This window comes from Hakea prostrata, chromosome 9 (assembly GCF_041222555.1).
Source record: "Hakea prostrata isolate BN-2017 chromosome 9, UWA_Hpros_2, whole genome shotgun sequence".
Classification (NCBI taxonomy): Eukaryota; Viridiplantae; Streptophyta; class Magnoliopsida; order Proteales; family Proteaceae; genus Hakea; species Hakea prostrata.
In genome coordinates this window covers 33713992-33786080 of record NC_142608.1, presented here as the reverse complement: position 1 = coordinate 33786080, position 72089 = coordinate 33713992, and the positions used below count along the sequence as shown (strand labels likewise).

The 72089-nt window shown below is 38.3% G+C and overlaps 1 protein-coding gene across 4 annotated transcripts; it reads right to left on the bottom strand.

The window, feature by feature from the left end:
- Positions 1-17269: 17269 nt before the first annotated feature.
- LOC149005144 (protein MALE DISCOVERER 2-like) lies at positions 17270-46885 on the bottom strand. Of its 4 annotated transcripts, none has more exons than XM_089169658.1 (14): positions 46550-46885; positions 45887-46378; positions 45642-45774; positions 45391-45462; positions 43279-43422; positions 43070-43192; positions 20067-20162; positions 19888-19949; positions 19306-19725; positions 19029-19219; positions 18788-18920; positions 18484-18641; positions 18191-18376; positions 17271-18083 (listed from the first exon to the last, which is right to left on the bottom strand). In XM_089169658.1, the coding sequence occupies exons 2-14, from the start codon at positions 45963-45965 to the stop codon at positions 17823-17825; spliced, it is 2058 nt and encodes a 685-aa protein (XP_089025784.1). In that variant the 5' UTR covers positions 45966-46378; positions 46550-46885; the 3' UTR covers positions 17271-17822. The 4 variants fall into 4 exon arrangements, with proteins under 4 accessions (XP_089025786.1, XP_089025784.1, XP_089025785.1 ...); XM_089169659.1 differs by having other exon boundaries at positions 20067-20147; XM_089169660.1 differs by lacking the exon at positions 45391-45462 and having other exon boundaries at positions 17270-18083.
- Between the last annotated feature and the right edge of the window lie 25204 nt (positions 46886-72089).

Sequence of the window (72089 nt, the reverse complement as noted above, 5' to 3'; positions counted from 1 at the left end):
AGGTCGGGCAGGAGCAGATGTATGAGAGGATGGAGTCGCGACGGGATAGGATAGAGCATCGGGTGACTCAGCTAGCGGAGGAGTTCGGAGCATACGAGAGATCGGAGAAGATCACCTAGATAGACTGTACCCTAGGATTTTCATTTATGCATTTCAGATGTAATCGTTGTAAAAGCTTTTGAAATTAATGAAGTTCCTTTTGTTTCACTTAATTATTGTATATTATGCACTTTTCTTTTATTTGCATTAGTGACATTTGTTTAAGTATAATTATGGTATGTTATTCGAAAATGTTCTGTTATGCTTCATAAGTTAAGTTTCTAATCCAAGTGTTCTATTATTCACTTCTAAGAATAGAGGAGTCATTTCAGATCAATGACTCAGGAATGTTCAGTTATTGTCTTTTGTGGTTAGGATTTCCTTGAACCTTGGGCTCTGATACCAATCTGTCACATCCTCCCAGCCGGTACCCTATCTGGCATACTCGAGAGTGTGATCCACAGCCCGAAGATCAGGTATTGAGTAATCAACCTCCCACATAAACAATAACATAATCATGAACAATAATAATAAAAGTGCGGAAGATAAACCATAGATCCAAATAAGGAAAGAATGAATCATATATAAATCAGAGTACTAGATATAGTCAGAGTGTCTAAATCAGATAAGTAAAGTGAGGCAAAATCCCACTCTACAACCAGCGGAAAAGTAGTTCTAAAAGAGAATAAGCAAGACAGAATCTAATCCCAGTAGCAGGTACAATGGGTAACTAAATTGTTCTCAACTTTATAGACAACATCCCTATAAGTATAAATCTCATAAACAGCACAAGGGCGCTTCCACTCAATGGTCGGACTAAGCATCGTACGGAGCATAACCACTCGCAGGATCTTCAGTGTAATTGTTGTAACCGCAATCACCTTCCTGGAGATATGCCTCTTCTCCTTGCGCTTCTTCATAGGGGCCGTCATAATATTCAGTGCCTGTAGAATATTCTAACAAACATTGTACAATAAAGGAATGAGTTTCAAAGAAACTCAGTAAGGCAGTTAAATCCATAATAACATAAACGGCAGGATTTCAGAACAAACATAAATGCAATATGGTATGAAACAAACAATGAATGTATGAATCTAACTCTACATATGCTGGTCTCTATTGGTAGACATGCTTTAAGTCATAGCACCGTACTTCTTTAGGAAGGTCTCATCACTCATCATCAGTTGGTAATGGGTCCGGCATCCCTCGGGACATTCCATGGCTGGGGGTATAGGTCACCACTCTCTCACATCACCATTGGTCTAAGTACCGGCGCATGTCAAGGTAAAGCCTAGCCAAATGCAAGTCTTCTACTTAGTTACATCAAGTCAGATCCAGATACGTCCATTCCTCGTCCCTGACGATCCTTTCCGGTATCCTTCACACTAGAGTCCTCATAGTCCCTAACTACGGACTCATCAACCCTACTGGTCATCCACATATGGTAAACGGGAAGCTCTCACGTCCTCTCACGGGTTGGTTACCGGTCTTGAGCGCCCATGAATCCCCATTGCTACCACGGGTCGTTCGGTCTCAATACCCCTCCGATTAGGGTCTGACATAACGGGACATCCTAGCCAAACACTACTAGACAATCCTAGATATGTCATCCAACAGTTTAGGAAGGTGTTCAGAAGGGCATCTTCGAAACATCCCATAATATTCCCGTTGTAGTCCAAGGACAGAAGTGTCAAAAGGACACCTCTCCTTTCCAAACCATACTTAAGCATACACATGCATCAATTCATATCATCACATATATGGTAACTTCATATATGGAAAGAAATCAATAACTACAATCAATTTGTATATAACTGGTAAGTAAATCATACATGAGTCAATTCAATATGAATAAGTAATGCTACTGATATCAAGACAGTACCACAGTAGTATAACATTATAAGAATCTATTTAAAGAAATAAATTAACAACATTCAAATATAGAAACTAAGATATGCAATTTATGTTGTTAAAGAAGTAACCATCCTTACCTTTTATAACTCGCAAAGGAATCCTAAGAAATCAAGTAAGATCTTGACAAACTTGAGAAGAAGGTCCTAAACAAGTGTATACAACATATTAGGAAAGATCCCTAACAGAAAAGATATTAAAACATCCAAAACAGACCAAATCTGGAGTTGCTGTACTCATTGGTCGAGTGGATTGGTCCACTGGTCCAATCGACCAATCAGTCGACCAATGCAGACAGTAGCCTAAAAAAAACAGAGTTTTAAGATATAAAATCCGAATTTGGTGGTTCAAAAGGGTACTAATCAAGGGGTAAACTACATTAGTTGTATCCTAACATATAGGGGATCTCAAAACACTAATCAAATCAAGTCATCAAGATACAAATTAGGAAACAAATAGTTACCATAATTAGATCAATCATGGTTCTTGAAGAATTCAAGATAGAAATCAAATACAAGAACAATAGGAGAATGGATCATTGATTCAGGTAAAGGTATCATGAAAAGCATACTTAGATCTTCAAGAAAATAGACCTAAGAGCATAAATCTAAATAAGGAAACAAAACCTACCATATATGTAACTATCATGATTCATGAAGAAAACATGGTATGGTAGAAGAGAAACAACTAGAGATTGATAGATCATGGATCATGAAAAGAAAACACAGCAATTGACTACTAACATGATCAATATAGAAGATCCAAGGAGATCAGAATTCAAATCAAAAGTTAAACAAAGACTAGATCATGGTTTGATCATGATTCCTTCAAAAGCTTGCAATGATCATGGTTAAGATCATTGTTTTAGCCATTAATCCTTAGGAAGATCATGAGAGACAAGTCCAGAGATGTTTGCAACAGAGAATGCAGCATCTCCTCTACTGTCTCAACTTAAAAAGGAAAGAAAAACATAGATGGAGGAGAAGAAGAGAGTGTAGACATACCTTTGATGCAAAAGGAAGAGTTTTGACGAAGATCCGTCAAGAAAATCACCAAGGATGCAAGGGAGATGACTTGCAGAGGTCTTTGGTTCGTTCCAAAGAGTTTGGAGGCAGCAAATACGAAGTAGACTCGAGATTGGACATAAATAGAGCATGCAAGACCTAATTGCCAAAGACAGCACTCATTGGTCGAGTGGATTGGTCGACTGGTCCAGTCGACCAATCAGTCGACCAATGCAGACAACAATTCCAAAACAGGGAATTGAAGACCCAGATCAAATCCAATCCTAAAGGGGTTTTGCACACACATCAAGTGACTTACCTAATAGGTAGAAATGCCTTCAAACCATGATAGAGAGCACTCCAAGTCCATCAACTAATCTGATCTTCATCAAGATTCAGTTTCCATAAATAGAACTTCATCATCAACTCTCATGGATTCAAAGCTAGACAACAAGTCCTCCACTGGGATGGCCCAAAGCTGACTTCTTACTTTACTTCGGGTCACTGGACCTACAAATAACAAGGTTTCCGGGTCAAGGTTAGGGATGGGTTTTACACCCCAATCCCAAACCAAACTTAAGCAAACACATTCTCAGAACAGTCATGACATACACAACCAGATATACTAAACACTTTTCCAGGCACAGGGGCAGATACACTCTTTGCTACAGGAACATAGGGCTGATTAGGCTTCTTGGGACAAGTACGAGCAAAATGACCGGGCTGCTTACAAACAAAACAAACCGGCTGTCCAACTAAAGGTACTACTACTGGAGGCTTCGGACCCATAGGTCGAGGATTCACATTCACTGACTTAGCACTCGGAACATTCGCAATTGGTTTGTTCCCACTGAATTGATGCTGCTGTCCAACTGGTGAAAAACTAGAATTTTGGCTCACACTTCTAAGCTGAAAGCTAGGAGTAGGATACGGAGTAGGCCTAACGAATCTTCTTTCCGAACGGTCAACCAAACCATTATTCCTTGGCTGCCACGTCCTTTGCACACGTGCACTTTCTTTTTCAATTTCTTCAATCTTCTTCGAAACTTGAACTACCTGAGCGTAGCTCTCAATCGGAATCACAGTCAAATAAGCCTTGATTGCAGGACGCAATCCCTTGAAAAACTTCTTTGCCTTGGCACGATCAGGTCTTACAGATTCAGGGGCAAAGTAAAATAATTCCTCAAACTTCTGTTGATATTCCAAAATAGACAAAAGTCCTTGAGTAAGGGCCATGAACTCAGCTTCCTTTGCATCGATCCATCGCTTCGGGAAATAGTTTTTACAAAATGCATCCTTGAAAATTTCCCAGGTTATTCCACCAACATGCAAGGTTTCCAAAATAGGACGAGTGGAGGTCCACCAAGCATCTGCTTCTTGCTGAAGCTTCTATTTGACAAACAAGATCTTCTATGCTTCAGAACACTGCAAGTGACGGAATGCTTTCTCTAATTCCCTCAGCCACTTGTTAGGAAACAAAGTGTCCTTAGTAACACCAGTGAAAGAAGGCACTTGCATCTTCAGAAAACTTTCCATCAGACGAGTATGAGGAGTTCCCGCTAACCTTTCCGCATTAGGAACTGCGGTATGAGGAGTCCCATTCACACCAGTACGAGTCTCAGTATGCAGAGTCATGAAACCCATCATCATCTGGTCGAACTAATTTGACTGCTGCTGCATGATGTTGCCCATGATGTTGGCAATATCACGAAAACTGTTCACTTTCGGAGCATTAGGTATACCGGTCGTATTGTCACCATTCACATTAGTGTGCTGACCAATACTACCATTAGGAGTATCTCCATGAAGCACTTCTTCCTCATTTCCAGTACTATTAGAACCAATATTGCGATTCCTTAGTACAACCATTCTGCAAAAATCAAAATAAGTCAAAAACATCGAAAATTTCCAACATACCATCAATTACCACTTAACCTTAGTCTTAGCATATCCAAATAAGACTAAAAATCATCATTTTTAATCATTAAAAAGTCACCCAAGAATTATATATCAAAATCCCAAAATTTATCCAAATTTCCAAAATTTTGCCCCTTGGGTCGGGTGGCTGGGTCGAGTCTTCAATCCGACCCAAGCAGTCGACCCACACAAATAGTGCGCGAAAAACACCTTAAAAATCACATTTTTCATTTCATTCTCACTTCAAAACACCAAACTTCGTGGGAGAGCTCTAGGACAAGGTTCTCTAAAGTCTTCAAGAGTCATTCTAGGCCATCTAACATCAAGAACAAGTCTTCAACATTCTTGCAATATCATCTAAGGTAAAATCTCTCATTTCCTTGCTTTACAACTTCTAAACTGAGATGCATTCTTCCAAATATCATGATTTACTTGCTAGGATTGCTAAGAAACATGTCTAGGAATGTATAGGAATGTGTTCTAGGTGATCTTAATACAATGCCATGTCTTCACAACGCTTGCTATCGATCTCATGGTTTCTTGCTAACGATTTCTCAACCGAAAACCCTCTTTTGAAAATCTTCTCTCATTTTCAAACCACAAAGAGTTTTGCCTTCAAGTCAATTCCTACATTCTTGCAATGATATGAAGAACTTGCGTATCTAAATCGATTAAGCCAATTCCAACCTTCAAAAATCGCATTTTGACCTAATTTGAGAATTTTCCCCCTTTCTATGCTTGCTGAATTTTGTCCTTTAGATCATCAAATTGATAGGTTTTTCTTCAATAAAATATGCTAACCTACTATTCTAAGTATCATGCACATGCTAGTATGCTCAAACTGAAATTTCGCCAAAATCAAAATTTTCAAAAAATTACGAAAATACCCTTCATGCTGAAATTTTGAAACTCTACTAATGTCAATTCTCTTCTTGTCTTCTTTACAGCTATATTGACATCATGCCTCCTCGCGGACGACAGGGTGGGAGGAGAGGCAGAGCTAGAGGTCAGGTTCCACTTTTGGAGCCGAGAGACGAAGTTAACCGCAGAGATCTGTTCAGTACACCCCGAGCGGAGTACTTATATGAGGCCTTCTTTGAGCAGTGCCGCATTGAGTATGGCAGATTACTCAGGCTACGACAGCTTACCACATTTCGGATCCGTCAGAGATTTGATACGATGGAGTGGACGCATCTTTTTACTGAGGATCTTCCAGTTTATCCATATTTAGTGAAGTTGTTCTATAGCAACCTTACATCAGTCGAGGAGGGTCGAAGACGAGGTCCATTCGAGTTGATCTTAGAGAGTCGAGTTCGAGAGACACGGATTCGATTTTCTACTAGCACATTGGCCGAGATCTTAAGAGTACCACACTATCCTCATGAGTGTGTATGGATACCGGCGAGGCGAGATAGATGCTTTCTTACTACCACATGAGCTTCATGAGATTTGCATCACACTCTGGAGAGATGACAGATGCTATATGCCACGGACCAGTGCACAGATGACAGATTCGGCTAGAATCATTGGTCGCATTGTAGGCCGCAACATCATCCCAAAGGCAGGGCATCACGAGAGAGTATCAGTGATGGATGCTCTACTGATTTACCGCATATACTAGGGTTTCGAGATTGATCTTTCCTTCATCATCCAGAACGTCATGCTAGAGGTCGTGACGTCACCAGGCGTAAGGAACCTTTGCTTCCATCGTCTACTCACACTTGTCTTCCGGCATTTCGGTGTGAGGCTGGAGGATACACCGATGCAGAGACGATTGCTTGGCTATGCCATCGGAACCAGGACTATTCGGTAGATGCAGATTACTCAGACCGAGAGGTCAGATGATGATGATGGTCTTGAGACTGATGAGGATGATGATGAGTCAGATGATGGTGATCAGGATGCAGGTCCATATACAGATGACCAGGAGATGACATTGAGATGCGTGAGGCAGATCAGGGTCATCAGAATATTCCCACATCATCACACTTTGAGACCGGAGGCCCTTCGCTAGCAGTTCCAGAGACTGCGGAGCTGTGTGCACAGATGCGCTCTATGACTTCCATGTTAGGGAGGATAGAGGCGAGACAGGAGAGTATGGAGTCACAGTTGACTCAGATTGTAGAGGATGTTAGAGCACTTAGAGAGCAGAGACAGTAGTCTTAGATAGATTGTACTAGGATTTCCTTTTATGTTTCTCAAATGTAACTTGTTGTAGAACTTTCCTAAAATTAATGAAGTTCACTTTTGTTTCACCATCTTATTGTACATTATGCATTTCCTTTGTTGTATTAAGTGATGTTTGTTAAATCAGAATTATTGTGTATTATTCAGAGTATATTATTCTTCACTTTTAAGTTTCTAATTCAAGTGTTCTATTATTCAATTCTAAGAATACTTGAGTCACTTTTGGATTTATGACTCGGGAATGTTCTATCATTGTTTCTGTGGTTAGGATTTCACTTGGAACTGTGGGCTCTGATACCACTCTGTCACATCCACCAAGACGGTACCCTATCTGGCATACCCCAGTGTGTGATCCACAGTCCACAAGATCCAATAGTTAGAGAAATCAACCTCCCACATTCACAACAATATAAATCAAGAACAAGACTAAATCAATGTTAACAATATTATTCAATGAATCAAGGTAAAGTAACGAGATATTCATCAGAGTGCGAAAAAGATACCAATAGATATATAAATCAAAAGTAGAGTGAGGCGGAATCTCACTCCACGAGTACAACGGAATGTAGTTCAAAAATCAAATGGGATTACAACTGATTCTAAAGACAAGAAAGAAAGATATAATCTAACTAAACTAGAGTCTTTTCTACTTTATAAAGGATGTCCTCATAGACATAGACTTCATCGATGATGCTCAAACGCTCCCATTCCATAGTAGGGCTAATCCTGGTAACAAGAGAGACCACTCGAGGGATCCTCACAGTAATCTTCGTAGTCGCCAGCACTTTGCGTATGGTACGCTTCTTCATCTTGTGCTTCCTAATATTGCGCTTCATAGCCATCAAAACCTGTAGAATAGTCTAACAAAAGATATTGTACAAAAAGGAGTGAGTTTCAAAGAAACTCAGCAAGGCAAGTTATTCCATAATAGCATAAATAACATAGTATCACAACAAAGCATAAGATGATATGATATGAGGCAACAATGTATGTATGAGTCTAACTCTATGTATGCTGGTCTCTATAGGCAGACATGCTTTAAGTCATAGCACCATACTTCTTTGGGAAGGTCATTCACTCTCCCTCAGCCATCTAGGCATCTTGGGCTTTGCCGGTGGTAGTTGGTTAAGGCATCCCTCAGGACATTCCATGGCTGGGGTTTAGGTCACCACTCTCTCACATCACCATTGGTCTAAGTATTGGCGCATGTCAAGGTAAAGCCTAGCCCAATGCAAGTCTTCTACTTGGTCATATCAACTCAGATCCAGATACGTCCATTCCTCGCCCCCAGCGATCCTTTCCGGTATCCTTCACACTAGAGTCAGCATAGTCCCAGACTACGGACTCATCAACCCTATAGGTCATCCACATATAGTAAACGGGAAGCTCTCATGTCTTCTCAGGGGTTGGTTACCGGTCTTGAATGCCCATGAGCCCAAGTCTATCCATATGCAACTCTACCCATAAATGGCCCCCACAATGTGATTTATGTCCCCTCACAGGTTGGTTACCGGTCTTGAGCACCCATAAATCCCCATTGCTACCACGGGTCGTTCGGTCTCAATACCCTTCCGATTCGGGTCTGATATAACAGAGGTATAACCTAGCCAAACACTGCTAGGCATGTCCTAGGTGTGACAAACCAATAATCCGAGAAAGCGTCAAAGGGCAACATTGGAAATATCCCATACTACTCCCAATGAGGTCCAAGGACAGAAATGTCAAAAGGACATTCCCCAATCCCAAATCATACCTAAGCAATCACAATCATAATTCAGTCATATCATCCACGACAAATATCACATCATATGAAAGAGTATAATAAGACAAGATTAAATAAATAAAGAAACATACATGAGTAAGTATTCATACATAATCAAGTACATAAAGTAAATAAAGGAATAAGATCCTAATGTACTTGTAGCATTCATATCATAATAGAAACTAACATAACAGTAGCAAATCTAAGTAGTTCCCAAATTAGAAACTAAATCTATGCAAATCTATGTTAATATGGTAACAACTTTCCTTACCTTAAATAGATCCGAGAATATTCCGGACGAACAAGAGGATGAATCCAAAGTTAGCAAATAATCCCTAGAATAGCATCACACAATCATTAGGAAGTAGTCCTAAAAGAATAAGCATGATTTGAATCAAATCGAACGAAGAAAACAGATTCTGCTGTTGCGGGTTGATTTGCTGGGTAGCATTGGCCAGTCGACCCAGGCAGTCTGCCCAAGAGTAAATCTGAAAGTAAAAATAGAATCTTGATCCGAAACCTATGCTACACAAACCGGAATGCGACGAAACTTGGAGGGATTGTCTAACACAGTAGTCTAAGCGTAGAAAGCATAGTTTAGACATCAAACCACCATTAAAACATTACTTCCTAATTTAGAACCATAGTTTCTATTTTGGTAAAAATCATAGTTTTCATTGGAAACATGCTATGAATGAAAGAGATGAACTAGAGATGATTAGATCTCATTCTAGTACAAGAACACAGTAGATCAGAGGTATGAATAATCATAAAGAAGCATCTATAATGCTAGAATGAATCAAAATAGGAAATATTATCATAGTTTAAGAAGAAATCATAAGAATCATGTTAAGAATGAATGAGATGATCATAGTACAAGAGAATGAAAAGAGATTGTAAAGATATGACTATAAGGTTGCAGCATCTTCATCATAATCTCAGTTCAGAGATGAGAGTGATCATAGAAAGAATAAATCATTAACATAAAAGATAGATTACTAACCTTTAATTGAAGAACAAGAGAGAGTGTTTGCAAGATTGCAAGATTAGGTCTTCTTCTTCACTCTTGGAGGCTTGGAGATGGTTTCCCTTCGTTCTCTAGGTGTTATGGAGGCTAGGGATATTAAAATCACCAAGTCATGGGGTATATATAGCAAGATTCTCAAAACAGAAGATTCTGTTCGAGTTCAGCAACTCTGGGTCGATTGGCTGGGTAGCATTGAGCACTCGACCCAAGCACTCGACCCAGGCTGACAGCAAAGCCAAAAATAGGGATTTGAGGGTCTTCCACTACTCGGAATCAAACGAAACTTTAAACACATATTCTATAACATACCTAGCATGGAAAAATGGCTTTATATCATATCCCACCAAGCTCTAAGGTGCAGTCTCTTCTCTATATCCAACACTGACTTCAAGTATGGGGCATCATCTTCAATCTCCATAGGTTCGGAGTCGAACACTATATCATCTACCAATATGGCCCATAGTTGACTTTCACTTCTACTTCGGGTCTTCGGACCTACAATCAAAGAGTATCCGGGTTAAGGTTAGGGCCGGGTTTCACAATTATCCTCCATTACTAGCTTCAGTAAGTTACAAAAAAAACTGGAGACAGGGAGTTTTAACTTTGCAAAGGGATCAGTAAACTTACTGATTCAGTGAGGCAGAAGCTTGAGAACTAGAAGTCGCGAATCAAACGATGAAGTTTCAAAATTCCAGACAGGAAGAATGAAACGTACAAAGACGACGAACCGCTTTTAAGCACCCGCACGAGTGTTCGAAGACGTGAACGATCGAGATTGATTCAGCATCGACGATTGAGATTGATTCAGCATCGACGATCGAGATTGATTCAGCATCGACGATTGAGATTTAGAGTCGGTTTGAAAGTTTGAACTCACGAATCCAAAACAGGCGTTCGGAAACCGTCGCTTGGGTTACGTGAGCAACGATCATTCGACTGTAATGAGACACGTGGCATTGCCCTCACAACGCTCGAGGAAAAGTGACCACCGCATTGAATGTGATATGACATTTAGTGGGATACGCAGAGACTATTGCCTGACGAAGAACCCAATTAAAAACCAAGCTCTAGGGATCGACCGAACGCTTGGTCTGGGGGGCTCGTGATATGGAGGAAATATGATCGAACTAGGTTCATACTCGGTTTGACCCTCAACCCCGGTCGAGACGGAGGGAATCGACTCACTTCCGAGCGAGCCGGGTCTAGGAGATAGCTTGCTGATGAAGAAAACTAAATCAGCCACAGGCACGCCCTAATCCGACTAATGGATTAGGTTAATTACCCTAACGATGGCAGACTTAACTTGGCGGCTGTCACTTATTGCTATTGAAGGAATAATCATCGGATAACTGTGAGGTTATCTCAGGAGTCCTCTACTAGTTCAAACTAGTAGAAGTCTATCGCTCAACGGATCTAACTGTTATAATCCAACAACTATCTGAAGAAGGCTCAAATGCATCCAACGAAGAAGATTCGAAGGTACACTCTATATAAACCTTACTTACCTACGAGGTAAGGGAGGCCCAGATCCATACACACACTTGTGGACGTAAACTCTCATATTCTTACGATCTAGATCATATTCCAGCTATTCATTCCTTAGCTCTGTGCGTCTAGCAGAGCCGTTTGTGATTAAGTTCATCGACTGACTTAGCCTTCGGAGGTGGACTCCTGACCCCAGCGGTCGGGCCACATCTGACGCTTTTGTTTTGCATGTCAATTCAAGGAGATCTAAGGGCTGAGCAGATTTTGGACGCATCACATGCTTTGTTTTATTATTTGTTTATTCCATCTATCATATTAGATCTGTACTAGCATGATAGTCAATATTTATTGGTATAGAATCTATATTGTTTATAAGCATAATCATATAACATTATAATGTTGTATTACAAATAGTAACCTAAGTGGTCATATAACACTTTGGGTTGCTTTGACAATTGTGGTTTATCTTTAACCATTTCATATGATGGTTATATTTATTGTACATCGTGATTGCAAATTTTGTATCACAAATATTGTTGGATGCACCTGAAGTTCCAAGATTTAAAACTGTAAATGAGTACAGTTTTTTAGTTTTTTTTGAATTAGTTATCTATTGAAATTATGTGGAGAAAATATTATTGATGATGACTTACTAGCAAATTTTCGAGCTTCAAATGTGTTGTTACAAGCAATATTGTAAAACGATTTTTAAGAAATACTCTGAATGATATCATGCCTCTTTGTGGACGAGTAAAATAATGGATCAATAATGAAAAATCATGAAGCTCGTCTTATTTGTTATGCTTCATTCTTAAAGTGAATGCAGTAATTCATGAAAAGTCTGAAAGAAGGCAAAATTATAATTATGATCATGATTGTGGAAGTAGACGAGATAAAAGACAAAATAATTACTGTCATTATGAAGGAAACAAATAAGAGAATGATAAGAATTCTTAATTTAATTCTGTAAGTAGTAAAGACAATATTGGTCATGATGTGGTATAGAAGTCATTGAGCATGTAACTGTCGTATTCCACAACATTTTGTTAAGATTTATCAAGCTTCAATTAAAAAATGAAAATAATGTGGAGATAAATTTGACTTTCTAAAATAATGATACTGAAGCAAATTTTGCTTATAAAGAGGATGATTTTTAGATGACCTATAGATATTACAAATTCTATATGCTATAAATTCCTTTAAAGAAAATAGTTGAAGATTTGGTTCTGTTAGTATAGTTCAATAAAAATAAACTTATTATTATGTTAGTTTGTAATTATTTTCCCTTCAAATCTCATCTTATATGTTAGTTTACCTTAAATTTAATATTTTTTCTTCTTCATTTTTTAATTAATTTTCTATATACCTTTTGATGGTGGAGGTAGAGTTTTCAAATAGATGATATTTGTTTCATTTTGATGAAGAATGTGAATATTCTCTTATGTGTTACGACACATATTATACTGAGAGAATTATATATATATATATATATATATATATATATAACTTGATAATGTGGAAGCTAATGTTCGTACGATAATCGGTAGTACAAGATTGATTGAAGGCTCCGAAAGAACTAATCTATTATTATTTGTGAGATGAAATTGGCTACAAATAATGCATTAATTTGTAGTAAGTCTCAAAGAAACTTATTAAGTTTCGAAGATATATGACAAAATGATTGAGATTACAAATGATGGTAAAAGTGAAAATTTATGCATTACTACAAAAGGATTAGACATTTTCTCCCAGTTTGTACTATACGAATATTCACATGGTTGAAACACATGCTTGGGTAAATCAAAAGAACATTGATTCTAATAGTTTTATTATTTGGCATTGACCGGTTTGACCATCTCGGATCAAGTATGATGCGAAAAAAATTATTGAAAATTCATTTGTCATCTATTGGATAACTAGAAAATTCTTCAATTAAGTGAATTTTCTTGTACTGCTTGTTTTCAAGGGAAATATATTATTAGATATTCACCAGCTAAAATTGAGATTAAACATTCAGAGTTTTTGAAATGTATAAAAAGTGAAATATATGGACGCATTCACCCATCATGTGGATCATTCAGATAATATATGATTTTACTAGATGCATCTATAAAATAGTCACATGTATGTTCATTATGAAATCGTAATTTGGTATTTGTGAGATTGTTTGCTCAAATAATTAGATTAAGAGCATAATTTATTAATTATAAGATAAAGACAATTTATCTTAATAATGCTGGTGAATTTACATCTCAAGCTTTATGATTCTTGTATAATAATTGAGATTATAGTTGAATAGTTTGTTGCTCATGTTTATATTCAAAATAGTTTGGAAAAATCATTTATTAAATGTTTCAAATTAATAGTTAAAGAACTGTTTATGAGAACAAAGTCTCATGTCAGTATAGGGATATATTATATGCAGCATCATTTAAACGCATTGAGCCAACAAGTTGTCATAAATTCTCCCCATTATAATTGACTTAAAGTCAAAAGTCAAATATTTATCATCTTGGAATTTTTGGATGTACAGTTTATGTTCCAATTGCTCCACCACAACGCACAAAGATGAGCCCCAAAATAAAGTTGGGAATATATGTTAGATATGAATCTCCTTATATAATTCAATATCTTGCCAATAATAAGAGATTTATTTAAAGCAAAACTTGCTGATTATTATTGTGGTAAATTAGTTTTTCCAACATGAGGGGGAGAAAATAAACAGTTGGAAAAAGAGATTGATTGGAACGCATTATCATTATCTCATTTAGATCATCGCACTGCAATGTGAACTTGAAGTTCAGAATGTAATGCATTTAAAAAATATTAAGAATCAACTGCTAGATTTGCTGACCTGCTAAGAGTTACTAAATCTCATATATTCAGCTGCAAATGCTCCAATTAGAATTGATATTCCAACAGGACAATCTATCAATACAATGAAATAAAACCATGTTTAAAACGTGAAATATCAATAAGTTCCAATGATAAAATCCTAAAAAAAAAAATGAGCAAATGATTAAGATGGTCATTATATGGAGACAATTGATTATGAAAATCTTGAAGAGATAACTTTCTATAAAATCCCAGAAGAGGTTTAGGTACCTGAAAATTATGAAATGATCTCGACTAGTTATGTCATTGCAGGAAAAAGATGGAACCGAAAAGATAAACTTGTCGACAACATTTTTGCATATTATGTTATTATTGAAATAATGCAACAAAATGAGGATCTTGAACATAAATTTGTTGATGAATGTAAATGATGAAATGATTGGCCAAAATCGAGAGACGCAATTCAAGCAAAATTGAATTCGTTTGAAAAAATAAAGTTTTTGAATTTATAGTCCGAACATCTGAAGGTATAAAGCCAGTGAGATACAAATGAGTTTTCGTGCAAAATTAAATGAGAAAAAACATGAATTATGACACAATAATTTTCACAAAGGTCTGGCATTGATTATATGAAAACATATTCTTTTGTAGTGGATACAATCACTTTCAGATATTTTAATCTAGCAGTACATGAAAATTTTGACATGTGTCTAATGGATATTATTACAGTATATTTATATAGCTCACTCGAGTGTGAAATTTATATGAAAACCTCTAAAGAATTCAAAATGACTAAAGCATATAAAAATTCCTATAAAGTTTGTTCAATAAGGCTTCAGAGATAATCAGGCCATATATAATATAATCTCTTTAGTGGATAGTTATCAAATGAAAGTTGTAAAAATGATCAAATTTATTATTGTGCCTTTATTAAAGGATATAGATCTAATTTTAATAAGTGTATATGATAAATATCATTAGAATTCATGAAAAGCTTTAAAAAACAGTAGACTATTTGGAGAAAGAATTTGAAATGAAAGATCTTGGAGAGACAATGTATTGTCTTGGCTTACAAATTGATCATTTGATGAATAGAATATTCATTAATCAATCAACTTCTATAGAGAAGGTTTTGAAATGACGTTACATTAATAAACACATCCATTGATTACCCTAATGGTTGTGAGATCGCTTGACATAAAGAAAAATTCATTTCAACCCTAAGAAAACAATGAAGAATTTCTTGGTCCTGAAGTACCATATCTTAATGCAATAGAGGAATTAATGTATCTAGCTAATAGTACACAATCGAATATAGCAATTTCTATAAGTGTATTAGAAAATTTATCTTTTCTCAAATACGAAGACATTGGAATGTTGTTAAACATATATTTTAGTTCCTTCGAGGAATTATTGATATAATGTTATTTTATGAATATGGATATCGACTTACATGTAGATGCATGATATTATCTGATCAAATAAAACTAGATCTCAAATATGTCATTTATCACAACTGAAGGTTAGCTATTTTATGGCGTTCAACAAAATGAACTATAGTTGTCACTTCTTCAATCATGCAGAGATAATAATGATTCATGAAGTAAATTGACAATATGTTTGGTTAAAATCAATGATACAACACATTCATAAAGCATACAATCTTCTATAAAAGAAGGGGCTTCAACAATATTATATGAAGATAATGATGCATGCACAGCTCAATTGAAGGGATGATACATCAAAGAAGATAAAACGAAACATATTTCACTGAAATTCTTCTTCACTCATGATCTTCAACAAAATAGTGAAATCGGTGTTCATTGAATTCATTCAAGTGATAATTTGGCAAGTTTATTAACTGAGGTATTACTTATTTCAAATTTCGAGGAACTGGAATATGATATTGGAATGTGTGTACTCAAGGATACTCAATGATGTTATCATTAAGGGGAGTAAAATACGTACTATACTCTTTTCCCCTCAACCAAGGTTTTGTCCTACTGGGTTTTCCTGGTAAGGTTTTTAACGAGGCAGCTACCAATACGTATTATTTAAATATGTATACTCTTTTTCCTTCACTAAGATTTTTTCCCACTAAGGTTATTTTAGTAAGGTTTTAACAAGGTACATTATCTATTGATGGACATCTAAAGGAGAATGTTATAAATAAAATTTATTTATGGATATCATCACCCCCAAAGAGATTATACTTCCAATAGAAGATCTCAACTACTTCATGATGCAATCTTGGTGATTCACATTCTCATATTGATTGTAGATCACAGTCATCTCATTACACAATGTTGACAGTCAATATTTCCATTCTATGCACCTTCTATTTTGGGCGGCAATCTATCTTTTCATATCAAAATCATCTTATTGTGTGTGACAATCATATATTATATTTCTTTGTAGACTTTGATATTTCCATATCAGAAAAGATGCTAGTTCCATTATAAATATGTAATGAATAACTCAATAGAAGAGTTGAACTCATCTTGTCTTTTTTCTTTGTATTCAATATATATTCTTTATTTAATAATAAATTATTTATTATTATAATTTGACCATTATTTATCATCATATGCAAATTAAATGATTAAGGATTTTCAAAGAAATACAAATATAGTCATTTCTCCTTAATTCATACTTTATAACAATAGTATGATAACCATACATGATTTCCACACCCAAATGAGAAGTAGCAAAAATGCATAGAAATAGAGAAAATTGTTTCTTACCTAGAAACAAGGAAGTAGAATAGAAATGTAACCATAACCTCTTAGTGTTTGGAATTTTTTTTTGAAGGAAAGTGTTATGGCTGAACATTTAAAATTTGAAAATAAACAGAACTGACCCATGTGGTTTGACTAAATTCATTTTTCGAAAAAAGAATGACATATTGCATTTGTCTCCCCATGGTATACAAAGAAACCAAGGACAATAATCATCTTTACAACCAAAATACCATTATATCCTTTAATCGATATACCGTATGGATCACTGTCATGTAAGAAAACTTTGATCCACGGTTCCAATAAAAAAAGGACGGATATACTTGTAATTGTGACCTTTTTATTTTACATTCAAGTATTTTAGGATTTTAAATTTACAAAATTGAACCCTAGGTTTTGTCAACTTAAAATACCGTTACAGCTCTTTAGCAGAAAATTCAACATTAACTTGCACGAGTATAAAGACACTCTTGATTGTGGCAAGGGGGAAGTTTCAGCATTTGCAGAATTTTGGAGGGTCCGATAGAATTACAATACCCAGAAGCCTATGTAAGAAACGTACAAGTTAAAAATGACCACGGCAGATCTCAAGACATTTTTGTAGTCGTTGACATCTGGTCTCTGATCTCCAGTGTCACAAACACATCAGATATGGGTTGGAGCTGAGTTATCAGTGTGTGAAACCTTGGACTGCACTTTTATTGTGGTGGCAAGGAAAAAATAGGAATAAATAAAATGTAGAAGAATCATCATAATAGGGTAGAAAGACACAGAAAAACCATTGGGTACAAACTTGAATACATAAGTTAGGGCATGGACGAGCAAATAAAAATACGGATTATACAACTCTTACTTTTTGACATGTACGAGCTAGAGCAAAAGACTTGACTTACAATGTAAAGGAGGAATGACAAAGCTTATGTAGCTTCAACAGAAAGAATTTCAAGCTCTGCCCACCAAAGAGGAGATAGTCTTGGTGTCGCTGCTTCAGGTGAGGTACCAGTCACATCTCTCAGTTTGGCTATGACATCTCTTATTGCTGGTCTCTGCCGTGGATCCTGATGAATGCACTCCTGGATCACCTCACAAAGAACACTGAGCTCATTGTTCTTGAAAGACTTCAGTGTGGAATCAACCATGCAGCTGATGCTCCTCTTGTCATTCAAGTAGTCAGCAGCCTAACAAAAGTTACATATCAACAATGTTTCAATCAACATAAAAAGTCCCTCAAAGATGTTTTTGAATACATTGGAAGTCGCAAAATTATAAGGTTGTTTGGGTTTACCCAATTAACAAGGGAACCATCTTCAGAAGAAGCAAGCTTCCCAGAAATGATTTCCAGCAACAATACTCCAAAACTATAGATATTTGTTTCAGGATCAGGAAGGTATGGATGTTCAGAATGTTCCCATTCATCTCCATTTGAATTCTTTAATTTACACAAATCTGACCAGAAACTCAGCTCCCCAACCTAACACAGCAAAAAAGAAATAAAAGAATACGTTACATAACTTCAAAAATATGAGGAAACAATGAATTTACTGCTGGGAGTGTGATTGTGAAGTGGGGTTCATATACTTTAGCAGCATAATCCTCCATCATAAAGATAGCAGAAGACTGCAGATTTGTATGTGTTATTGGTGGGTTCAGCTCATGATGCATGTACTGAAGGCAATAAGCTATTCCCATGATTATCCTCATCCTAGAATTCCAGTCAAGATGCTCAACTTCTTTAACTGCAAGAAAAAAAAACATGTTCTGCATATTCAAATCTCAAGTTTCTAATAAGCAACACTGATACTCTTTGCAAAGAGAGAAATAAATTAAATAAGTTAATATCAGGCAAGTAAAAAGTTAAAATGATAAATAAATGAAAGACCACCATGAAGATGCTCATATAGTGTTCCATTGGGAGCATACTCAAACACCATCATCCTATGGAAAGGTAAATCTTCCTCACAATAACCAATAAGATTAACAAAGTTCTTGTGGTTTACACGTGCGAGTGTATCAATCTGCAAATTAAGAAAGGATCGTCAAAATCAAGCGCGAGTGCTGCATGGAATTGATCATGGTATCCAATAAGATCAAGCCATCATTTCAGAACAAATAAAAACATGAACCTTCTTCCTGAATGCAATCTCACAGGAATTTGTCCAATCTTCGGACAAAGAAATCACAGTTGATGCAACTGCAATCTCAACTCCACTTGACAGTGTTCCCTTGAACACAGTGCAATCTGTAAATGTATCAATGATGTTGCTGAAATCCTCACAGGCAGTTTCTAGTTCAGAGAGGTTTAATTTTGGCACCCCTGCATTTTCAAATCACATTTTACATTACAAGCCCTTCAATGCACAATACAAATACAATGGCACACACATCATAGATGGGAATCACCTGAAACAAATGCCTTCTGTAACTGACCACTAAGTCCAGACGTCCAAGGACCCGTTTTCGTTCTTCTTTGACATGCAGAAAGCAAAACTGCGAAAACAGAAACAAGGAACAATCCACCTAAAACCAAAAGAACATATGTCCATTTGGTTTTAAAAAAACTACTGGCTATTGCTAGAGGATCAGATGGATTTTGGAAAGGCTTAGGTTCGGCATGAATAGATTGTTCAGGTTGTTTATTTTTTCCATTAGGAACAGCAGGAAAAGCCCCACTACTTCGAGTAGTTGGAACTGTGACCATCTCTTCAGGGGCAACAACACCACTTACAGGAGCAGCTGGGAGATTACTAGAATCTTCAAGCAGTCTACGACGTACCACAACACTATCTTGAGCACTTTGTACAAAGACTGGTTCAGACATAGCTGTCAATGATAAGATAAAATTTCACCTTGTTAATTACAAACACAGTGTCTATCTGTCACAAAAAGGGTTGACAAGCTTCCGCACAAGCAGAGGCCAAACAATTTTTTTGCTGAGAGGCTATTTTATTCAGTAACACGTTTGAATAAATTGTTTTTGCTTACTTGGTAGATTTTCTCCATGTTTCTCTACGTATTCATAGGAAGCGCTTTCTCCAAACTTGAAACTTGACAGAAAAATAGCATTTCTCTTTAGTTGATGATATATAGAGGAGGAAAATCTCTTACAATCTTAGCCATTATAAAAGGAAATGAAAGGAAAACGAAAAATAAGACTTACACACCATGAGATTGTTAGAAGATAAAGTGAAAGCCTCATTTTGAGTGAGATGATGAAAGTATATGTTTTTTTCAATTGTTCCAAACTGCCCTGCCATATGCTTGTCAAGACATGATATATTGGTATATCTTGAATAATTAGTAGAGAACAAACTAGTAATCTACTGTTATGAAAGAAATATATAACAACACAAAATAAATAAATAAAAAAGAAGCTACAAGTTGTAAACATCTGTGATGGATATCTATATTTTTGTGGCAACGAATGCCACCAGATTGGTGCCCTATTGGGGCACTTGCTATAGGAGATTAGTTGGGATAATTGGGTTGCAATTGAGAACATTGCACGGTATAAGTTTTTAGTTTGGTTCATCAAGTTGTGAGGAGTAAGTTTTAGGAAATAATGGTTTGGAATATTACCAAGTTTATAACATGTTAGTTCATAATGCCTTCCAGTGAGTTAATTACAACAACTCCCCTATGCTTGCCAATATCTAACCCAAATCCCCTTCCCTAACTTCTGTTATTTCGCCTGGAAAAGTAACCTTCAACCTCTCTTACTTCATAAAATGCTCCCCTCCCATTTCCCCCAGACTGCTTTGGCCAATCCACCTCTCTCTACCCCTACAACTACCTCCATGACCCCTGTCTCCCCTAGCTCCACTCATCCTCCCCCTCCCCTCCTCACATGTAATGCAGCCTTAGATTGAAGAGGTTGGACCAAGGCCCTCTCACAAGACCTTTAATAAACAACCCAACTGGTTAAAGGTTAAATTTGGGTTCAACATTAAACAATGACATTAAAAGGTTAAAATTTTCTTGTGGAATAGGATGTTTAAGATGTTTGTCACTTAGAAGAAGATCTTTATTAATTTTGATGGCTTAACAAGGCTTTAAGGTGGAGTATCTCAAAAAGGGTTTAAGAAGGATTGAATTTGAATCTATTTTCACACACTACACATTATTTAAGTATAAAAGCCTCCCAGCAAAAGTTGTTGGGGGTAAGATTGTGTAGGAAAACTGCACACTCTCCTGGGACTCTGCTGTGCAGAAGCCTTTGGCACCGGATTCACCCTTTAAAATCAGTACATGATAACCAATTTCAAGTGATAATGAGTTAAAGCACTAAGCCTACATGAATAACACAACTAAAACGTAAGTAGTCTAGGAAACATCATTAGATTCATAGCATGGCTGCTTCAATATAAAAGAGAACCCCCCCCCCCCTTTAAAAAAAAAAAAAAAAAAAAAAACCTTTAGAGTCTGGACTAATAGAGACTACAAGAGCAGCCTGGATCAAACCCACTATAAGTGCACCAGAGTAGATGTGCATTACACTTTGGTTGTACAACAAATGAATCCCGTGTCATAGTCACCGAGAAGAAATGAATAGAACATAATCACTGATGCATATTAGATCATTAACATACTCAATGTAATTAATAATAGGATGTGAGCCACCAAGCTTTGATGTACTAGTAGCAGTAGCCACAAATCCACTGTCCTATGATCATATGGCACTGTCAAGAGTATATATAGGTATGATGGCTGGTCTGGAAGATAGAAGAACATCTCATCAACAAACAAGGATCCAGTACCTCCCTATGCCTATAACTATGAGTTGAAGCCATAAACAAAACTAGGATAAGATTAGGAATATCTGGAAGCACCTGGAAAGAGTAATGGTTATGTATGTATGGAAGGAAGTGAATAAAGTAGCTAATTACATGGCTAGAATGGAGTTTGGATTGATGTAATCATTTTCGAGATTTCATCTTTTAGTGATATAGATTGAATGACATAGTTAAAAAAGGACCCCTTTTGATATCCCACTGAAAAGTATTTTCTGAGTTTTCTTGCTTTGGGAAACAAAAAAATCAGCAAAAACGGTTTGATAAAATTGTTATGTTTCAGATAGGGGTGTCAACGGTGCAGTTCGGGCGGTTTTGGGCTGGGCTTAATGGTTTTGGGCTGAAAAACACCGAGCCCAAACACAGCCCATTAGCAAAATAACGGTTTCGGGCCAATTTCGGTTTGGCGCGTTTTGGGTTCGGACTAACAATTTAGACTAGGATTGACTAATGGTTTATGGTGTGCAAGAAAATGAACAAGAAGAAACAATTGAGCATCCTACAATAAAAGCCAGAATTCTATGCAAAGCAAAGTTAAGATTGGTCTTTCCCTTTAAAAAATTAAAAGTCATTCCACGTTGTAGAAAACCCACCCACCCTACAGAATCAAGAACCTAGATACTAAGTAGTAACATAGAGACTACAAGCTCATTCCTCAGGCTCCACTGAATGATCCGCCATAAACAAATCCCCAAACCAAAAACCCTTTAAATTCCATTTTGTGCTATGATTGATTGTCTTGAAATTGGGTTCTTGTTATATGAGAATGTAGATTTTTTTTCTTCTCTTCTATGAAATCCATTACATTTTTGGATTGATATGCAAAATAAATGCCTCTGGATTGGATAAGTATTTAATTGACTCAATTTAAACAAACTTAATACATTCAGTTGGACATTCATACTTAATCCTTCTGATTGTCCCTTACAAGTAGTAGAATGACTATTTAATCTTTGAATTCATGCTTAATTTTTCTAATTGTCTATACCAACTGACTACCTAGTGGTAATATACTGATTCAAATACTATTTAATATAAAACTACAAAATGGGTTGTAAAACAGGTTATAACAGGTTGTGGTTCGGTTTCGGGCTGGTGCGGGCTCCGCCACCCTCAGTCCAAACACAGCCCATTAAGGTTCGGTTCAGGCTATAACGGGCTGGTGTGGTTCAATTTTAACGGTTCAGGCTACAAATTGACACCCCCAGTTTTAGATGATATTTGAAACATAATTTGACAGTTATGAAAATTTATGCTTGAAGTAATAGTTTTGACTCAACAACAAATTGGTGTTGTATCTTTTTCTTGAAGCAAAAGCTAGCGTGGACCAGGTTTAAGTGAAAGAAATTAAAAGATGTATTCATGGAATTTGACATTCTAAACATAAGAACTTCGCTAAAACCCTTTTAATAGTGTTTTTGCTTCCAGGAACAAGTTTTATCAAAATGCCGAAAAAAGTGTTTATGCTTCTAGAAACAACCACAAATGTTTTTAGTGTTTTTTTGAAGTAGAAACACTTGGTGGGTTATCAATTAAGTCCTAGGCGTAGCTAAGAGTAATTTACTATAGGGAGCAATGTATGCTAGGTAGGTTGATGCTCCTACTAAGTCGTTTAATCTTTTCATGGTGTAATTACAAGGTATATGTCCTTCGTTGTTAGGGTCTTCGTACTTTTAACTGAGCTATTTCTATTGCAGGGTTTACCAAGAAGCCTTTTGTTTGTTTCTTTCTCCTTTTGCAAGTTCACTTAGTACAAACCTAATTAACCCTCCCCCACCTAAAAAAAATTATCCTAAGATAAAGTAGGCATATGCTCCCTCATCCCAATGAATTGACCTTATGGATGGAAATACAATGCACTATGCTTTGAGGGTACTTGAGAGGAGTTGCTATCTTTATCAAAAGATTAGACACAGCAATGCCCACTGATGTAACCCAAATTCTAGGGTTTAGGTATTTTGATATCAACCCTAAAATTGGGTCACTCCTGAATCCTCTCTCTGAGAACTAGCAATTTTATAGGATTCTATAGGAAGAAATTAGGGTTTTAGTACCCAAACAATACCAAAGATGGGATGGGGGATAAATTTTAGGCCAAATAGTATAACCCCATAGTAACATTTTTTGGCTTAGAAAAGGTATAGGATTAGGAATTTAGCGGATTTAGGGTTCCTTTGTGATAATGGTAGTGAAGGAAATATTTTCTATGGGATCGATTAAGTTAATTTTTCATGGTCAAGTGGATATGCAAATCCATCCCATGGGAGATACAGGATAAACTCCTTGAGATGGAAAACCTTGGTTATAGGTGTCAAAATGACCTGAGAGTTGGAGGGAATTTAGGCAATAATGTAGGAAGGTGATTTCCCAAGTTTTTTGTGATTTGGATGGCTAAAGAGAGATATTAAAGCTCTTGTTTTAGGGGTCCTGAAAGTACAAAAATTCAAGAAAATAATTATATCTTGAAATCAGTTAGCCAGAATGGGATCAAATTACAATATAAGGTCACTAGGTGATGTGAACTAGGTCGACCACACGCCCTCCCCCCCCCCCCCAGTCCAAATCTGATAGAATTCCCCCAAGGGCATTTTGGCCATTTTTTAGCTCTTTTAGGGCTAAGATGGGTCTAGTTGGAACCCCCTCGATCCAAGGGGTATGGATCTTTCTATTTTATTTATTTGAGTTAGAATTTTTTGAGTTACAAGTGTGGATAAGATAAGACTCTATCAAAGAGGGTTCTTATCTTTTAGGAGTTTGCTTTTGATTGAGACTTGTCTTTTATTAGTTAGAGTCCAAGTTAAAGAATCTAGGACAAGTAGTAGGATCATTGCCTAATAGGGATTCCCACATTGGGTCAAAGTCTTTTGAAGGCTATAATTAGCTTGTTAATTCATTGTAATTCTCAGTTTTGATAAAATAAAGAATTTGAGAGCCTATTGCCAAGGTGGAGGTAGGGTTCCTTCGAAGGCGACCCCGTGGTTGTCAATTTGAGAGTATTCTGATTTCCTGCATTCAAGCTTCAATTGTATTCTTCAACAATCAAGCATTCAAGCTTTCAATCACAGAAACCAAGTAAAGCAGCTTCCCCCACCCATTCCCTACCTTCCCTCTCGTCTGCAGCCCTCCCCACCCTTCCCCCTTTCTTGAGCAACACCCTCCCCCTTCCACTGTAGTTTCCCTGCCCTTTCCCCTCTAGCACAGCCCCGGAAACCCACCCCAACACCATCCCAAATACTCTCTCCCCCATCCCCCTTCAATTTCAGCAAAGCCCCACTCATGCCCCTTTCCCATTCTTACCTGTGATAGCAGCAGCCCCCACCCCCTGTTAAACCCTATTCCCCAGCCCCTTTTAGACCTCTTTCTCCTCCCTTCAGATTGCAGCTAGCCCTAGGTTGCTTGCCTTAGTTTTTCCCCAAAACAACCCAGCTTGCTGGACCTAGAGAAATCTTGCATTCATCTTCTTCCCTAGGATTTCTGCAGAATCTTAGACTTCTGAAAAAACCCTAGTTTATAAATTTCAGACCTGAATTACCTTCTACAGCAGGGTTTAGAAGCTTCAAAAATACCCTAAGAGCCCTAAATCATCCTTCCTCTTTGCTGGATTTCCTGGGCAGCCCTTAGATCTAGAAAAATTAGTAAATTACCTTTAGCCCTAGTAATGTAACCTAGGGTATAGGTTAGATTTCCAGGACCTTCTAGATAGGAACTAGCACTAGTTGGGTTTGGTTGGTAGTAAACTTAGGGTTTTAGAAATTGAAAGTCTTCTCATAAAAGGATTTTTTGGTTTCCTATCAAATAGAGAACCAAAAGAGGGTGGGAAGGCTCCTAAGGGTCTGAACTAGCAAGGGGAAGGGGTCACTAGGGTTTGTGGGGTGTGGCAGTGCTGCTAGAATGATGCGGCAGCAGGGATAGGGGCTGGGGAAGGTTTTGCAGGAGAGGGAAGGGCTGGGGGTAAGATGTGATGTCCTAGGGAGGTGGAAGAGGGGAGTGGGAACCTTTGAACTTACTTGAGAATTGAAAGGTGTTGCTGGAACTGTTGCTGGATTGCCTAGAAGAAGGAGAGTGAAAACAGAAGGAATAATTCCACAACCCCCACAACTTTTACAACCATCAACTAGGCTATTGATAGACTTCAAAACCCAATTGACTTAAATAAGGACTCCCAAACTAATAGGGATCCAAATACCACCAAACTTGACCCTTAAGTTAACAAGTACTTGCTAAAATTGGACTCAACTACTAATTTCAGAATAAAACTAACTTCAAAAGATAAGTGACTAACTTCCAAATAGAAACAAACTCTAAGAGATAAAATCCTCTTTGGATAAGAAATCTGATCTTATCCACAACTAACTCAATATAGCTTAAAAAAAAAACTATGACTCTCAAACTGCTGACTGAAACAAAAAGCCAAAAGTGGATCTATGACCCTTGCATTGAGGGGATTCTGTCAAGACCCATATTAAGCCCTAAAAGAGGACTTGTAAGATGACCAAAGTACCGCTGGGGTAATTCGGCCAGTTTTAGGAAGCATCTTTGGGTCTTCTTTGGGTTTACATTTTTGGGCCCAATTTTGGGGGGTCCAACCTAGGCTACATCAAATCTTCCCTTCTTGAGAACAATCATCTTGTAATGAATGTGCTTGTCATGTGCTTCAGGGTCAAATCTCTGGAGGGTTTGCATGTGGAATCGTCCTCTCATCGTGTAGTGGGGAGGAAGCAGTAGGTGTGTTGCTGCTTGCGCCTTTCCTTGACAGAATCTGGTGAAATTAGACTGGGGACAATGCAATCTTCAATCCTAGTGGCCTAAGTATTAGGAGCCCTAGGAGGAAGGATGGAATTGATAGCCATGCCTTTGGAGCCTTTCTCTTTCGACAACTTATCATTATTGTTTCTATCACCCTTAGAATGTCTATGGTACCTACTCTATAAAGAAATTAAGACCAAAGGAGGGCCAGCTTTGCATGGAATTGATGTTGGTACACCTCTGATGTCTGTGGTAGTAGAGCGGGATCTCCGGTGTAGTGGGTACCTCATCAATGGGATCTTCTTCTTTTAGGGTTGTCTTGTCAATCTCCTCTAGCAGTTCCTCGGTAGGATATTGTTGGAATGGAGAAGAGGATTCACTGTCTAGTTGTGAAGCTTTGGCCTTGGAGTTAGTGGCAGTGTCTTGGTTGCTCTTTTGACTGGGTCCTTTAGATTTGGGGTCCACCAAGTGCTGTGTTTTGGTATTGGAGTCCTTCTAAGTTGCTTTGAAGGCATACTACTTCCTGATCTCTACCCAGTGGTAAGAGTACACTTCTCAAGCCTTTGTGCATAAACTTACAATTGTTTTCTCTCCCCATTATAGTTACATCGTTATCATACAACCAGTGTCTTCCTAGAAAAATGTCAGACAAATTCATGGGTACTGCATCACACCATATCTCCTATGAGTAAGAATGGAGACTGATGGGAACTAGGCACCTATGAGTGACTTCTAATTCTTCACATTTTTATAAGGGAGGCTCTATGCGGTTGGGGATGCCTCTCAACTTTAAAATCAGCCCTCTTTACAAATTCTTCAGACACCACATTAAAGCTACTACCACTATTAACCATCACCTAAGTTTTGTGCTCACGTGATTGGACTCTAGTGTAGGAGCAACTGCTCCTCCAATCTTCTTCTCGCTCTGTTTAAAAGACTTTTAACATGGCATTGATGTAGTGGCTACCACAGGAATCTTCGAATTCAGTTTCCTCCACCAATGGTGCAGACAGCTGCTGGTTCATGTAGCTATGATACCACTAATGTTACACAAGGTCGGGGTTAGATTTCCCAGACCTTCTAGATCAGGAACAGCTCTAGGTTGATAGTAAAATTAGGGTTTCAGAAACTGAATGTCTTCTAATAAGTGCTGGAAATTCTGAGAATTTTCTGGTTTCCTATGAAGCAGAGAATCAAAAAGGGTGGGAAGGCTCCTAAGGGTCAAAAACAGCAAGAGGAAGGGGGTAAGATGCAATGTGAAAGGTCTTGCTAGAACTGTCACTGGATTGCCTTGAAGAAGGAGATTGAAAACTGCAGGAATAATGCCACAAACCCAGCCGCAGATCACATCTTGAGATCCCACAACTTCTCTTAAGTCCATTCTTCAAACCATAATTTTTTTCATCAAAATCAATCTGAAATTTACAGCGCCATCGATTAGGCTATTTATGGCCTTCAAAACCCAAATTGACTTCAGTAAAGGACTCCCTAACTAATAAGGATCCAACTACCGACCTGACCCTTAAGTTAACAAGTGCTTACTAAAATAGGACTCAACTACTAATTTCAGAATAAAACTAACTCAAAGAGATAAGAGACTAACTTCCAAATAAGGGCAAACTCTAAAAGATAAGATCCCTATTGGATAAGGAATCTAATCTTATCCAGAACTAACTCAACATAACTCAAAAATGACTATAACCCTCAAAACTACAGACTCAAATAAAAAACCAAAAGTAGAGCCATGACCATTAAATCGAAGGTATTTTTCCGAGACCCATATTAAGCCCTAAAAGGGAGTATATAAAATGACCAAAATACCCTTGGGGTAATTTGGCTAGCTTTAGGAAGCTTCTTTGGGTATGGAGTTTTGGGCCCAATTTTGGGGGGTCCAACCCAGGTTAGTCACTTAGATATGGGTTTACGTCACTTGGTATCAGACCTTTGCTTTCAAGCAACCCTAGAACCATCGTTGATGAAAACACAATTGCCAAAGCCATGGAAGGGTTAGTAGACATTTTCCCCATTAGAGGATACTTTTGAGTATGGTCCATCGATGAGCTTGCTTTCCAACATTGTTGTGTCTGAAGATGAAGATGGAGATTGAAGAAGGAACAGCCTTTTCCATACATGACTGCTGGCTGGTAGATCCATGGTTAGGGTCATTACTGACAATGGCTGCAGCACTAATGCTATCTCTTTGAAGCAACTGCACAGAAGGCCAAGTTACCAGTGGAAGAACACCCAAACCTATACAGTTAGTCTTCTCAATCATGAAATTATGGAGAGAAAATTCAGATGTCTAGTTCCCATTCATTTACATTCTTATGTTGATGAGGAATGGTGTGATGTAATTTGTAATTCCCATAGGAGTGATTGATGTAATTTTGGGTAGACTGTGGCTTTTTGACATGATGTAACTATCCATGGCAGGAAAGCACTTGTAACTTTAGGCATAGGGGCAAAAATATCATATTCCTTCCCTTGAATCTACAAGAGGAAGGTAGAAAAAGAGGTGTACAAAGTTTGGTTCCAAAAGAATCTAGTCACAGTCTTGCACCTCAACTAAAGTTCAGCCTGATGTCAAACCCCTATTAGTCCAAGAAGAATTGCAGCCAGAAGACCCTACCCAGGAGGCTTTACACATGAGGGCAGCACCTTGAGTGATTTCCCCAAGCCATGCCGAATCAGATACGGGATCAGTCCAACCCAATCAGAAACTCCCATCAGAGGATGTGCCAGCAACGATTGACAAAATTACCTTCAGAGTAGAAGAGCACCTAGCTAGGGAGTCTCATCAAAGAAGAGGAGTCACTGTCCCCAACTTTCATCCACCAATTTCTAACCAAGAGACCCCATAGCCACCACTAGAGACAACCCTAGGAGATGTTAATGATAATGTAGGATATTTTTACCAATATCAAGGTCCAAGAGAAATTACAAGAGAGATAAAACTGCTGTCCATGACTCCTACAGCCCCACCAGACGAGCTCAATGATGACCCCACGGCTAGAACAAAGAAAGACCAAAAGGAGATGCTAGTCATTAAAGTCCAAGGCATAACAGTTGGCAAAGGTGCCCTCACAGAATGTAAAAACATGATCAAATCAGTAGCACCAGTCAGAATTGAAAGTAACAAGGCACCTATCCCACTGAAGATTCCTTGCGTCTTTAGTGCTATAGAGACAGCAATGCTGCCCCCATACATCAGGGCTATACCAGCCCCTATTCCTAGCGAGACAGGCTCTCCCTTTGGTCTCAAGTTTCTTCTTGGGAAAGATACTACAAGAGTTCTGAAAGCCCTAACTATGATACTGACAGAAGTGGTGACAGAAAAGGACTCCAAAAGCTTGACTAGCCACTTCATCTTTCCTCTTGGGGCTTTTGACACATAGCCCCCCTAGGATTAAGGACCTAATTCCCACTAGTCGTATAACACTAGAATTCTATCTTGGAGCAGTACCTACTGCTTCTCCCCACTGCAAAATGCACAGACGAGTCCACCGCCAAGGATTTCTGGAGCATCCAATCAGGATCAATTGATCAGCACATTCATCTCCACATTCATCAGGAGATGAATGCTTAAAGAAGGGGAGGATTGATGTGAACCAGGTTGACCCCCCCCCCCCACCAACCTCTCTTGATAATTGGGCCCAAAACCTAGACCCAAAGAGCCAATCCAAAGATGACCGAATTCCCCCTAGGCATTTTAGCCATTTTCCCAACTCTTTAGGGCTCAAGATGGGTCTGGTTGGAAAACCCTCGATCCAATTGTTATAGATCTAATTTTATTTTATTTGATTTGACTTAGTATTTTTTGAGCTACAATCGAGTCCAAGTCCCAGAAACCCACCCTAACCCCAGTGCAAATACTATCTCCCCCTTACCCCTTCAATTTCAGCAAAGCCCTACCCCTCCCCTTTTCCCTTCTTACCTGTGATAGCAGCAACTACCGCCCCCTGTTAAACCCTATTCCCCAGCCCCTTTTGGACCTCTTTCTCCTCCCCCAGGATCGCACCTAGCCCTAGGTTTTTTTCCTCAGATATTTTCCGCAAAACAGCCTAGCTTCCTGACCTAGAGAAATCCTGCACTTCATCTTCTTCCTTGGGAGTTTTGCAGAATTTGAGACTTCTGAAAAACCCTAGTATATAAATTTCAGACCTGATTACCCTCTACAATAGGGTTTAGAAGCTTCCAAAATACCCTAAAAGCCCTAAATCAGGCTTCCTCTTTGCTGGATTTCCTGGGCAGCCCTTAGATCTAGGGAAATTACTAAATTACCTGTAGCCCTAGATCTAGGTTTACGTCACTTGGATTGGAGGGATGAGACTTCTAAAGTTTGGGACAGATCTAATAGTTAGATTCAAGAAAAACAAAAAAAGAAAAATGCGATGGATGAGGGAAGAAGAGAAAAGGCTAGGGATAGGGTTCGGCAGGGGCTGTAAATACTTGGAGAAGGGAAGAAGGCTGCTGTAGTATGGAATTATTGCCGGAATTCAAGAAGAAAGCTTCCTAAATCCGCCGTGGCCCTCACAAGAAGACCTCAACCTTTTTTGCCTTCAAACCAGAATTTTATTAATTAATTTCAACTTAAAGATTGCATAGCTTGAAGGCTTTATTTATAGCCTCAAACAAAGAAATCATAAAAGGACTCTAAATTAGATAACCAGCTAGAACTCTAATTGGCTTTTATGCAAAACTAACTCAACTACTCTTGACTAAGACTTTGACTTCAACAAGAAGACTCAATAACTAACTGTAGAAGACTCCAATCCATATTATAGGAGTAGATATGGAGTCCTAAAAATAAGGAGATTAAAATGGACTCAACTTGTAGGACCCCACATCTCTGGGAATCTCACCTAGACTAGGACTCTTAAATAAATGGAAAAATACTAATTAGAAAATTGTATCTAAGGTCCCAACAAAATCCTAGACTCAATAGGACCCACCTTAGGACACCACAAAAGTGACCAAAATTACCAAAATACCCCTAGTGTTGGCTGAACTTCTCTGGGTTGTTGCCGGGCCATAGGACATTGGCAAGCCCTTTTGACCAATTTTGCAGGGCTCTTGGAGATGGGGAGGGGGGTTGGCCTTCTTACATCACCCACTCAATTCGGTGTCCCTCTCGTCATTAATTAATCTACCTATAGAGCCAAATAAGGTATCAATGCCCATAAGCTTAGTTTGTGTACTAAGTCAAAATTGGCCTTAGGCCTTTGGACTAGCCCTGAATGGTAGATGAGGGGGGATGAGCTACGAGGAAGTCCACCATCATCTCCTTCCTGTATGACATGCGTGTACCATGTTCGCTAATGAATTTGTTTGGGTCTTGTGCATCCAATAATAGAACCGCATAGTGCTCTCGAAGTCCATCATACCCACCCCCACCACCATCACCAACACCTCCATCATCATCTCCATTAGTAACACCATCTCCACTAGTACCAACACAACTTTGACTCTATGTGTGAGTTGTGAGTCAAAGTAAGCGCTTGACTCTGTCTAGAAGCTTATGTCTAACTTTAAGAATATACACCGCGGTCCCAAAGCTACTTGCAACCATTAGAGGAAATGGACCAATTCTCATTGTTCACAATAGAAACAACAACTATGGCTTAGGATGGTACAATAGATGCATCCTATGCATTTATCAAACCGTCATCGACCACTAACTCATATACATCAACACTAGCCTCAGTTATTGGATCAGGCATACCTCCAAGTTGATCCAAAAGTGCCTTACCGTTCTTTGTCACCCAATCCACAAGAATCTTCATAATCTGCATCCACCTAAAGAATGTTGAATAGATTGAACATGTGCCCATTCCCATTGCCCTCTATGTATATATGTATGTGTTGTAGATATGCATATACACTAAGTCAATAGATGTTGAGAACCCTAAAATGTTTTGCCCTTTTGAGCAGATAAGTGAAAAAGTCCTCCAATTCCTTCATATCCAAATGCATAACATGTTTGAGAGAAGACTTTGATTGGTACTCTCAATTCTCTGCAGTTTCCTACATAACACCCACTATTCAGCTGCAATTAAAAACAAAAAAGATACAAGTATTACTAATCTAAATTTCAAGTTTCACTCAATTGTATATTTAATTTAAAAACATTAGAGATATATCTATTGGCATCATTATGTGTCCTGCCTTGCTCTATAGCATTGGTTACTGATGCGATCAAAAATTGTCCAACCGTCGGATGCTTGCAAAACAACTGTGGGCCGACTCAGCGGTTGAGAAGCCACCTCTAATGGTTAAGTCAATTATTACGTCACCAAAGAGCCCTGGCCAGTTGCAGAGCTTAATTGAAAGATCAATGGAGGGAAACGATTTAGTTACCTTCTCTCTACGTTATTTCTTTACTTATATATGGTTTAACTCCTATTTTCGACCGTTGGATAGACACGAATCTCCTTTGTAGCTGCACGATCATAAGGTTTTGATTCCCCCAATCTGAGATAGTTGCTAATTCCTTTTAAGGCACGATTACCTATCCCAAAGTTGGTGGGATCACGCTCCTTTGCATAACCATCAAGTCCCTTCGTGCTCAAGGTACTTTCGGGTTGACCACTCATTTTGGTCCCGACCAGGATAAACCGAATCGTCCATGGTTTGACACGATTGGTTTGCGATCATTATTTTATTTATTATTTTTTACTTGTCACAGCCCCTAGACCTAACAATTAGGATAAAAAGGCCAATTGTTTGGTATACTTTTCCCAATCGCGAAATGTGGATACTGTAGAAAAATAGACAAAAGATTAAACGATTCCAGATCTTCAAGTGTCATCTAAGGGTCACATTTATTGTTAGAAATGTTACGTCCTCTCGAGCCGCATTTGTTCGGTGGGAAACGTGCTACATCTGCCATGTTTTTGTTGGGAACAAGTGCCATCATGGCACCCAGCTTCGCAAACAGTTGTTCATCCACAAGCGTCGATCTAGATTTATCTTGTTTATTGATATCCAACCCCCTGAAGCTAATTAAACCCATTCGTACTTCACTTTCATTTTTACTCTACTATTTACAAATTTTCTTGCTTTCTAAGCTATTAGTGAACTTTAAGTCATCTTTAACCTGCAAGCTTCGAGATTTCGTTCGAGTTTCTTGATCAAGTGATTTTCTTTCCTTGGAAATCTCTTTCAGCCTCGTTTTCTTCTTCTTCTTCTTTTTATTTTTGAGCTCTTCATTGTGTTATCCTCTCTAGGTGTTTCGCCTTCTAGTTTTAGGGTCTTTTGTTCCCATCACTGACATACGACCAAAGTAATTTTAGTTCAATCAGAAGTCAATGGGTAGTGGGAAAACCTCTAAGGATGATTCTATTGACCGTATGGTCGAGGGTGACGAGTCTGCCAACCAGTCCAACCCCTCAACTTCTGTTGAGTTGTTTTGCGATAGGATTATTGACCGCTGGTTTGGTACTTGAGTGGGCAACCAATGCTCGAATGCCTGCTGATTAGGAAGCTCTTGATGCCTCTCCCGATAAAGAAATTTTCAATTCCTCAGTCAAGTAAGCTCTCTTATCTTGAAAAACCTTCTTAAGTCTTTTGTTCTGATTTTTTGCTTCTGACCATTGCTCCTGACTACTACAGGGTCCTTACTAATGTCTTTCATAAGCAAATGGAGGCAATTCTTCAGGTGGGTCGCCTCGGCATTCAGTCTAAGAGGCATGAAGGGGAGACAAGGAAAAAGGAGAAGGATATTTCTCGTCTTCAAGAAGAGGTCTCCATGCAGAAGGCTAGGGAGGAGCTTAAGGCAATGAGGAGCCAAATTGGGGAGTTGGATAAAGAGAGGAACAAGCTTCCGTCTTCTCTTATGGCTTCAGATGATAAAATCAAGGGCTTGATTAAGGAGAAGGATGAACTTCAAGACCGTTTGGTATCTGTTATTCCTTCCGGACTGGACGATCTCCCGATCGAGGTTTGAAAATCTTGCATTCGAAAATACTTTAACAGTAAGCCTTTTGCTGCTCTAATGATTCATTACAATTCAATGGCCTACCATGATGGTCAGAACGAGGTTTGGAGATCCAATTTGAGGTATGACCCCTCGTTCAACACCGAACCTCACTGAGATGCGTGTAGCGCTAAAGGGTTATTTGAGCGACGAACCTCCTGCCACTCGTGAAACTGAGACCGTTGAAGAAAATGTAGATCTCCCTAACTACAGTTTTAACCAGACCCCTGACCCTGCCGATGGCACTGTTGACCCTTGAATTTCCGTTGCCGAATGTATTCAGTTCTTTCTGTTGTTGTTCTCTTCATTCTTCCTATTTTTTTTGTTTTGTAAGGGTTGGCCCCCTCTGGCCCTCATATGAATATAAATTGAATTTTTCCTTCTCCTGATCTTCGAGATTCGGCAAGTGTTGTTTTCTGCAGTCTTTTGGTTTGTCTTCTGTAAGCAATTCGAGACATTTTAGAACTTCTCAAAATGTTCTAAGGTCTTAATTGGGAAAACCGATGCCTTTGCTTAGAAAAAAATCACAAGATTTTTCCAAGTGTTCTAAGGTCTTAATCGAGAAAACCGAAGCCTTTCCTTAGAAAAAATTCACAAGATTTTTCTAAGTGTCCTAAGGTCTTAATCAGGAAAACAAAAGCATTTCCTTAGAAAAATTCACAAGATTTTTGAAGTGTTCTAAGGTCTTAATCGGGAAAATCGAAGCCTTTCCTTGGAAAAATTCATAAGATTTTTCTAAGTGTTCTAAGGTCTTAATCAGGAGAACCGAAGCCTTTCCTTAGAAAATCTTGTAGTATCCTAAGGTCTTAATCAGGAAACCGAAGCCTTTCTTTAGAAAAATTCACCAAATTTTTCCAAGTGTTCTAAGTATTAATCAAGAAAACCGAAACCTTTTGTCTAAGCGTTCTAAGGTCTTAATTGAGAGAACCGAAGCCCTTTGTTATTTATTTAATCACCAATTACGAGATCGTATGATCCCTGAATAAAAAAGGGTGTGGATTTGGAAAAGAATAACTTCATCAAATATTTTATCTAAGCTGCATTATAAAATGCTGACCACAATTACAAAGATTATAAAAATGAAAGTCACTGATAGTACTTTTTGAGATTTCTTGCATTCCACGAGTGGTCAAGCTCATGTTCTAGCATAGGATTTTTCAATCAGTAAGCTCCCAACCCTACTTGCTTAACAACCACATATGGTCCCTCTCACGAGGGGTCCAATTTTCTCTGATGTTGAGGGTCTAAGGTGGCCATATTTCTTAATACAAGGTCGCCTGGACAGTATTGGCAACGCTTTACTCAGGCATTATAGTAGGCCGATACGTACCTTTGATACTGTTGATACTGTTGGATTCGGATTATTGTTTTTGCCCGAACCTCATCAAGAAATTCCAAATTGTCCAGTAATCCTGCTTCACTCATCTTTTCATCAAACTCTCTGTGTCTAAGGGTCCCAACCATTACTTCTATTGGGGCCAGAGCCTTCGACCTATAAGTCAATTCGAATGGCGTCTCCCCAGTGGGGGTCCAAACTATTGTTCTATATGCCCATAAGACGTTCGGGAGTTCCTCAACCCATAATGCTTTATTTGCCTCCAAACGCTTCCTGATTCCATCAAGCAAAGTCCGGTTGGTAACTTTGTTAGCCACCGAGGACATTCTATGTTTAATCATGTAATTCCCACAGAAATGAGTGAATTGTGGATTAAAAAACTACGTCCCATGGTCGGTGACAATGATCTTTGGGAGTCCGAACCAATGTATTATGGATTCTAATAGGAACTTCTCGATCATTTTCTCAGTGATTGTGGCAAGTAGGATAGCCTCGACCCATTTGGTGAAATAATCAATAGCTACCACCAGATACTCCCTTCCTCCCAAAGTGCTTTGGTGAATTTTCCCATTATGTCCATTCCCCTACATTGAGAATAGGATCAAATCAAGGATGGATGTAAAGGAACTGTTCGCCTTCTTGACACGACCGAATGCATTTGCAATTCTTACACCGATGAACATATTCTAATGCTCCTCTTGTATCTTCAGCCAATACAGCCCGAGTTTGAGGATTTTGTGTGCTAATGCTTGTCCTCCCATGTGAGCCCCACTGATACCTTCATGCACTTCTGCTAGTGCATTTGAAATCCCTTGGGACCCAAACATCTTAGTAATGGCCCTACGTAGGACCTTCAATAGAGCCTCCCATTTTGGAGAATGAATCTCATAGATCTCATCCTTACCAATCATGCCTCCTTTATGTCAGCAAGTAGTCATTCATCCCGAAGCTATTCAACGATCAAATCATCCATCCAGCTTCGTCCTTCTTCCAGGTACATTACTTCAATTGCCATAGTTCTCGAAAGTTTAATTCCTCTATATACACTGTCTGTTCTAGAGTCTTTGGCTTTGCATTCGCCAACCTCAACAATTCATTGACCATTTCGTTCTCCTTTTTTGGGATTTGGGAGATTTGAACTTTCTTGAATTCTTTCATCAGAACTTGTATTATCTCTTGATATTTAACTAGTCGGGGCTCTTTTGTCTCAAACTCCCCTTAAACCTGATTCACCACGAATTGAGAATCACTGTGAATCACGACTTCTAGCACAACCAAGGCCTTTACTAGCCAAAGGCCGGCAAGGAAAGCCTCGTACTCGGCTTCATTGTTGTTGGCCTCAAATCTGAACTTGAGAGCTCATCAAATGAGGAAACCGCCCGGGCTTTTCAAAAGGATTCCTGCCCCTCCTCCTTGTTTATTACTTGATCCATCCACATAGATATCCCATGGTACTGAACCGAAGGATTGGGTGATCTGTGTCACGGGGGCAGTTGTCTCGACCACAAAGGATGCCAACCCCTGTGCCTTGTTGGTCGTTCGGGGTTTGAAATCCACCTGGTATTCACTCAGTTCTACCGACCATGCTACCATTCACCCATAAAAGATCAGGTTTGTGGAATACCTTCTTCAAAGGAAAGTTAGTGGGTACCTCAATTGGATGGGCTTCGAAATAAGGCCTTAGTTTCCTTATAGCCGTCATTAATGCTAGAGCTTGCTTCTCGATCTCCGAGTATTTGGTTTCGGCGTCAAGAAGAACATGACTAACATAATATATTGGCAATTGCTTCTTTTCCTACTCCCAAGCTAGGATTGCACTCACCGAGGGCAAAGACTCCAAGTATACTTGTAGCCTTCACATTTCTCTGGTTAGGATAGCAAGGGTGGTCTTCCCAACATTGTCTTCAAATCTTTAAAATCTTCTTGACATTCTTCCATCGACTGTGCTTTTTTATTGCCTTTAAGATTTTTTCAAGGCCTTGAAGAATAGTAGGCACCTTTCTCCCGACTGCGCTATAGATCTATTCAAGGCCACTACCCATCTAGCAGACATTGGACATCCCAAACAGTTTTTGGAGGTTCCATTTCAATCAAAGCCCATATTTTTGTTGGGTTCGCTTCGATCCCTCGTTGTGAGACCATAAACCCCAAAAACTTGCCCGAGCACACTCCGAACGCACACTTCTCTGGATTAAGGCGCATCTGGGATTTTTACAGTACACAAATACCTTCGTTAAGTCAGAGAAATGTCTCAATTGTTCTAATGTCTTTACAAGCAGGTTGTCAACATATTCCATGTTTCTCCCGATCAGATCTATAAAAATCTTATTCACAACCCTATAATATGTGATCTGTACAATTTTCAACCAAAACGGCATCACTTTGTAATAATAGCTCTCACGATTGGTCATGAATGTGGTGAATCTCTCATCATCCTTGTGCATTCGGATATGGTTATATCTTGAATACGCCTCCATAAAGCTTAAAGTCTCATATCCATCCATAGCATCAATAAGTAGGTCGATTCGAGGCAGTGGGTAGCAATCTTTCGAGCACACTTTGTTCAGATCAGTGTAATCACTGCACATCTGCCACTTGCCATTTGCCTTCTTAACCATTTGGCCAACCAGGCCAACTTTAGACCTAATAGCCTCATGTTTCTCGATCAAGAAGTTTATTCTTTGAATTACTGGCTTTGCTTTTGGGTCAATCCATAGCTTGTGCTCGGCTACGCTCCGATCTATTCCCGGCATATCCTTTGTCAACCATGCAAATACGTCCATATTTCCCAAAGGAACTCCTTCTATTCGTTCTTGAAATCTTCCATTTGTTCCAAACCAATAAATGTTCATTTTTCCTCCTTGGAGAGATCTAATTGGATCCTCTCCAATTTCTCTACAAGTTCAGGTCTTTGAATTGTTTCTTCGTCCCGATCATCTCGGATTTCAATAGACATAGCTGCAGCCTTCCTCAATTCACTCTTGTCTTTCAGGTATGAGAATAACACTGTCGAGAAGTCTTATGTTCCAAGGCCACTTCTCCAACACTATTATATATCAAGAACTTTATTTTCATGTGTCTACGTGACACAACAGCTCCTAACTTGGTCAGAGTTGGTCTTCCAAGGATCACGTTGTACACTGGTAGTTCCCGAGCAATCACGAAAGTTACCCGAACTGTTGCTTCCCTTGGGTAGGTTACGATGGTCAAGTCCAATTGCACCGTTCCTACTACTACTGAGGATCCTGCAAATCTATATAAGTATGTCAAACTCGGCTCCATCAAGTCCTCTTCCATTTTCTGCTTTTGGTAGGCTTCAAAAGAGAGAAGATCAACAGAAAATCTCGTATCGACTAGTACTCGGTGAACTTCTCGACGACCAATCTCAACTTTTATTACGATCGCATCATCATGAAGAGTATAGACTCCTCTCTCATCTTTCTTTGAAAAGGTGATTATTTCCTGTGAACCAAGTCTTTTCCTCTTCTTGATGGCTTTCTCACGATCCCACAAATTTTGATCTCGCCTTTAGTCTCTTAAGAGACTTGGGCTCTTTCCTCCAAAAATCGTTAGGATTGGGGATCGGCTTGGCCCAATTACTTCTTTTCCTTTTTCTGTGTTGGAAGTCTCAGGCCTGGGATCCCTGCTTCCTGATCGTCTCTCCTTTTTTTCTCCTACAATCCTCCTTTCTCGTTCATATTCCCTTCGCCAAATAATTGGCGAGATGTCTTTGAGATATTAATCTCTCAATATCTGCTTTCAGATGTCTGCAATCATCGGTGTAGTGCCCATAATCCTCGTGAAACTTGCAGTATTTATTTATGTTCCTCTCCTTGGGCTTAGACACCATCATTGGCGGCCATTTCAAAATATCCTGATCCTTGATCTACATTAAATTTTGGACCATCAGGCATTCAACGATGTCTATTATGTTTGATCGGGAGATCGCAGCCTCTAGTTGGGCCTCCCTTTGTTTGCTCGACCATTATTTGGTCCATTCAAACCTTACCCTTTCTCATAATCCTTTTGCTCTTTACTTGCTATCTTTGCTTCTCCTTGTCAGGCATCAAGGATTTCCATCAGTTCTACTTGCTTCTGGCACCTCTGGACTACTTTGGCATAAGTGGTCGGCATTTGCCACCTGTTGGTCAAGATTCTCGATCTCCATCGTCGCATTGTTGAACCTTTGCAAGTAATCCCAAATAGACTCATTCTTTGTTTGTTTTATAGTGAATAGAGTCTCCTCTGTCTTTTTTTGTTTGTATGCTACTTTGAAACTGAACAATGGACTTTTGGGCTGATTTGTCGAATCTAGCGATCTCCCCCAATGGTAAGTTCAAGAACCACTTTTGCGCTGCTCATGTAAGAGAAGATCCGAACACCATGCATAAGATTTCATCGGAATTTCCAGCATCCGCCATTGTTTCTCTAACAATAGCTTATATGTACCACCAGATCTCCACATCAGTCGAACAAAGAGACGGTCGAGAGTCTAAAATTGTGGGAAAACTCATTACCTGACGATTGCATCAACGAATGGTGTTTTCCTAATGATCCAGTAGATGTCATCTGCCTTCTTTCCCTTCATAAGTTGTCCAAACTTCTGGTTTATATCAGCCAACTCCCGATCTATGAACCGCCCTGACGCTAGGTGTTCGAACGCTTCCTTCGTTAGAGTAACGTGGTGTGTTGGAATGCGTTCGAATACCTCTTTCAAACCTTGTTAGAGTCCCCGTTCAACTGCTTCACGATCGATCTTATGGATCGACCTCACTCCAACGAGGAAGTTCCTCTATTCTTCGCACTCCCGAACGTTGGCCCTCTGCATCCTCTCATTACGCCTTGGGTTTTTATCCGGTGGCTGCCGAAATTTTGCCCCTCGGCTGGTTTTTTTATCCTCCTGGTGAATGTCTTCTCGCTGGGGAAGCCATCCTCCTGGTTCCTCGAGCCTGCCTTCTTAATTCTTCTTGTTCGTAAGGATTCGGGTTCCTTGGGGCCCCCAAGCGCCTTGCCATCATTCTAAGTAGTGCCTGCATCTCAAGGAACTAAGCCTGCATTTGATTCACTTGTTGATTCTAATTCATTTGTACTTGGATGGCTGGGATAATTTGTATCCCTCCATGTTGATCATCCAAGCGCCAACCACCATTTACTTCTTCTTCTCGCTCCTTGATCTCTTGTAACGAGTCTTTGTCAAGGGTAATCAGATCTCCAACATGAGGAGGTGGGTGAATATGACTTTGATTTCTCTTAAGTGTTGATCTCGTGTCTACCATAACTTTTCTGATTTGGTTCCCACAGATGACACCAAATCATGCGATCGAAAATTGTCCGACCATCAAAGGCCTGCAAAACAAACATTAGACGTGGACCAACTAGCTGTCAGGAAGCCACCTCCAATGGTTAAGTCAATTATTGCATCACCAAAGAGCCCTGGTCAGTTGCAGAGCTTAATTGAAAGACCCAATGGAGGGAAACAATCCAGTTACCTTCTCTATGCATTATTCCTTTACTAATATATGGTTTACCTCCTCTTTCCAACCATTGGATACATACATGGATCTCCTTCGTAGCCACATCTTAGGGTTTTGATTCCCCCAATCTGAGTTAGTTGCTAATTCCTTTTTAGGCACAATTGCCTATCCTGAATTTGGCATGTTTCTTTCCATAACCGTTGAGTCCCTTCGTGCTCAAGGCACTTCCAGGTTGACCTCTCAATCTGGTCCTGAATGGGATAAACTGAACCGTCCAAGGTTCAACCCGGTTGGTTTGCGATCATTATTTTATTTACTATTTTTTACTTATCAATTACAACAGTCCTAGTTGCATCCCTAAAACTATTCATCTCCAACCATTTTAAATAATGGTTAGATTATTACTAATGACTTTTTCGATTACACCTTCATTTCAAATGAATTTTATAATTGCCCCACCTCCAATGTTACATATATATTACTGGTGCCATCTCTTTGCAAGCACTTGTTTCTTTACTTCTACCAAATTTATGCTCAAACTTATAACTATATTGGGCACTTGGGGTTCAAAGGATATGTTCAACAATCAAAACTCACAATTACATATGCCATAATCAAATAGAGAATTAGTATGAATAGGCAACTCCAAAAAATTACCCAATAGCTTTATAGAGTTTATGCATAAGTTGATGCTCCCAATGGTCATCGATGGTCTTTAAGAATGTCTTACTACCTCTAAGAATTGTACTGCGAATACTTTCTTTCATAAAGTTAATAGCAGCAGCATACAGATGTGGTATATTGAGCTCTTAAGAGTCACTAAACGTAGAACCTCTAACACTAGGTCAAACAATTTAAACTATTATATCCAACTTGTTTTAAAAATCATCTAATGAAATGGTAACTTGTGTAGCTTGTGCCTTTCTACATTCTTGAGTGTTGGACCCTTTTAATTTAAACCACTCTTCACATGCAAATATATCCCGAATCTAAATTTTCCTTGCTTCAAAACATCTCAATGCAATATAAGTTTGTGGTGAATCTAACAGTGCCTAACCACACTAATTTCTTGTTACTTTTCCCTCAATGGATTTAAGGCAAAACTATGATTATGTCTAAATTTGGCAACAACTTGTACAGTCTTGATTTTGCCAATGTCTTTCAAGATAAGATTGATGCAGTAGGCAACACATGGTATCTAGAAAATCCTGTACTTACCGTTGTTCATTAGTCTCTTACTGGCTTTTTTGAAATTAATATCATTTTTCATCACAACTTGGACCACATTCTCCACCTCAAACAAAGCTTCAGCTTCTTTCAAATGCCTATAGATGTATTATGCATCCTTTTCTTTTTTAGATTCACACTGAAATGGAGAATATAGTCTCCCATTATAGCAAATCATGAAGTTGATGAACTTGCTTCTTGTACAAATCCATCCATCATACATTATGGTTACACCATGACTCTCTCAGAACGGCCCCATCTTAGCTATATAGTTGTATATACTCATCAACCTCAGCCTTCTGTGGGATAAGATACACATTCATGATCTCATAAGAGGTGGGCCCTGATAAACTAGACCAGCCCTAGCAATAGAATCAATCATAATATGCTAATAGAGGCCTTGTGTAGTGTTTGCTAGGATGATATTGTAAAGCATTATAAGAATGTTTAGTTTATCATTTTAATTGGAGATGCCTACAGTTGTTCCTCTCTTTAAAACCTATTAGACTGCCAAGTACACCTTGTGGGCAATCTAGACCAGTACTATGCCTCCATACTAAGATAAACATCTAATGTAACTGCATTGCATGTTTATTTGCTTTATTGAATAATCACTTACCAGTGTCCAAGCTTTCTGGTCAACCTAGATGAGAGGTATTGATCAAACTGAAATTCAGAAATAAACTTGAGCTTCTCCAGTTCATGAGGAATGCTGCCTTGGAAGTTGTTACCACAGAGCAACCTAAAGCAAAGACAAAACTATCCTCAATTGACTTGGCATTTGCTATTAAAAACAAGTAAACGATAAACTCATAAAATTGGACTCACAATTTCTGTAGCGACAACATCCAGCCTATTTCTGCTGGTATTCTTCCACTTAAATTATTATCCCTCAAGTCTAAAAACTCCAACATTGTAAGCCCTCCAATCTCTTTAGGAATTACACCTGAGAAGTGGTTCTTGTAAAGGATGCTGCCAATTGGAGGAAACACAAAAGAGAAAAGAAAGGGAGAAGTAAGACAAATTAAAATATCTTAAGAGTAACAAGAAAGCAAAGAAAAAAAATAAAAGAACTCCTCCCCGATTTGTTAAGAGTATCGTTACCCCGACATCTTTTAAATTTTATTTATTTTATTATTTTTCTTTTCCAGTTCGAGGCAAAACTACATCTTCTTGTTTTGCTTTGTCTTGGTATGCTTAAAATTATTTGATGTAGGGGAAACCCTAGAAACTAGGGGACCTACAAAGTGGGCTACTAGACTCTTAGAATGAGACACCTATCCTTGACAAGTAATAAAAAAAAAAAGGAATTGCAGCACTTGGATTCTGATTAAGCATGCATATAAGACAGTTAAAGCAGAGAAAGAAGCACAATGATGAGCAAAACTAAACAAGAACCAATAGAGAAACAAGGGAACGGGGCTATTGACACCATAACACTAAATTGAATGTAAAAATATTAAGAAACTTAAAGAAAATTAAAGCTGTCCTAGTCAACATCAGAGTTTTAACAAAGAATTCAGCAATTAACAATGAAAAGGAAACCTTGGAAATTCTGTCTTTAAGAAACTACTGCAAAAAGGAAGAAATATAAAACTAGAATATTTAAGGAAAGATTTAATAAAATTACCTATTGGTTCTGGCTGCAAACAGGGTTTAGAAAATACCAAGGAACAGAAATAATAGAAAGAAAGAATTTTTGGGTAGTGATGAAACACCAAAATGGACAATAAGGTTAGAAAGGAGAATCTAGCAAGGTTGTTGCACAAGAAGTGAGAATGGAGGAGGAGAAAATGAAAAGAAGATAGAAAGAAAGGGTACGACAGATAAAAGAAGAATTTCTGACGAACAGAATAGAAGAGAAAAGAGGAGAAAAGAAAGAAGAAAGAAATCTAAAAGAAAGAAGAAAGAAATCTGAAAGAAGAATAGAAAGAGACAATGGAAAGAAAGAAGAGAGGAGATAGCAACTAGAGAAGAAAAGAAAAGGAGAGAAGCCTAATTCATGTAAGAGAGAAAGTAGGAGAAGAGAAGAGAATATCTATGCCGGCATCACTGGTAAACTCAGAATTGCCCACTGATGTCCTCATCATTATTTCTCAACATTACTTGATGTTACATTTACTTTAAGTCAACTAGCTTTCCAACAGTTCCTACTTACAATGTTGAGAAAGTATTCCAATCATAATCATGCGATTTGCCACGCCATTATCATGATTCATAGTAGTATAAGTACTAAGTCTGCAGACAGTTTCCAAATGTAAAGTTGTGGTTTAGATATAGGTTTTTTGTTTGATTAATTAATTGATATTTGCTTTTGCAGCCAAAACTTGCCATCTTTGGTCATAGTACAATAAATACTGTGGATTTTTTCTTTTGATGACACAATTGGCTAATTTCTATTTTGCTAATGAGAGAAAGGCAACACAGGGAGGAATTGATAATTCCTATTTGCAAACGGGATAACCCAAAGCCTCATCCAGTCAATTGGAGTCCGCTAAAAAGAAGAAAAGTAAACAAATAAATAAAATAAAACATCTATCGTTCAATTCTAGTTGGAGCAAAATATTGCGTTTCAGGTTGTGACTTATGACCAATCATGTACAGTAACCCGAATAAGATGAAAAGGTTACCTTTTTGTCATTCCTGTTACCCTTTTAGCAGTTACAGTATCATTCTTACCATCAATGGTCCAACTAGGCTAGCTATTATATATCATATAATAAGATGAAAAGGGTTATGTTCTATTAATTTGATGGTCAAGTTAGCAGTTTATAACAACAAAACATTCTTAAACATATATTTCAGTGAGGCATTTAGTATATTTTCTTTTCTGAAGTCACGAGTTCGACTAGTCAAGCGTTAACCAGTTAATGGATGCCTCTTTAAAGGAGAGAGAGAGTAAATTTGTGAAAAAGGACCACCTATAAAGTATTTCCTTACAGAGATTGTAATTGACTAAGAGCCCCAAGCTCAGGCGCCAAAATCCCTCCCAAAGAAAATCCTTCGAGATCCCTAAAGGAAGAGTTACATAAGAATGCAGCAAGAGAAAGCAGAAAAATGAACCTCACACATAAAATAAGAAAACAAATACACTAGCAGTATCAAAAAGGAAATTATTTTGGCTTCTCAATCTGCTCTAAAGGAACTGCAAGTGAAAACAAACTGGGGGGAAAACATTGCAAGACACTTACAGCATTTTAACTTTACCATCCTCACAGTGGATACCCAACCACATGCATGGGTCATTGTCACTGGGGTTCCAGTTTGCAAAGGCCCCCAAAGGATCACTGTCCACTCTTGACCGGAACTCCAATAAAGCCAATCCTGCATATCCCAACAAAAATGAAATAGAACTACTTAATACCGAACGATTTATAACCAGAAACAAAAACAAAATGATAGAAGACATGAGAGATGGCCATTGCAAAAAAATTACCTTCAATATTAAGCGACCAACACCAGTGAATTTTCAGAAGTAGCATCAAGATGATGAAATATGGCCATATCACCCCCATTGGTTGATAGTGCAATTGCTGGGGTGATGGTGGTAGTAACAATTACTGTCAAAAATCAAAAGTTTATGCGAAATCGCCAGGGTTCTCTAAAGAGAAAATCACCCCTTCTATATTACAGCGACCTTTGGTCTAACAATGACAAATCCTCTAAACTATAAACATATACACGTACCTATCAAGAACAGTTTTTTCTTTTTCTTTTCCCATTATGTAAAATCCTATTAACAGTAAGTTTACAACAATGCAGAAGCTAAACTACCCAGAAAAAAAGAACTTAGTATTCAATAAGGAGATTAGGATCCCTCATCTTTATGGCTTTAACTACCGTTACAACGCTATTTTTGTTCAAGGGACGCCGAGCCCCGTTCAATGTATTGTTCTCCGCACCCAGAAACTTAACGAGTCAATCAAAGCTGCAACATTCGAACAAAAATTAAAAAGGCCAATTCAAAACCCGCTAAGATACAAAAGCTAACAATTATTTAAACATAAGAATCATAGATACAATGATTTGATTAAAAAAGAAGAAGGAGGAGGAGGAATCCCCCATTCACAAGCAATCAAATGAAAAGAATAAATCTTACCCAAAGGGAGGTATTGAAAGAGGAAAAGAATAACGATAATTTTGTCGGGAGTTTTAAGAAGATTGTGATGGAAACTAACAACATGCACATTATCCTCTGAACAAACAGGGGATTTTGGTGAGAGAGGGAGACTGAAAGAGAAAGGCAGTAAGGGAAATTAATTAATAATTTTACAAATAAAAATTATTTCTTTCTCCCACTGCCCTGCCCTTTTCCGGCTGATATCAGAACCTCTCTTCGGCCATTTCTCGTCAAAGAGATGCCGGCTCCGTTCTCTCCCTTTTGTTTGTCTATTCTGTTCCTCCTTTTCTCTGAATCTCTTCCTAACAATTCCCACCATCCCCCAAAGGCCTTAACCGAAAACCGTTCTGTAATTTTGTTTTCCTTTTTCTTATTTTCCTTTTTTTTATTGGTCCACGTCTAAGTGTCCGTCCGGCCTGTTTTGCAATTTTAGCTTTGAGATTTGTAAACGTACGCGCCACGTGCATTAGCCGGAAAACGGTGAACAACTGTCGCCGCCGGTAAACTATTTTCATTTTTTGTAGCACCGCCCGTAAAGTATTTATTTTTGGGTTTTCATGTGGTGGTGATGGGTCCCACCTCCGATGTACTCGGCGCCATATCATTCGTTTGCATCATCCCTGCCGACCATTTGAAAAGTCTTGATCACACCTTGTCTGGGGAGAAAGATACTCTCCCATGACACTCTTGGAGAACACAATAATGATAGGCCTATCTATAAATATTGAAAAAAAATAAAAGTAAAAATTTCAATGATCTCACGTGGGCCCTATCCTTTATTGTATGATTCAAAAGTGCTAGGGGGAGTACATTGTTCTCCCTGATTGGGATTTGATCCGGACTCTCATTTGAATTGGTAGTTGTGTGTGCTTCCAACCTCTCCCAGCTCTTCTCCCATTCTATTTTTTTCTTTAATTGATACAAAAACCAAACAAAAGTTACAAATTTAGAATGCTATGCAAATTTTTCCACACCCTTGGTTCATGTCCCCTAATGCTGATGTAGCTAAACTACTAAATACCGTCACGAACTCGTGCTTTCCAATATTTTCTATAGGAATTTCATCTATCTTGGATGTTAAAAAGAGAAGATCATGGATTGCTTCCAATTGCCAGTAATTGTGAGGGATGGGTAAAAGCTCCCTAATTCGCTCCCAGTTTGTCAAGATTAGGTCAATCTAAAGTGTGTAGTGTAAAGCCAGTCTCAATCCGGTTGCTAATCCTTTGGCCATTGTCGCAGTAAATGACACACTCGCGTATTTACCACTCCAATAGTAGATTACATTTCCTTGGTGAGTTTATCCCCAACGGCATCCCACCTCCTTAGTTAAGTGTTGTACTGTTGCTACACAAAATAACATCATGAGTTACACTGGCACTATTGTTTGAATTGTAGAAAAAGGAACCTCACTATTTTCTACTTGTATAGCTACTCGAGGAATAATGCTTAGGTGCCCAGGCAGTTTTAATTGTATTCTTGACACCAGAGGTTTATGTAATTAACACTTGTTCAAGATTGGGTAGATCCTCCCTGAAAATTATTCCATTACAAATATGCCACACAATGTAGCAAGTGACAATTATAATAGAAACTATCCACCTTAACATAGGTTTCTCAATGTGTGAGTTATAGAACAAGTCTAAACATAATGCAAGAACATTGGAAAAAGGCAATGTTTTTTGTTCTTAATCCTAAAGGTCCCGCTGCCCAGATCCTCCGTGTCCATTCACAAGTGAAGAAAATATGCCAACTTGATTCACTGCTACTACTACAAAGCACACAACAATCTAAATTTGAATTCCATTTGGCGAGAATTGCTTAACTACGATCCCTGCATGGAGAAGATGCCAAAAAAAAATAATAATAATAAAATTTGGGGTGAATGTTAAGCTTCCATAAAAACCACCACCATCTTTTATACAAACTTAAAGAATGAAAGGTACTAGAACTAATTAGTAGTTCTTGATAAGCTAATTTAGTAGTCAGGTGTTGAGCAGAGGAGAAGCTTAATGGCCATGAGTCCTGTTCAGAATTGAGCATAACATTGTTTATAGCTGAAGAAATTAAAGGGCAGAACACAGTGAAATTTCAGAGTCAAATCTACCTTTCATTCTTGTAACTTCCTCCACTCTCACCCTACAGGGTGCAAAATGCATATTAAAGTCTCCTACTACATGATCATCTTTATTTGATACCACAGGGATCAAACCAAAAAAAGGTGTCTTTCCCATTGCCCACGGATCTAAACAACAACTTCCTTAGACAAGGAATTATAGAATGTAGGCTATTCCAAATAATCGAGCCATTTTTTTTCCACCTTGGGATAAAAAAGAGAAGTGTTGGGAAAGTATTTGGCTTTAAGACATTGTGCCCAAATTGAGGACTGCTCCGTGAGGAGTCTCCACCCCTGTTTAAGAAGGAGAGCTTTATTCATAAGCTCCATTTTTTTGAAACCCAAACCCCCAAGAGACTTAGCTAAGCAACATTTATCCTAGGAAATAAGAGAAAGCTTCTTACCTGTATCAGGTTTACCTAACCAAAAACTTTGACAGATTGAATCCATAGACTTACAAACCTTTTTTGGAATGAGACATACTGCATGTGATAAAGATGCACCACTTGCAGCATATACTTAATAAAAATAGCTCTCCCCACAAAGGAAAGGGAATGTGCTTTCCATTCGGCTCGTTTGGACTTCAACTTGGTCAAAACTAGGCATAGACTTACAGATCTTGCTTTCCTAGAGAACAGGGGACTATCCAAATAAGTTGAAGACTTATTCATTTCTTTTATGCCTAAGTAATTCATAATTTTTTTTCCTTTATAGAAGAGGGTATTTTGCTGAAAAAAGCTTCACTTTTATCCATATTGATCACTTGTCCAGTAAGATTCCCAAAAATATCTAGCACAATTTTGATCACCAAGACATCATCTAAGGAAGCACAACAAAAAATAAAAGTATCATCAGCAAATAAAAGGTGTGTGATTTCTGGAGCCATTCGGGCAATTTTGGTGCCATGGAAGACACCTTCAGCCCTAAATGCCCCAAGGAGTCGAGGCAGGATCTCCATAATAATTTAAAACAGATAAGGGCTTACGGGGCAGCATTGTCTCAGCCCTCTACTTCTCGAGAAAAAACAAATAAGGTGAGTCATTCAGTTTGGTAGAGAACGAGACAGAAGAGATTAAACATTCAACAAGAGAACATAATTTAGCATCAAACCCTAAGCACTTTAACACTTTCAATAGCACATGATAAGCACATTTATGTGTGATTATGGGCCAACTCCAAAATATTTTAGAGATAAAGAAGCAAATTTGATCTACGGCTGAGATTATAAATCATCAATTAATTCTACAAAGATATTATTCAGAGAGTCCTAATGGAGAAAAGAGTCATTGCATACTTCAATATCTTATTTCCTACTTGGGATTTGATCAAAGAAAGAAAAAGAGGAAAAATAATTATATTCAGAGAAGGAAGAGGGAAAAATCCCTTTTTTGAATGTCTCTGTTTAATTTCGATCAAGCCCTTCATCGAACGGTCATCCAGTGTCTGATCGAGCTGATTTTTGGACGAAAGCTTCAAGTCTTCTTGATCCTCAAATTCAACGGTGGAATTGTGCATTTGATCTCTCTAAGCCAGTCCGATCAGTACACCAAAATCCTAATTGGTTGAGTCAGATAGGAACTCTAAGTTTGATTCAAATTCTGTCAAGATTCATATCCCATGTAATCTCTAAAAAAAAGGAGAGCATACTCCATCAAGGGAAAAAAGTATTTTAGAGCTTAGGAAGAGCACATTTTCTTTTCTCTTCAGTTTATTTTAGGCTTTCTTTAGTTTTCTTTGATTGTTTTCGTGAGATGTTAATTCCTAGAATGAATGTTCAGGTTTAATTTTTCTATGTAATGCAATTTCAAGTTCAAGTTTCAAGTTTGAGGATTCATTTTTCTCTGGGTCTAGCAATTGCAGATCTAGATTTGGTTGTTAGGGTTGGTTGAGATTCGAATCGTTCGCTCAATTCTTTTTTATTATTTGAAGTTTAAAGATGCAAATAAGTAATCTTCTTCAATAATCTTCTCTCCCCCCTCCATTCCCACTTCTATCTACCCCTTCATATTCTTAATTTAGGATTTACTTTCAGCATTTATTTATTGTTCTCCCTTCCCCTGGGTCCTTGATCAGAGATGCCTACAGTCATGCCTCTCTTTGGTTAAGGTTTCCTTTTTCCTTTTATTGCTTTGATATTTACTTTCTGCAATTTACTTTCAGCATTTATTTATTGTTCTCCCTTCCCTTGGATCCTTGATCAGAGATGCCTACAGTCGTGCCTCTCTTTGGTTAAGATTTCCCTTTTCCTTTTATTGCTTTGATTATTTCATTCCTGCATTTTATTTATGCATTGGTTATATTTGTATTGTCTTTAGTTTCAATTTAATCGCATTAGATGTATGGATTAGGACCGCTTGTTTAATTTAATTAATAAGTTAAAATCTTTGAATCATTGCACTCTCGCATTATCATTAAGAGGTTAATTCTAAAGTGGCATATCTCCTTGAGATCAACTCGTTAGATACACGATACCGTGCACTTGCAGTTATTTTTAATTTCACAAACAAGTTTTTGGCGCCGTTGCTGGGGAGGTATTATTCCATTTTAATTTTCTCATTCTTAGGTAAATCGAAGTGTTTTAAAAAAAAATCAAATATATTACTCTTAACTAGAGTAGAAACAAAAACGTATAGCAATCCCCACTTTACTGCAGAATCCCTAGGATTCGATTGTAGGTGGCTCCAAAGATTATACGGATTCCCTTACTGTCAAACCTATACAGCGCTCAGCTATACGGCAACCTTACAGCTTTGGAATCATTGTTTCAATATTTGTGGTGGGAAATTCACTACTTTCCCTTTTGTTTTTGTTATTTTCTTTTGTTTTATTCTTTAGTTACTTTATTTATTAAAAAAAAAAAACCTCATTATTTCATAAGAGACATTAATTGCATTAGGTGGTTAGTGCATGTGTGTCTGGATTCATGATTCCACAAATCTAATTGTCCGAGTATCTACCTTGACCATGGAAGACCTACCTCCACCTAAGAGTCTTAGAGATAGATTTTATCCAACTTGATTTGCACAACCCTCCTGTATACGTTTACCTGATGTGAGGGGTAATTATTTTGAACTTAAATCTCATTATCTGTCTATGTTACCCCAATTTCATGGGTTATCTGATCAAAATGCATATTTGTTCCTTAGGGAGTTTGAGGAGGTTTGTGTCCTTATGAAAGTACAACAACTCACTGATGATGCCGTAAGACTACAGTTTATTACATTTGCATTAAAGGACCAAGCCAAAAAGTAGCTTTATAGCTTACTTCGGGATAGCATTACCACATGGGAACAATTCATTATCCTATTCTTGAAGAAATTCTTTCCTTTTTCCAATACAAATAAAACAAAAAATGACATTCTTCAATTTCGTCAAAAACCCAATGAGTCATTTGCTAAGGTAATGGAGAGGTTCCAAAGCCTTCTCCAAGAATGCCCTCACCACGGTATAGAATTATGATATTTATGCCAAATAATTTATGAGGGTATCAATTATCAAACAAAGCAACTTTTGGAATCTATGTGCCCCATGGGATTTACATCGTTCACTGATGATTCCGAAGCTTGGGAACTTCTTTTAGACCTAGCAAATAGAACTAGAGAATGGGAGTCAACCCAAGAATCTGAAAGGACTAGTAGGGGATATTTTGTTGATAACCAAGTTTATAAGGATGCACAAATAGATAGTCTTTTGAAAAAGTTAGAGACTTTGGTAGTTAAAGCTGCACCACCACCACCAAGTCAAACACATTTTATTGACAAATCTATTGCTATGTGTGTATTGTGTTAGTCTCCTACACATGTAATCAAGGAATGCCTTAGCTATTCTGGAGGCCAAAATGAAAATGTCAGTGCGATGTATCCAAACCCGTATAGTAACATACAATCCTGGGTGGAAGAATCATCCTAACTTTTCATGATCTCAAGGGCAAAACCAAAATGGATTAAACAATTATTTCACACAAATCACTTTGGTGCCCCTAAAAAACAAAGAGCACAATTTTCTCATAATCAAAATTTTCAGTCCCCTCAAGCCCCTAATTTTCAGAATGCCAATTTAGCTAGACATGTCAATCCACCTATTGTGCCTCGTATGCTTCATATTGCACAAAATCAATCACCACCTGGTTTCAATAGATGTAATAATCCAGAGTTTTCTCGTCTTTCTACCTTAGAGAAGAATATGGAAGTACTTTCCAACACCTTCATGACTTCTATGCATAATATGGAAAAACAAATTTCCACTCTTGCAAGTGCTTTGTCTGAGCAAGAAAAAGGTAAAAGGCCTAGCAAGCCTGAGTTAAATCTTAGGACTCAGATTCAACAAAGGCCACCAAATCAAGTCAACCAAGTTGAAACCACCTCTTCTTCTTTAGAGCCAATTACTTCTATGTATGCATTGAGAAGTGGAAAAGAGTATTTAATAGGTGAATCTCCTATTACTGACCAGAGCAAAATTAGTGACCATCGTGATGCGAAGAATGTTCAAGTATCTCCTAACAAGGGTTTGTATGAAGAACCCTTAGAAGTTGAGGAGGAACCAATTGCTTTAGAGGTACCTAAGTTAGATGAATCATTATCTGAAACCTTGAGAAAGAACAAACTGCAAATGAAAGATCTTATGTACCTAAGGCCCCTTTTCCTAGCCGATTAGCAAGTAACAAAAGGAATGAAAATGTTGACAAAATTTTAGAAGTTTTCAAAATGTGAGTGTCAACATTCTACTTTTAGATGCTATTTCTCAAGTCCCTTTGTATGCTAAGGTTCTTAAAGACTTGTGTACTCAAAAGAGAACCACGAATGTCCCAAAGAAGGCCTTTCTAATAGAAAATGTGAGTTCAATCCTCTCAGAACAAGTCCCAATTAAGTATAGAGATCCAGGAAGTCCAACAATTCTATGTGTTATTGGTGATAAAGAAAAATAGAGCATGCTTTACTAGACTTGGGTGCTAGTGTTAATTTATTGCCATATACTGTTTATAAACAATTGGGTCTTGGGGAACTCAAACCAACCTCGGTTACTCTCCAGTTGGCTGATAGATCTATTAAAATACCCAATGGAATAATTGAAGATGTGTTAATTCGAGTAGGAGAATTTGTTTTTCCTGTTGATTTCATTGTCTTAGACACAAATCTAGTTACAAATCTTAAGGACCAAACTCCTGTGATATTAGGGAGACCATTTTTAGCTACAAGTAATGCCCTTATTAATTGTTGAAATGGTATTTTGAGGTTATCATTTGGGAATACATTCATTGAGTTCAATGTCTTTAGGTTGGGGAAACAACCAAACTTTTCTGAGAATATTAGTATGTTGCAAAGCATTTATGATGATATTGATTTTTCCATTGAAAAAGGTTTTGAGGATGAGTTTTACACTTGTTTGGAAGAACTAGAGGATATAAGGAGTGATTTTTTTTTCCTGATATGATGAGCTAGCAACAATTTAATGAACCACTTGGTAAGTTGTCTAGAAATCTTCCTGTCCCATCTGTGGTTGAGGCCCCCCAACTTGAATTGAAACCTTTGCCTTTGACTCTTTGGTATGCTTTTCTAGGCCCCAATGAAACTCTTCCTATAACCATTGCCTTTGATCTTACCAAAGACCAAGAGGATGAGCTTCTTAGTTTACTTAAAGACAATCAAGAGGCCATAGGTTGGCAAATGATCGACATTAAAGGAATAAGTCCCTCCATAGTTCAACATCATATAAATTTGATTGATGGATCCAAAACCTCTAGGGAGCCCCAAAGAAGGGCTAATCCTGTGATGAAAGGAGCCATTCACAAAGAAGTGTTGAAATGCATGGATAATGGGATTATCTATCCCATATCAGATAGCCAGTGGGTAAGCCCAGTCCAAGTTGTTCCTAAGAAGTCCGGAGTCACAGTAGTTACATCTACTACCAATGAGCTCATCCCAACTCGTATTCAAACTGGTTGGCGTGTTTGTATTGATTACTAGAAGCTTAATGCAGCCACTCATAAGGATCATTTTCCTTTGCCTTTCATTGATCAAATGTTAGAACGTTTAGCCGGCCATGCTTATTATTGTTTCCTTAATGGTTATTCTGGCTATAATCAAATCCCTATATCATCAGAAGACCAAGACAAAACCACATTCACATGCCCATATGGAACATATGCCTATTGACGCATGCCCTTCTGGTTATGCAATGCTCTTGCCACATTCCAACGATGCATGATGAGCATATTCTTAGATATGGTAGAGGATTATTTGGAAGTATTTATGGATGATTTCTTTGTTTATGGGTCTACCTGTTTTGATTGCCTTCACCATCTCTGCTTAGTTCTTGAACGTAGTAGAGCCAAAAAAAAATTGGTTCTTAATTGGGAGAAATGTCACCATGGTGAAGAGTGGATTAGTCTTAGGTCATATTGTTTCTAAGGAAGGAATTATGGTTGATAAGGCTAAGGTTGATCTTATTTCTAATTTACCATCACTTAAGAGTGTCAAGGATGTTAGATCATTTCTAAGTCATGCTGGTTTTTACCGCCATTTTATAAAAGACTTTAGCAAGATAGCCAGACCTTTAACTACATTACTTGCTAAAGATGTCCCCTTTCATTTTACCTTTGAGTGCTTACTATGTTTTGAACTATTAAAAGAGAAGCTCTCCACCGCTCCTATAATACAAGCACCAAATTGGCTAGAACCCTTTGAGTTAATGTGTGATGCTTCTGACTATGCTTTAGGGGCACTTCTAGGTTAGAGGCTAAATAAGATGCCCACTGTGATTTCTCATGCAAGTCGAACCCTCAATGATGCACAACTTAACTATATGACAACTAAAAAAGAATTTTTGGCTGTTGTGTTTGCATTAGAGAATTCCGCTCATATTTGATAGGTAGTCATGTAATTGTTTACACTGATCATTCATGTCACATTCAGCCAGCCGATACCCTATCTGGAATACTTGGAGGGGTGATCCACAGCCCCAAAGATCAAGTTTAGGAACGATCATATCCACTTAGCACAATAATATAATCAAAAGCAAGAATAAATCGAATGTTTAACTTTATTAATCAAAATATCAAGATAGGGTTCAAGAATACAATCAGAGTGCGGAAATAAAAAGATACCAATCAAAGGAATTGTAGAGTATAGCGGAATTATACCCCACAAACAAAGCGGAAGATAGATCAAAAGCAGAAGAAGATTACAAACGATTCCCAAAAATGAAAGGGAAATGAACAACTAAAATCTCAGCGAAACTAATAAATGTCAAAAGAATGATGGAATAATATCCCATCACTAGCACTCAAGTGCTAAAGCCGAACTACTCCTAATAAGTATCAGTCTCGTACTGATAGTCTTCACCAACGTAATCACCATAGCCATCATAGTATGAGTCCTCAACTTGGTCTTCATGATATTGACCATCATAGTCAACGGTAGTACTATTACCTGCAAAGAAGTCTAACAGGAGATATTGCAAAAGGGAGTGAGTTCAAAAGAACTCATCAAGGCAGTTCAATCCATAATAACATAATAATACATGAAAACAAACCATACAAAATGCAACATGATATGAAACAGACAAGTGCAGATATGCGTCTAACTCTATGTATGCTGGTCTCTATTGGCAGACATGCTTTAAGTCATAGCACCATACTCCCATGAGTAGGGTCCAAAATCACTCTCCCTCAACCATCTCGGTATCTTGGGTTTTCCTGTTGGCAATGGGTAAGGCATCCCTCACGGACATTCCATGGCTGGGGTTTAGGTCAACACTCTCTCACATCACTGTTTGGTCTGAGTATTGGCGCATGTCAGAGTTAAGCCTAGCCAAATGCAAGTCTTCCATTTAGTTATATCAACTTAGATCCAGATACCTCCATTCTTCCCATCCCGGGATCCTTTCCGGTATCCTTTACCGAGTCAGGGTATCTTTGTGGTGGCCACCAACTCGGACTACAGACTCATCAACCCTATTGGTCAGTTACATCACGCTAACAGGAAGTTCCCGTTTCCTCTCACGAATCATTTCACGGTCTTGATTTCAGGGGCCCATGTTCCACATCTGCAACTGTGCCAATGAATGGCCTCTCACAGATATTACGCACCGGTATTGATTGTCCACAATGGGATTCATGTCCTCCTCACGGATATTACGCACCGCTATTAAGTATCCACAAAGCCACATTGTAACCACGGGTTGCTTGGACTCAACTCCCTTCCGATCAGGTCTGATATAATAGGGACATCATAGCCAAACACTTCTAGACATGCCCTAGGTATGTCAACCGGTAATCAAGGAAAGCGCTAAAGGGCACCATAGGAAAGTGTCCATACCACCTCCACTGGTGTCTAATGACAGAAACGCCAAAAGGGCATTCCCATTCCCCAATCACAACCTAGGCAATCACATTCCCAATTAGTCATTCACAAGCATAGCAGATAATACAACATATAATCATTCAGAATTGAAATAACAATTGAACAATAAGAACAAGTATTACTGCAATTAAAGAATTACAACAACAATATAGTTATAAGAAACTAACTACAGCAGTAATATGATCGTGTATTCTAAATTAAATACAAGTAAACATGCATATTAGGTTATTAGGGATCAACCATCCTTACCTTAAACCAACATTGAAGAAATTCTGAAGAATAAGGAGGAAGAGGTCCAAGACTAGCAATTAAACCCTAAACAAGCATATAACAATCATTAGAAATAAGCCCTAGAAGATTAGGAGTCAAAAGGGGACAAAATAGGGCAAACTCTACTGTCAGCAGCCCTTTGGTCGATGCCTTGGTTGATGGGATCGACCAAGAGGATCAACCAAGCAGATTCAGTACGGATATAATATACTAATTTGGTTATAACTTCTTCGTTTGAAGTCCGATTGGTCTAAAATTCGAAAGGGAGCTTCCTAGAACATATTAGGACTGTCCAAGAAGGTCAAAGTATCAAGTCAAGGTAAAAGGATAGGTTCTTGATTTGAACCAAGAAGTTAGGGTTTCAAGGCTTATAATCCAAGGATCTCATGTAAGAACCAGGGAGAATAAAGATTCACCCTAGGGGAATATAGAATAAGAAATCACATCAAGGAAAACTTTGGGGATGACCCAATAATTAACAAGGAAAGTTATGGTTTCCTAAGTTGGTTACTTTTCATGAAGGTTAGCCTAGATTGGGTCCTAAGATGATGCAAGGTAGGTTCATAGGATGAAAGGGATTAATTTGCTTATCAATTTAATATCAATGATGTAATTGGGGAGGATTAGAAATAATAGGGTTCCCAATTGATACTCTCTCATGAGGGTTACCCAATTTGGATATTCTCTCATGAGGGTTACCCAAAGGTTTCCCTTCTCATTTAGGAAAGAAAAGGATTCATCCAATAATCATGGGGACACAAGGGAAGGTCATGGTAATGGTATGAGACCTTCCCCACAATCATAAAAATAGGTAGGAAAATCATGGAAAGAGTCATCAAGATCTCAGGTAAGATCAAGAATCAATAACATCAAGAAACAAGAATATCACCATATGGTTTCAAGAACTTCAAGAACATAGAGTGAATTGGGGAATTCACTCTAAGAAAGAAAGAATAGTCAAGAATCAAGAAACAAAAATATAAATCAAGAAACAAGAATATGACCATATGGTTTCAAGAATATAGAGTGAATGGGGGATTCACTCTAAGAAAGGAAGAATAGTATTTTAAAATCAAGAAGGTATTGGAAAGGTCTAACAATGAGAGGAAACAATGTAAATAAAGTTAGAGCAAAGAAATTTTAATATCCCACGGGAAGACTAGGGAGAATAAAGATTCACCCTAGGGAATAAAAATAAATAAATCATAATAAAGAAAGTCTTGGGGAGGATCCAATAATTTAGAGGAGTATTAGGTTTTCTTTATTTGGTTACTGCTCATGAGAGTACCCAATTTGGACTCTCACAAATCACCCAAGATAGATAAGGGAAACATCTCACTAGTATTTCAAAATCAAGAATGGCTTTGGAAAGGATATACCAATTAATAAATGATTAGGGTTTCCTAATTTGGTTACCTCTCATGAGAGTTACCCCAAAATCAGCTCTCATAGAATAACCCTTACTTTTGTTTGGCAAGGATGGGGGAAAGAGGGAATCAACCTAATAATCATGGGGATAGAAGGAAAGGTTGTACCACTTATGTGAGACCTTTCCCACAATCACAAAAATCAGTAGAATAATAATGAGGGAGTGATCAAGATCATGGGTAAAGTCAAATTCAAGAATCGTTGCCATATGGCTTCAAGAACATAGAGTGAATTGGGGGATTCACTCTAGGGCTAATAGAATTATAGAATAGGCCATGACAGTAGTGTAATACCTTTCTCATAGTCAGGAGATCAGAAGTATAGAAGAAAGAACAAATCAAAGAAGAAACGAATCGATTACTAACTTTTTAGAGGAAGAACCAATGAAAAAACTGAACAGATGCTTGAGGATCATCCTTGGCTTTGGAGGAGAGGTTCTAGGGCTCCATGGGAGAGGTTCTAGGGCTCCTCCCATGTTCTCCAAAGGCTTAGAACTGATTGTGAGTGAAAAACATGGAGTTCCCCCCTTTAAATAGCATAAGAAGTCCCTAAATTACTAGGATTTCACCAAACTGACCAAACTGCGCCTGTTGGTTGCTTGGTTGCCAAGGAAGAGGTTCTAAGGTCCTTTCCACGTTCTCTAGAGACTTAGAAACCTAGTGGGATTGTTTACCACGAAATTCCAAGAAATAAAGCTTTTAAAAGCTCTAAAAATAGAATTTTACCAAATTGCCCCTGCTTGGACAGCTTGCCCAAAAATAGGGATTTAATGGGCCTAACTTCAATATTTTTGGATGGGCTTCTTTCAACACATCATACTACTTACCTATCATGGAGGGATGTCTTTAAACTAGGTCCAACTAGGCTTTAGGCCCATCAACCAAGTTTTTCTACATCAATGGGCACTTCAACTCCAAATCAAGTAAGGTTTCCATAAGGAAACAATATCTTCAATATCCATGGGTTTTGGGACAAACACCATGTCTTCTACTAAGATGACCCACAAAGACTTCTTAGGACCTTCCAAGGATTACAACATGGTACTTAAGGTCCAACTCTAGGTCAAACATTAAATAAGCCCTTCTTCACCCAAAACAGATAGGGTGTCCTGGCTAGGTTTGGGTTGGATTTTACAATTTAGCTCTAAAAAATAGCACATGATGAGCACATTTATGTGTGATTATGGGCCAACTCCAAAATATTTTAGAGATAAAGAAGCAAATTTTGATCTACGACTGAGATTATAAATCGCAAATTAATTCTACAAAGATATTATTGAGAGAGTCCTGATGGAGAAAAGAGTCCTTGCATACTTCAATATCTTATTTCCTATTTGGGATTTGATCAAAGAAAGAAAAAAAGGAAAAATAATTATATTCAAAGAAGGAAGAGGGAAAAATCCTGTTTTTGATTGTCTCTGTTCAATCTTGATCAAGCCCTTCATCGAACAGTCATCCGGTGTTCGATCGAGCTGATTTTTGGAGGAGAGCTTCAAGACTTCTTGATACTCAAATTCAACGGTGGAATTGTGCATTTGATCTCTCTAAGCCAGTCCGATCAGTACACCAAAATCCTAATTGGTTGAGTCAGATAGGAACTCCGAGTTTGATTCAAATTCTGTCAAGATTCATATCCCATGTAAACTCTAAAAAAAAGGAGAGCATACTCCATCAAGGGAAAAAAGTATTATAGAGCTTAGGAAGAGCACATTTTCTTTTCTCTTCAGTTTATTTTAGGCTTTCTTTAGTTTTCTTTGATTGTTTTCATGAGATGTTAATTCCTAGAATGAATGTTCAGGTTTAATTTTTCTATGTAATGCAATTTCAAGTTCAAGTTTCAAGTTTGAGGATTCATTTTTCTCTGGGTCTAGCAATTGCAAATCTAGATCATTCTATATCTAGATTTGGTTGTTAGGGTTGGTTGAGATTCGAATCGTTTGTTCAATTCTTTTTTATTATTTGAAGTTTAAAGATGCAAGTAAGTAATCTTCTTCAATAATCTTCTCTCCCCCCTCCATTCCCACTTCTATCTACCCCTTCATATTCTTAATTTAGGATTTACTTTCAGCATTTATTTATTGTTCTCTTTTGCCTTGGGTCCTTGATCAAAGATGTCTACAGTCGTGCCTCTCTTTGGTTGAGGTTTCCTTTTTCCTTTTATATTACTTTGTTATTTACTTTTTGCAATTTACTTTCAGCATTTATTTATTGTTCTCCCTTCCCCTGGGTCCTTGATCAGAGATGCCTACAATCATGCCTCTCTTTGGTTAAAGTTTCCTTTTTCCTTTTATTGCTTTGTTATTTACTTTCTGCAATTTACTTTCAGCATTTATTTATTGTTCTCCCTTCCTCTGGATCCTTGATCAAAGATGCCTACAGTCGTGCTTCTCTTTGGTTAAGGTTTCCCTTTTCCTTTTATTGCTTTGATTATTTCATTCCTACATTTTATTTATGCGTTGGTTATATTTGTATTATCTTTAGTTTCAAATTAATCACATTAGATGTATGGATTAGTACCGCTTGTTTAATTTAATTAATAAGTTAAAATCTTTGAATCATTGCACTCTCGCATTATCATTAAGAGGTTAATTCTAAAGTGCAATATCTCCTTGAGATCAACCCGTTAGATACACGATACCGTGCACTTGTGGTTATTTTTAATTTCACAAACAACACACACCATTCCACCCTATCATATGCTTTTGACACATCCAACTTAAAAGCAAAACCCTTGTTTGGCCCTAGATTTTTTCATGAAATGAAAGATTTCGTGGGCTAGCAAAATATTATCAGTTATTTGTCTTCCAGGCACAAGTGCAGCTTGGCGCTAGGAAATAACATTATGCAGATAGGGTTTGATTCTGAAAGCCAAAAGTTTTGCAACAATTTTGTAGGTTACATTACAAAGACTAATTGGTCTAAAATCAGTAACCACAACAGCTTTTTCATTTTTTGAAATAAAACACAGAAGAGTATGATTTGTTTTAGGGGGAGAAAAGCATGGTTAAAGAAATTGTTGGCATATTGAACAATGTCAAGTTTGGTCAGGTCTCAAAAATACTAAATAAACATGCATGTAAGCCATCAAACCCCAGGCCTTCGATGCTCCAATAGAGAACACAACATGATGAATCTCCTCCAAACTACGGCAGGAGGAGAAGGAAGAATTATCCGTTATAGATTTAATAGGTGGGAAAAGCATATCAATAAGGGGAGGGGTTAATGGATAAGCGGTAGTGTACAGATCCTGCGTAAAAGTAGCAAAGCAGTTAGCAATACCTACAGGGTCAGAAATGTACCCCTTTTTGATGAATTCAATTTTCATGTGTTTCAAAAAGATTGTAGCAGTTGTATGATAAAACCTTGTAATCCTATCCCCATCATAGATATACTATCAACTTTTGATGGTATCGATCCCAATTAGGGGAAAGACAACTTTCAATCCTTTCACACAGAGAGTTTATGTTACCATATTTCTCAGCATTCCAACAACGGAGAAAATTAGAGAGAGAAGCTAATTTAGGGGTGAGACCCTCAGTTCCCATCTCACTCCATGCCTCACTCACATCAATTTGGAAATCAGAATGCCCTTGCCAAGCAAGCTGGTAATGAAACAGTTTTCTTCCTGAAGGCAAAAAGAAGCAAGTATTCAAAAGAATAGGAGAGTGATTAGACCCAATGGTAGGAAGAATTGATAATTTTAGATTTGGAAAAAAAAAAAAACAAGGAAATCTGGTGAGGCAAAAGCTTTATCAACAGTTTCTAGGGCAAGATGGGGGGGGGGGTTTCTTATGACTGGACCAAGTATACTTAGGACCCTCCCTAGCCAGTTCATGCAGATGGAAATTAGAGATGATCCCATTCAGGTGACGGAAAACACACCCCACACTTATCATTAGGGATAACAACTCATTAAAATCCCACACAGGATAAATGGACCAGAGAGCGAGGAAATTAGAGATTCGAGTTCAACCCACACTAGTTTGCGAAGGTTGAATTGAGGGGGAGCATAAATAAAGATAACCACCCAATGAAAGTTGGACTCACAGACTTTAAATGCAACAAAGTGATCATTGGAGAAAACCATAGAGGGAGGTGTTTCTGGTTGGAAAGTACCCAAAAAGCTCCTTGAAAACCCCTTAACCCCTTATTGGGAACAATATGCAAAGAATTGTTTGATCTCAAGGTCTCATGAAAACGATTAAGAACTACATTGAAATTTTTGCATTTAGGTTCACAAATGAAGAGAATATCAGGATTATACTTCCTGCATAATTTCTCCAATCTCAAAAGAGTAGACTTTCCATTGATTCCACATACATTTCAAGTTAACAATATCATACTTACTAACTTCTTTCTCCACTTCCCTTCAAAAGAAACCTAGGCCATAGACAAGTAATACACCACAAAATGTCAGAGAGAAGTATCAAAACAGTGAAAGAGACAATTACAAAGATTACTAGACTAAGGGTAGAACGCATGAAAGCTACTGTTGAAGACCTAGAGGAACACACACAATAAACCACCAACAGTGTTAGAGAACACAGAGAACAAACTGATATTAGGAGAAGTACTTAACAGTTTTGCAGACAAATTGGAAGAAACAAGAGCAGCAGTCCAAAATAGAAATAGCAAAGTTATCGAGAAACCACAAGAAATGGGAAATAGGGGTCACCTGGTTGTCCATCAGGGGTTGATCCTGTGCTGGTGCTTGATAAAAAGTAATGGAGAAGGGGTGTAGCATATTCTGGTTTGCCCTATCAAATATCCTCATCATAATGTCCTCTTTCATGGAGTTCAGAAGGGAATCAAGGTTAATGGAGTTAAAGAGGTGACAAAAGACTGGAATGAGTCCATGGGGTCAAAAGGAAGAATGTTGTTGTTTGAAAGCCTCTTCTGCTTGCGGGTGGGGTGTCCCTTATCAACCCTCCAATTCTCACTTGTTTCAGAAGGCTCCTCCATGTGCTCACCCTTTTGCCCTGCTGCCTTGGCGACCCCCCTTGGCCAACTCATTGTTGCAATATACATGATAAATGTTCACCGTTTGAGCCCCCTCCACCAGTTCTTTTTCCAAGAAAGCACCACATTTTAGTAGCTCACAAGTTTGGGTAGCCTTGTCTTCACAAACAGCCTTACCCTTGTAGTTATATTTTTCTCCTACTTTAGAATCCTCAGAAAATAGAGATTGCAAGTTGTATCCTTCCGAATACACCTCATCTTTTTTAATTTCTTCGTTAAGATTATCCTCTCTCACCTCATCACACTCCATTGCCATCGGGTTTATCTCATCCACAACCATCGAAGTCATGGTAGGTTTATAGTGGCCATCCCTCAGATTTGATAATTTTATGTTTTTGAGTTCAAGGAACTTCTCTAGTGATGTGGAGTATATTATGGATGAGCTCGATAAGATAAGGCGTGTCTTAGCCTTCACAAAGGACCTAGTGAGAGGGTTATCAATATTTGGGATCCCATCAAGGATCTTTCAATACGGGCAGGATTGGTCTCCATGAGACACACGTCCACATCAAGTACAAATCATCTTCAGTTCAAAGAGGCACTTTTCTTGACAAACTTCACCTTTGGTATTGCATATCGACACCTGCAGTTCCACCGGCAGTTTAAGATCATACATAACTTTCACTCGAGTTGCATCCTGGGGTAGACCCAAGGCTTTAAGATTAATTTGAACATCAACCACCTTGCCAAACACTGAAGCTAATTTTGATAGCAATGGCGCCTTGTAGCAGTCTTCACATATATTGTGGATTTGGATCCATAGTGCCAGGGGGGTGCCAAATCGCCAATGATGGATTTATAGGAAAAGGTGTGAGAGAAAGATGGAGAATGCATGAGTCAATCCACCAAGGAGCAAATGAGAGTACTCTGTTCCGATGTTCCTCTGACACAGATTTCGTGGCCAACAATGTTATGTTATAACAGATTATGTATGTAGCCCCTCCACTTTCCCACATATGAGCCAAATGCTCCACTATCTCTGCTACGGGTAGAGTTTTGTATCCCAGCATTTTGCCAAAGCATACTCGTTGGCTGTGCTTGTGAGGAAGGTGTCGAGTAACAGACCCTTCAATCGTAACCACGCCATGCCCAGAGAAGCGCCAAAAAGCAGCCCTAGCATCATTCTCTGGTGCTTTGCTCGTCGTGTGGATGTGACCCTTCATCAGTGAGCTCCCAAGGATTCTAGATGACGATGCTTGTTGAGAGTGCCCTTGCAAAGAAACAGAAGATCCTGGATGCCGCATCACACACTTGCACACCAAGCAAAAGAGGAGGAAATTCAAACTACAGTGAGTTGCGTCGGAAAGGAAGAGGAAGGAGAGAGGGAAGAGAGAAACAGAGGATAGAAGCAGTCTGTTGAGACTTTTTGTCACATCCACCCAGCCGGTACCCCATCGGGCATACCCGGGTATGTGATCCACAGCCCCAAGGATCAAGTATCAAGCAACCATGCCTCCCACATACACGATAACACAATCATGAACAATAATAATCAAGGTAAAAGCATATAATAAAAGAATCATGGATAAGATAAATAGATAATCAGAGTGCGGAATAAAATGATACCAAAGTATATATAATTTAAAAAGAGAGAGAGTGGGCGGATAGTCACTCCCTCAATGGCAGCGGAAAGTAGATAATTCAAGTAAGGTTACAAGTCCAAAATTTAAAGAGTATATCCATGAAAGTTAAATTACAAATCCAAGTTCCAGAATAACAACATAAAACCTAGGCTAGGGTTTCCTCGGTTTTATACAATGTGTCCTCATAAACATAAATATAGAAACCCAGCACGGCCGCTCCCACACCAGTACCTGACTAATCCTGGTATGAAGCATGATCCTCTTCAGTACCCTCACCATGATCTTCATAGTAGTTACTACCCTGAGGGTAGTATGACTCATCATAGGGTGCCTCGTAGGATGTGCCATTAGTTTCTTCAAAACCTGCAAAATAGTCTAACAAAACAATTGCACAAAAAGGAATGAGTTCAAAAGAATTCAGCAAGGCAGTTATTCCATAATACACAAGTCATATGATACAAAACGTAACATGATGCAAAATGATATGAGACAGATGATGCAAATATGATTCTAACTCTACATATGCTAGTCTTTATGGTAGACATGCTTTAAGTCATAGCACCATACTTCTTTGGGTAGGTCTCAATCACTCAAACCGGGGGTCCTACATCCCTCGGGACAAATTCATGGCTGGGGTTTAAGTCACCGCTCTCTCACATCACCATTTGGTCTAAGTATTGGCACATGTCACAGTAAAGCCTAGCCCAATGCAAGTCATCTACTCAGTCATATCATGTCAGATCCTAATATGTCCATTCCTCGCCCCCGACGATCCTTTCCGGTATCCTTCACACTAGAGTCAGCATAGTCCCGGACTATGGACTCATTAACCCTATTTGTCATCCACAAATAGTAAACGGGAAGCTCTCACATCCTCTCACGGGTTGGTTATCGATCTTGAGCGCCCGTGAGCCCAAGTCTAGCTATTTGCAACCCTACCAATAAATGGCCCCTTTCAAGTATCCATAGTATGATTTATGTCCTCTCAAGGGTTGGTTACCCATCTTGAGCGCCCATCAAACCACACTACTACCACGGGTCCTTCGATCTCAATACCCTTCCGATTCGGGTCTGATACGACATGGACATCCTAGCCATACATCTAGACAAGTCCTATGTATGTCATCCAATAATTCGGGAAAGTGTCAATGGGCACCTTCAGAGAACATCCCATACTATTCCCTCTGATGTCCAAGGACAGAAATGTTGGAAGGACATTCCTCAATCCCAAATCATACTTAAGCAATCACATGCTCAATTCCATCACATCATACATGATTGGCATTTCATCATATAAAAAGAGATACAAAGTAACACGATTGATCACATATGTCATTATCAAAATAAGTAAGCATGGTAATTCAAAATGATATATAACATGGTACTACTGTTATGAAGTGTATACAACAGTCATATGATGTCTAACATATTACTAGGAAAGTAAATCTACCACATTTCAAACATAGCGGCAAGATTCACATAATTCATGTAATTATAACCATAACCGTCCTTACCTTGATTGAATCAGAAATAATACCAAGTGTCACTAGAAAAGTCCCCCAACTCAGTGCTTGTACCCTAGACAACATATGTGCAACATTAGAGAAGGAAAAAATAAAATCAGAGATCAAACGGAGCAAATCGAGCAAATACTGAGTTGCTGTTCTCAGCTGGTCGACCAGCTGGTTGACTGACTTAGTCGACCAAGCAGTCGACCAAGATGAACAGTAATGACCAGCATAGTGATTTTGGTCTGAAACCGATCTTCCGGGGCTCGGATCGATCCGAAACTTGGAGGGAATGATTGTAACAGTATAAGGAAACTATACAACAAGTATTAACATGATCTAATGGTCCAATTAGGAATACCCAAATTGAAACCCTATGCTCTATACGCTAAACATCAAGAATTGAATTGGAAATTGTTGCAAAGGCAAGGAATGATGGGGAATTAGCTAAGGAAGTGATAAGAACTAGATTAAAATCATAAACCAATACTAAATCAGACCTAGCATACATCTACACATCAGTTTAGATCAATAAGACAAGTTGGAATGAAAAGAATCATAGAAATGCAATGCTAGAGATTGAAATGGAAGCAAAGCATAGCAAGAATGGAAAGAACTAATGGAGATGAAAGGGGAAACACATGAACAAGTGTTTGCAAGGTTGCAGCACTTTAGTAATGGCCTCAATAGCAAGAAAGAGTAGAGGAATGAGTATAATAGAGTATGAGGAGAGAAATCATGCGTTGAGGAAGCAATGGAGGTGAGATGCAATGATTAAGACCAAGAATCTTCACAAACTTCAAAAGATAGGCTAGGGAAGCTCACTCCTCGTTCTCTGGAGTCCCAATGATTAGAATAGGGTTCTATTCACGAGGTCCCAATTGTCACAGCCCACCTAGCCGTACCCTATCTGGCATATCCAAGTGTGTGATCCACATCCCCGAAGATCATGTATCGAGGAAATTATCCTCCCACATAGGCAATAAAATAATCATGAACAGATATAATCAATGTATAATATTATAAATAAGAGATCCAAATAAGGAAAAGAATGACAGTATAATTAGAGTGCGGAAAATGAGACCAGATGTAAACATAAAAAAGGAGTAGTGTGAGGCGGAATCTAACTCCACAGTTACAGCGGAATGTAGGACGTAAGTCTAAAAGAAATACAAATGTTCTCAAAAGAAAGTAAAGAAATGGAAATCAACTAAAATAAGAGTCTTCTACTCTATAGATAACGTCTTCATAATAATGGACTTCATCAATCCAACTCAGACGTTCCCACTCCACATTAGGTCTAATCGTAGTACGCAACGTGACCAAACGTGGGATCATCAATGTGATCTTCATTGTAGCCAGCACCTTGCGTGTAGTATGCTTCTTCAACTGGTGCTTCTTCATATTGCCCTTCATAGTAGTCAGTACCTGTAGAGGAATCTAACACAAGAGGTTGCACAAAAAGGAGTGAGTTCAAATGAACTCAGTAAGGCAAGTTAAATCATAACAACATAAATAACATGGTTTCAGAACATAACATGATGCAATGCAATATGAAATAGACAATGAATGTATGAATCTAACTCTATGTATGCTGGTCTCTATAGGCAGACATGCTTTAAGTCATAGCACCGTACTTCTTTAGGAGGGTCTCATCTCACAACGCCGGTTAGTAGTGGTTCCTTCATCCCTCGGGACAATCCATGGTTGGGGGTTAGGTCACCGCTCTCTCACATCACCATTGGTCTAAGTACTGGCGCATGTTAGGGTAAAGCCTAGCCCAATGCATGTCATCTACTTAGTCATATCAACTCAGATCTAGATACGTCCATTCCTCGCCCTTGGCGATCCTTTCCAGTATCCTTCACACTAGAGTTAGTATAGTCCCTGACTACAGACTCATCAACCCTATTGGTCATCAAAAAATAACAGACGGGAAGCTCTCATGTCCTCTCATGGGTTGGTTACCGGTCTTGAGCGCCCATGAGCCCAAGTCTACTATTTGCAACCCTACCAATAAATGGCCCCCACAATGTGATGCATGTCCTCTCACGGGTTGGTTACCGGTCTTGAGCGCCCATGAATCCCCATTGCTGCCACGGGTCGTTCGGACTCAATACCATTCCGAATCGGGTCTGATATAATGGGGACATCCTAGCCAAACACTGCTAGACAACCCTAGGTATGACAACCAATAATCCGGGAAAGCGTCAAGGGGCACCATTGGAAATATCCCATACTATTCCCATTGATGTCCAGGGACAGAAATGTCAAAAGGACACTTCCCAATCCCAAATCATACCTAATCAATCACATTCTTAGATCAGTCACATCATACCTACCCGACATATCATCACATAAAAGAATATGTAAAAGCATGATCCATTCATTAAACAACATATATGAGTAAACATACATATATATACTTGAAAAATGAAAAAGAAAACATAAGTAAGGTGCTACTGTACCTACATCAGTACATCATAAATAGAAAGTAAAATATCAGTAGCGAATCCAAGAGTTTTCGAAATCAAAAACTAAAATACACGAGATCTATGCCTTAAATAGCGTTGATGATTATCCAAAGATTAAAGTGAGAGGTTCCAAACCTAGCAAATAAACCCTAGACAATCATAGATACAACATTAGGAAAGAGGCCTAAAAGATTGGAGAGCAAACGAATCAAATTGAGCGAAAAACAGAGCTACTGATTTGCTTGGTCGATTGGTTGGTCTCCTGACCCAGTCGACCAACTAAGTCAGTACGAAGCAAAATAGTGGACTTTGATCCAAAACTCAATCTACGAGATTCAAAACTCAATGAAACTTGGAGGAAACCTTTAGAACAATATTCTAATACTAAAGGAGTATAGATTAGGCATTAAAAATGATTAAAAACACTACCTTCCAATTTGAAATGATGGTTTCCCCAATTTGGTGAAAACCCTAGAATTCGATGAAAAATATACTATGAATCCATGGGAAAGATTAAAGGAGATTAGATCTAATTCTAGAAGATACCCAGAAGTCATTCACAATTTCATCATGAAAATTAGATTCAATCATGTTAAGAAAGTGAATCAAAAAGGGAAAAATTAGGGTTTCGAGAAGAGTTTATCAGGGTTAGGGTTAAGGTCACTATGATGATCATAAACCCTTAAGAATAGAGGGAGATCATGGAAAAGATGGTTGCAAGGATGCAACATCTTCTTCCCAATCTCAATCAAGAATAAGATCGTAGAAGAATAATTCACAACACAGAAGGGATCACTAACCTTGGATTGACAGATTGGAGATGAGAAGCTTCAGATCTCGCAAAGATCCTTCGAAGAGAGCTTTGAAAGAGTCTTCCCACGTTCTCAGAGAGTTTTGGAGGCAAAGGATACTAAGAAACACGAAGTTTACTTAAATAGAAAGTGAAAAACCCTAAATAGAGGATTTTCTAGGATTACTGGACTTGTTCGTCAATTGCTTGGTCGATTGGTCCAATTGACCAACCAGTCGACCAAGCTGGCTGATCGTGTCGCTAACCAATCAAAAATAAAATCCTATACTAATCTAGCAAGCAGAAAGTACGGGGTCGAACTATGGGGAACTGAAAGGCTAAGTTACTAAGATTGAATTTAACAAAACTAAATTTAAACTAAATCTATTAATTAATGCAAAAACTTAAACTATGAATATGTGAAGATCTTTGGGATTTCGAATCCCCAATGCTTTTCCCTAACTGATATAACTCTATACTTCAAAATAAATTAGGGATGGTCTTCCTAGGTATGCCCTATCTTCGCAAGACTATCGTCCTTCGCGGAAGCTTGGCACGCTTAGTTCGCTGAGTTATAAAACATCTTTGGCCAAACTCAAACACAATCAACTAGAAGAGATAGAATAATCAAATTAATGAAATAAGCATGGTTCATCTACATCCCAAAGAAAAGGAACTAGCTACTCATTATCACAAAGTTCATAAGAAAAATAAAGATGAAACATAGGGGGAGAGAGAGAGAGAGATATGTGGTCTTCTTCTTCAGCAATGAGAGAGATGAGAGCCGCATTCCCGTCTTCTTTTATGTGGTTGGCGTCTCTTTTATGTCTCACGCACACAATGAATCCCCTCTCTTTACCCGTCGATTTGACCATTATTCTTTCGGAATTTGGAAAAACTCAAAACTGAAAAGTTGTAGATATTTTCAATATAGTTCCATAGCATCTTGAATCATCGAAATCCAAGCTCATACGAGAGAGATATGCTCAAAATACTGAAGGTAGGTCTGTTTACCCGATTTTTAGATTTATTACCAATTTTGTTCCTTAGACCTCCACCTATTTCCAATTTGGCTAAGATCTCACTTTTCATGATTTCTTGAGCAGCAAGATTGAATGCCATGATTTAAAATCCATAAATATCTAATATATTTGCCAACTTTACTCCATATTATCTCTAATATCCAAAATCTCCTTATTCCTGAAAAATACACAAAAATACTCAATTAGGTCTCTTTAATTAAATAAGTATGGGGAATTAAATCAAATAAATAATGGTAAATGCATGCTTATCACTGGTCAGCAAGGCCCAATCAGGGAATTGGAGGCCCAACTCAAGTCCAAACCTCATGGGCTTCTCCCAACACAACATATGACTTACCTAGTAAAGATAAATACTTTCGAATCATATCCAACTATACTTCAAGTCCATCAACTTGACTCACCTTCATCAAGCTGCAACTTCCTTTCCAGATCAGCATAGACTTCCAAGTATGAAACTCCATCATCAACTTTCATGGGTTCTGGGTCAAACACCATGTCTTCTACTGAGATGGCCCATAGTTGGCTACTTCCTTTACTCCGGGTCTTTGGACCTACAAACAACCGGGTTTTCGGGTCAAGGATAGGGTTAGGATAGGGCTGGATTTCACATCCCCCCTTTAAAAGAAATTTCGTCCTCGAATTTGAAAGCGTACCTGTACTTCCAAAAAGATGAGGAAATTTCTCCTTCATGTCTTCTTCCTTCTCCCAAGAAGTTTCTTCAGGGGTATGGTTCTTCTGCGAATCTTCACCAAAGGGATGGTGAGATTCCGCAACTGTTTGTCCTTCTTATCTAGGATTTCGGCTGGCTCTTCATCATAGGTAAGATCAGCACTAAGTCCTTTGGGTGCTTGCTGTAGTATGTGTTTCGGATTCTCTATGTATTTCCGAAGCATCGAAACATGAAACACATTATGAACTCCAGCAAGAGATGG

What these genes read in the sequence shown, in the direction of transcription:
- LOC149005144 (XM_089169658.1), bottom strand. Translation starts at nt 45,965, where the DNA reads ATGGGGGTGATATGGCCATATTTCATCATCTTGATGCTACTTCTGAAA. An exon ending in ACAGAAGGCATTTGTTTCAG is followed by an intron (nt 19,220 to 19,305) that starts GTGATTCCCATC and finishes TTGAAAATGCAG; the next exon opens with GGGTGCCAAAATTAAACCTC. An exon ending in ATGGTTCCCTTGTTAATTGG is followed by an intron (nt 18,084 to 18,190) that starts GTAAACCCAAAC and finishes AACTTTTGTTAG; the next exon opens with GCTGCTGACTACTTGAATGA.